The sequence below is a fragment of the Sus scrofa genome, chromosome 4 (assembly GCF_000003025.6).
Source record: "Sus scrofa isolate TJ Tabasco breed Duroc chromosome 4, Sscrofa11.1, whole genome shotgun sequence".
In the NCBI taxonomy this organism is placed as follows: domain Eukaryota; kingdom Metazoa; phylum Chordata; class Mammalia; order Artiodactyla; family Suidae; genus Sus; species Sus scrofa.
In genome coordinates this window covers 16594882-16666970 of record NC_010446.5, presented here as the reverse complement: position 1 = coordinate 16666970, position 72089 = coordinate 16594882, and the positions used below count along the sequence as shown (strand labels likewise).

The following is a 72089-nucleotide window of genomic DNA, read 5'->3' as shown; positions in this document are numbered from 1 at the left end:
CCCCAGCATGTGGAAACGCAGTTCTTAAAGCTGTCACCTGTTCTGAACTAGATGAGATACCTCTAAAAGGAAATGCACTGGCTGGTGGCTACACGTAGCATTTGAGAGGCACAGGGCAAGCAAAGTAGAAATTATAAGTACAGTGGACTTAATGGCCACTGCTGGGAGCTAAGATGAATTAGAGAAAGACAATGAAAGGCTGAGGTGATTCGTCATCATTGAGAGGTTAGGAGTGAAAGCCAGAGGGCCTCCTTGGCAGGAAGTAAAGAGAATCTCACCTCCTGCAGCCAGAAGGCAGGAAAAAAAAAATGAGCATCAAGCCCAGGACTTAATTATAAGTAGCAAAGCCCCAGAGAAGGTTGGAATCCCACCTGCAGCAAGGCTGCTGTGTTGAGGGTGGAGATCTGACTGGGAAGGAATGGGACCCTGATTATTACTGGGTAGTGACAGCTAAGTCAGTCATTGAACTCAGGAACCTCAAGCTATCAGATCATCCTGAATAGAATGAGCCTGAGGAAGAAGCCCATTCCTCCTTGTTACAGGTTAGTGCTCCCAATGCTGCTAAAGACAGCTTGAATGCATAGGCCATCATCTTGCAAGATGACATATGCCATCCTGGGATCTCATTCCACCTGCTCTCCTGGCCACCAGAACAACAACTAGCATCAAGTCACACATAATCAGAGAGTTCCCGTTGTGGCTCAGCAGGTTAAGAACCTGACACGGGAGTGCCTGTCGTGGCTCAATGGTTAACAAATCTGACTAGGAACCACGAGGTTGTGGGTTCAATCCCTGGCTTTGCTCAGTGGGTTAAGGATCCAGCGCTGCCATAAGCTGTGGTGTAGGTCAAAGATGTGACTCAGATCCCACGTTGCTGTGGCTCTGGCATAGGCTGGTGGCTACAGCTCCAATTGGACCCCTAGCCTGGGAACCTCCATATGCCCCGGAAGCGGCCCTAGAAAAAGGCAAACACACACACACACACACACACAAAGAACCTAACACGGTGTCCGTGAGGATGCGGGTTTGATCCCTGGCCTCACTCAGTAGGTTAAATATCCACCATCACCACACTGTGGTGTAAGTTGCAGAGCAGATGTAACTCAGATCCAGTGTTGCCGCAGCTATGGTGTACGCCAGCAGCTGCAGCTCTGATTCGACCCCCAGCCTGGGAACTTCCATATGCCATGAGTGCAGCCCTAAAAAGGAAAAAAAAAAAGAGTCACAACATAATCAGCCCAGGAAAGTACCTGACTTGCTACAAGAGGCCCACATGACAAAGGAGATGCAGGAGCCAGGAAGGTATGCATAGGACTGACATACTGGATATTCTGAGTAAGATAGAATATAAAGTTGAATAAGAACAAGTTTATTGATATGGGAAAATGATTTAACACCCCGGCTAGAGCCATAGGAGATGATGTGAAGATGCATCTTGGATGGTTCTCGAAAGCTTGGGGGAAATTTGGGCTCACACTAAGTGAAGTAGAAAGGCCAGAGCAGCCATGGCAGATCGTGGAGGAAAGGACCAAAGGCTCAGAGAAGAAGGCGTGCTTGAATAGTTGTGCTACTTGCAGGTGGCACATCCTAAGGTGACCCCAATGAGGCATACCCTTGTATAATCCCAGCCCCCTGAGCCAATATGGAACAGCAAAGGTGAAAGGATTGTCACTCCCATAATTCTATCATGTTCTATAATACTCTGTCTTAGCATCGTGGAGTGAGAGATTCTCCTGCTGGCTGGAACAAGTAAGATGCCATGTTGTGAAAGGCCCTTATAGCAAGGAACTGCAGGCCACCTTCAGGAACTGACAGCAACCCCCAGCTGATGGCCAGCAACAAAATTAGAACCTCAGTTCTAGAACACAAAGAACAGAATTCTGCCAACAATTGCATGATCTTAGAAGAGGAGCCTAAGCTCTAGATAAGAAGGCAGTCTGGTCACCACCTTGACTGCAGCCTTGGGAGACCCTGAAATTTAAATCCTCTCATTTGGAAAAAAACATGGACCCAGCTAATCTGTGCCCAGATCCCTGACCCACAGAAACTGTGGGATAATAAATGTAGGTGGTTTTAAGCTGCTCAGTTTCCAGTATTGCTATAGGCAATAGATAACTAACACCCTATCCAAGGCTGGAAAACCCACCAGCCAATGATGCCCCATAGGAGCACCCCAAGGACACCTCATTTGCTGAAGCAATAAGAAGTGTGTCCATGGAAAGATGAAAACTCTAACTCAAAAAGATACACTCATCCCAGTGTTCATAGCAGCACTATTTACAATAGCCAAGGCATGAGATCAACCTAAATATCCATCAACAGAGGAATGAATAAAGAAGATGTGGTATATATACACAACGGAATGCTACTCAACCATAAAAAGAATGAAATAATGCCATTTACAGCAACATGGATGCAAATAGAGATTATCATACTAAGGGAAGTCAGAAAGAGAAAGATAATATCATATGATATCGCTTATATGTGGAATCTAAAAAAATAATACAAATGAATTTATTTACAAAACAGAAACAGACCCACAGACATAGAAAACAAACTTGTGGTTTCCAAAGGGGAAAGGGGGAAGGGATAAATTATCATAAGATGTTGAATATAGGTCCCTGTGCTCATCTATTTTGTGTATAATGCTGTGTATCTGTTAATCCCATACTCATAATTTATCCCCCCCCCCACCTGGTTTGTTCTAGAGGTAACTGCAGTAGGAAAAAATGCTACATGGAGTTTATAACAAGCTCAAATAGAATTACAATGTGGACTCTCTGGAGGTCTATAGCAATTTTATGCCATTTGCAACAGAGAACTACACCCTATTCAAAAAAATAATTCATCACACGCTAATAGAGATGGGGCATATAACCATGGATTTCAAATGATGGTGCGGCCAGAGATTCCCATCATGCTCTGGGTTCTATCAGACCTACCAACTCATAAGGTGAAGCAACCCAGCAGCAATCCCTTGCAAGATGGAGGAGATACATCCATAATTGGGCACTATCAAGGTCAAAGGGCACAAATAAGCTGCACAGCAGTTGGCCCTGATTCCTACCATCCACTATTTGCACTGATACTTCTCCCACAGCTCAATCCTCTGAGCCCAGGGAAAGGAGGTTACCTAATGACCAATGATGGAATAAAAAAAGACCTAGCTTGGTCTCAGATGGGTTGGCTCAACATGCACATTCAAGACAAATATGAACCCCAGATGAATTACAGCCTCATTTAAATGTAGCTCTGAAAGACAATGGTGAGAGGACGTCCTCCTGGTGGTCAGAGCTTCAGGTGGTAGCCATCCACTTGTGTGGGTACAGAAAGAGTCCAACCAATAATAGGGGCAGTGGCAAAAAGACTTAACTAATTGACTGGGGGCCTGGGAAGAAAAAGAGTGGAAGATTGCGGGAAGGGAGGTCAGGGAAGAGGCATGCAGATGAACCTATGGAAATGTCATGGAATGCAAATATCTTTATATTGCATGTCAATGCCCATCAGAGAGCATCCACCATGGAAGAGGCATGAAAGAGCCAAGTAGACAGAATGATGTGACCAGCTGACCTCCGCAATCAGCCACCCCAGTGCTAGTAGGACAGGGGCGTGAACAGAGTGACCACAGTGGCAAGGATGGGGAATGTGCATGGATTCAGCAGTTTGGGCTCCTGTTCACTGAGGATGATCTAGCTACAGCCAGGACTAAACCTGCCAGCAGTAGATACCAACACTGAGCTCCCTGGAGGACACGATCCCTTGAGGCTCCCAAGCAGCCACTTACTGGCAAATAGATTACAGCAGACCCCTTCCACCATGGAAGGGGCAGGAGTTCACACTAAATGAAATCAACACACCTTCCAGGTGCAGTTTTACCATCATAGCTCTCAGGGTCATGGCCGACACCATCATCCAAGGGCTTTCAGAGTCTTAGATTCACCAAAATGGATCACTTCAGCCCAAGGGACTCAACTTTACAGCAACAGAACTGCAAGAATGGGCAGACAGCTGTTCGACTAACCAGTTCTAATTCAGGTCATGCAATCCAGAAATAGCCATCCTCATAGAGCACTGGGAAGGTACAGTTTAGAGACAATATCCAGCAATGATGGAGTGCCATCCTTCAGGCTGTGAATACACACCCTAAATCAATGACCATTTTATGGTGTTTTGTACCCAATCAATAGAATACATGGGTCCAGAAACCAAAGGGTTGGAGTAGGAATAGCCCAATTTACAAACTCCCAGTGACACACTTGCCATGAACTTAGAAGTTAAGTGGGTCTTAGAAAAGGAAAGGGTGAATTTCAGTGGATCCCGGAGTGCAGCGTTCAGAAACCCTCTTTAGGACCAAGGTCCTCCCTCCCTCCTCAGATTCCAGAGAGTTGACATCTGATGGCTCCTAATGATATCCCTCTCTGGGACCTGCCTCCAGCCTAAGGGAGTTGCCAAGCCCAAGGTTACACCTTCTCCAAAGGGACAGCCCACATTCAAGGACCATTCATGCACAGGTCCAAAAGTCCAGGTCCTTTGCCTCTGAAAAGACTTCTCAACTCCAGAGCTCCCTACAGATTGACTGAGGGCTCTTTTACAACTCTGTCCAAGTTTAACTTTTTCCCCTGCCCCACCCTGCTTTCTCAGTTCCTTACAGGTGTTGGAATAATGTGTATTCTCCAGTAAACCTCTTGCATACAAATATCCACCTCAGATTCTGTTTGCAGAGAATCCAAAATAAGACAGACGTGTGGTGAAAAAGCGAGAGAGAGAGAGATAGCAAAGGGAAGAATGCCAATAAGAGTATGCTAATAAGAGAGTTACAGCTGTGGGTAACTGGGCCCCTGTCCTCCTAAATATATTCTGAGAGCCTTCATTGAACACATCTCAGAAGAATCCCAATCGGGCACTCTTTAAAAAACAGGGTGGGTGCTTATGCACAAACTCCCTTCCCTCTTTGTTTGAAGGTGGCTCCTGGGGATTAATTCTCTGGCAGTTCTGACCAGCCTCCCCACCCACTACAAATGAGCCCGACATGCTCCTTCAGCCAGAGAACACCCTCAGTCAAGGAAACAAAGATACTGGAGTTAAGAAGCGGCTTGCCAAGGATGGAAACCAGTCTACTCAAGCTTCTGTTGGTCACCTGGGTGGATGACAATGTATGGGTGAGGCAGCAACACCATCTGCTAAAACTATCTGCTAACAGGTGGTGATGGTACACACATCAGGATTATTGTGAGGATTAAATATGATTTCACACATCAGCAGTTTTAGTACAAGGTCTGAAGGAGAGCAAAGATTCAACAAGTGGTCATCTCCTACCTCTATACAGTTGCTCCTTAAACACAGGTAGAACTGCACGGGTCAGTGTATACGCAGATTTTTTTTAATAAATACATATAGTACTACATGATCAGTGATTGGTTGAATCTGCAGATGCAGATGTGGGAGGGCCAATAAGGGACTTGAGCATCACTGTATTTTGGTATCTGCTCACTGGTTCTTAAACAACCCCCCCCCACTGATATATATACTGATATGTCTAATAGGAATATATATATTCATCCCTGACCCCTTGCTTTATTTCTTCATGTAGGTAAATATGAAAGAAAGGAAAGATTTTTAAATCAAATAGTAACAGGACATCACAGCCCCTAAAAGGTAAAATTTATCTGATGTATGCACACATACAAAATGTTATTGAGGCAGCCTCCTCACAGATATTAAAGAGGCAGTTAACAAATGGTATCAGCAAGGCAGCCTTCCTTCTAACTTACCCAACATAAATAGCACTTGCCCTTGCAACTGAGCAATCAGCTCTTTGCGAGTCTGTATCATAGCAACATACAGCCAAACTTCCAAGAGTATTGAAGCCTGCTTCTGGTGGCTACAGTTGTCCTAGCAGCAAGATGGAACAGAAAGAAAATTGCCCGCTGTGTGATCAGTGTACTGGAACTCAGGGGCCTGAATCTCCCACACACTTGATCCATGACCTTGACCAATCTCTTGATTCCTCCAGGCCTTGATTCCCTTGCCTTGAAACCAAGCACTTCCTTCTATTTATCTGCTCGTTCATTAAACAAATATTTGCTGAGCACCTGCTGGGTGCTATACTCTGGGTCATTGTGCAGGAAGGGGGAGGGGGATAGCTGACCTCCTAGGTCTTCTTCAAATCTCACTGGGGACTCAGAATGTCACATCTGTAGAGATCTGGAAGCTTCTCCCCAAATCAGCATTTCTCACATGCCAACCAGGTGCTATCATAGCCACACCCACCATCCCATAGTTAATGATCCTCTTGCACATCATCTGCTTGGTTTAAAAAAAATGAAACGTAGTTATTTGGAGTCATCTCCTTGTCCACCAAGAAAAGATCATGGTGGAAATGAGGGAGACGGAACACGCACTTGACAGGCTTCCCGAGTCAGTGGGACTCCCCTGGCTCCCCGTCCTGGGTTGCTCACCCTCCCTGCTTGTCCCGAGAGCCACGTCCATCCCCTACGCTTTGCTAGTGGAAAAGCTGATTAGCACTTTCCTTCCTCCCCAGAACTGAACGTTGGGTTCTCCCTTGTGCCCTCCAGGTGGAAGTGGAGCAGATTTAATTGCAAAGGACAATTACATAATTTGCCTAAGTCCCAGCACAGAAATGCCACATGCCTCTGCTAGCTCCCTTCTTCCCTTTTGTCCTCTTCCCTAGCAAGCCCAGGAAAATAATCCCACAGCCTAGCAACTAAACCCACACGTAACCTTTTGGCAACTGAGGATGCTTTCTTTATATGCTGGGAGACTGCAAACATGGCTCCAAAACAAAATTCCCTTTGCTTCTCATTACCATGTTAAAGGGCTTGAAATTGTGAGATACATAGATATAGACATAGATACATAGACATATACACACACTGTTATATCACTATACATACACATTATTATATCTATGTGTATAAATTTTATTTATGATATAATTTAATATATTCTATAATTAGTATATAAATAATTATGTAATAATTTCATAATAGTGTATAATAAATAACATACAACTAAATAATAATCATATAGGTATTAATACCTAAATATTCATAAGTAAATAATAGTGATGATATATGATAAATAATTGAATTTATATATAAATAACAAATAACATGTAAATATATAATATATTTAAATTGTGCCTCCCAAGACAGTCATTTTTTTTATTTATTTATTTATTTATTTTTGTCTTTTTTCAGGCCCACCAGCTGCATAGGGACATTACCAGGCTAGGAGTCAATTCAGACCCGTGGATCCCGGCCTAAACCACAGCTACAGCAATGCCAGATCCTAGCCACGCCTGCAGCCTACACCACAGCTCACAGCAATGCCGGATCCTTAACCCACTGAACGAGGCCAGGGATGGAACCTGCGTCCTCATGGATGCTAGTTGGATTCGTTTCCCCTGAGCCACAACGGGAACTTCATCATTTTATTTTCTATTCCGTATTTTTATGATCTAAACTTATTCATGAGCTTCATTCCACAGGGGAACAGGAAGTCAGCAACTGAAAGTTTCTTCATGTTGAAAACAGCGTCTTTCCCACTGGATCACTGGGAGGGAAGTGTTCAGCCTGCCAGGCTTTGCCCCCTGCCCCCGCAGGTGGATGGAGCCCAGCTTTCAGTTCCTGGTGGCTGGGCAAGAGCATGGTGAGTCCTCCCTGGGAGGCGGCCAGGCTAGTCTGGACCTCGAGAGCCCAGCAGGGATGTCTCCTTCTGCGCAGGGAGTCTGTTTCAGCCTTGGAGTCATTAAACCGACACCACCTCCTGAAATCTGGTCATGGCCCTTTGCTTTCTGCTGAAAAGTCCCTGGATCATTGGCCTTGAACACAGGCCTCTGCTGGCCCAGCAATTATTTCAGGTTCTACATCTCCCCTGCTGTATTAGTTTGCCAGGGCTGCCGTAGCAAATTACCCCAAACTAGGTAGTGGAAAATGACAGAAATATATTCTCTCACAGTTCTGGAGGCCAGAAGTCCAAAATCAAGCCATCAGCAGAACCATACTCCTCCTACTTCTAGGCTCGGAGGGAAGATTCCTTCCCTGCTTCTTCCAGCTTCAGGCAGCTTGGCCTCCCTGAGCCTGTGATGGCACCACTCCAATCTCTGCCTTCATCCTCACAGGACCTTCTTCTCCGGTCCTGCGTCAAATCTCAGATCTCCCTCTTGAAGGACACCAGTCATTGGATAGGTCCCCCCCCGCCGCCGCCGCCGGCCGCCGCCGCCGCCGCCCGCCGCCGCTGCCGCCCAATCCACTGTGATTCTTAACTTGGTTGTGTCTAGAAAGATCCTATTTCCAGATAAGGTCTGTTCACAAATGCAATGCAACCCATTGTACTTTCCAAAGACATCTGAGAACTAGTGAATCCTCCCTTCCCTTCCCTTCTCTCCCCCCTCCCCCCCCCCCACCCCACCCCACCCCACCCCACCCCACATTCACAGGCCGAAGAGAACTCTTATCTAGTGCAGAGATCTCCGTCAGGTGTTTTTCATCAACTGCCAGGTGCCATGATGAGGCTGGGCCTCTCTCTAAGATTTGTGGTCCTGCAGGGATCCCTGAGAGAGTTATTTCTGCTATGGGATAACTAAACACTCATTGAGAGGGGTTCCTGTTGTGGCTCAGTGGGTTGAAGAAGCAAGGTTGTCTCCATGAAGATGCAAGTTTGATCCCTGTCCTCGCTCAGTGGGTCAAGGATCTGGCATTGCCACAAGCTGTAGGTCGGAGATGGTTTTGCCGTGGCTGTGTCTTAGGCCAGCAGCTGTAGCTCGGATTCGACCTCTAGCCTGGAACTTTCATATGCTGCAGGTGCAGCTATAAAAAATAAATACAAATACATTTTAAAAAAAATTTTTTTAAACCTCATTGAGAGTTCCTCCTAGCAAACGTTCTAACCACCTGCTTCTCTGTCCTTCCTCAGCCTCTTTCTTCCTTACCTTTGTCCCATCTCACCTCCCTCATAGGAATGTAGTGGAAAGTGAAGTTAACTCATTCAGAAAACCTGAATCTGCACTCCAGGCCTGACAGATATGAACTACATGGCCTTAGGCAAAGCACTGCTTCCATTCTAAACTCTTCATGCCACACTCCAACCATGAGAGAAATCCCAGACCTTAAATCCCCTTCTCACCAGAGGAAAAATCTGCTGCTACTCAATCTCACCTTGATGCAGCTCCCAGGTGCCCCCACACCTCCACGTAAGGGAGGGATGAGCCATCCCCAAGTCCCGCCCACACTTCATGACTTACCTAATCATGACCCCTGCCCGCTTCTCATTCTGGCCCAATGAGCTGAGGACAGGCAGCCGCCCCATGGACCAGCTAAACTCTGGACCATATTTTTCTCTTTTTTCTTTTCCCCTTTTTGGCCAAGCCCACAGCATGCAGAAGTTTCCGGCTTAGGGAATCGAATTCAATCTGAGCCACAGCAGCCGCAGCTGTGACAACGCCAGATTCTTAACCCACTGTGCCACAAGGGAACGCCCAGCACTGGACCATATTCTTAGTTGATTATCCATCCTCTTCTAAGAGACATTCAGGATGAGTTCTATCATCTCAGCATCACCTCACACCGGTCAAAATGGCTTATCATTAAAGAGAATACGAATTACAAATGCTGGCGAGGATGTAGAGAAAAGGGAATCCTCGTACAGTGTTGGTAGGAGTGTAAACTGATGTAGCCACTGTGGAAAATAGCATGGCGGTTTCTCAAAAAAGTAAAATAGAATTATCATATTACCTGGCAATTCCACTTCTGGGTATATATCTGAAAAAAACAAAAACTCTACTTTGAAAAGATAGCATGCACCGCAGTGTTCATAGAAGCATTATTTACAATAGCCAAGATATGGAAGCAGCCTAAATGTCCATCAACAGATGAATAGACAAAGATATATACAGTGGAATACTATTCGGCCATTAAAGAGAAGAAAATTTTGCAATTGCAGCAACATGGATGGACTTGGAAGGCCTGCTAAGTGAAATAAATCAAAGACAAATACTGTACGAAATCACTGAAAATATGGAATCTAAAAGATACAACAAACCAGTGCCAATAACAAAAAAAGAAGCAGACTCACAGACATAGAGAACAAAAAACCAGTTGCCAGTGCGGGGGCTGGGGGGCAGGTTAAGATAGGGGTTGGGGAGTGGAAGGCACAAACTATTGGGTGTAAGATAGGTTACAAGAAGGTATTGTACAACATGGGGAATATAGCCAATATTTTTTAATAACTGTAAATGGAAATTTTAATTTTATTTATTTATTTATTTATTTATTTATTTATTTGCTTTTTAGGGCCATACCTGTGACAGATGGAAGTTCCCAGGCTAGGAGTCAAATCAGAGCTGCAGCTGCCGGCCTACACCCCAGCCACAGCAACGTGGGAGCCAAGCCGTGTCTGCAACCTGAACCACAGCTCACGGCAACACCAGATCCTTAACCCACTGAGCAAGGCTAGGGATCAAACCCACATCCTCACGGATACTAGTAGAGTTTGTAAACTCACTGAGGCACAATAGGAACTCCTAAAAATTTTAAAAAGGCAAAAATAATTTACCATGGCAAAAAAAAAATCTGAGTCATCTCAAGCACCATAGAATGTCCCATCATCACGTGACACTTTTTTCCTACTGCCTGTACATCCCCTAATCAAAACCAACTCCCATCCCTTCTCTCTCCTCGAAACCTTTCCACAGAGACCTCTGGAACTCAGGCTTTCACCAGCAAACTCCCCTTCATCCTTAACCTCTTCTCTGAACATTCCTGCCACGTTCTTCTACTCACTAAAAGGTCGCCAGTCCCTGGGGACACTGACTCTTCCACAGCCCTCCCAAACAGACATGAGGTTTTTTTTTTTTTTTGCTCACAGCCCTTAAGCCTCAGGATGTGGAGGTGGACAGATAACCTCTTTGCTCCTCCTTGCTTCTTCCAAGCAATTTCTCCTTCTTGCTCCATTGCAAAATAATAATAATAACAAAGACAAAAAAAGAATAATCAGGGCCTATTCATTATTAGCTATTAAATATTTGGAATACTGCCCTGGACTGGAAGCACACAATTTTAAGAGGCAAAGAATCACCACCGTCTTTGGAAAATATTGGAAGTGTTTCAAGTTTATAGAAAACACCCTCCAGCCTCGCATTCCTGGGCTCACCAACCTGGCTGGCTCAGGACGTCTCAGTTCCTAAGGCCAAGGCATGGAAATATCATCTGGTGCTCCCACACCTCCCACATGAACCTCACACACAACCAGAAATGGGTGTCAGCAGGCAGGCCCCCCGGCCAAATAAAAATGCACCCAGTACCAGGCAGGCACACATTCACTTTCCTTTCCATGTCTCACCTCCTTCTCACTTTATTTCTTAGTTTTTGCTGTCGGGTTTATTACTTTGGAATGCCCCTTGGAGGATTATTCGGGAGTAAAATTACCTCATTTAATTCAATGTGTTGCTCTCGGAAGCAGGGTTTATTTCCCGTACTTGAAGCTGGACAGTAAATATGATGCTTCTCTTTTTCCCAATCCTCCTTACCTGCCTCCCCTTGCCTCTCCGTGGTTAAGAAGGCTAACAAATGTATAACCTGCCCCATCATTGCTGGAGACTTAGCCTACAGCTCAGATCAAGCGAAAGAGAGATGTCCATACGTGCTTTATTCCATACACTCACAGAGGAAAAGGCGGTGAACTAGTTATGCTCAGGTGGTTTTATTCACGTTTTTAGGGCTTGTTTTCCCAGGCTGAGTGATTCAAAAAATAACATACCAGTCTTCTAATCCCATAACATTTTCAACAACTCCATTTGGTACATGAGACATGCATGCCCCTGTTATGGGCTAAATGCTTGTGTCCCTCCAAAATTGTTATTTCAACTTCAGTCTCCAAGGTGATGGGGCTTGGAGGTGGGGCCCTTGGAAGGTAATTTGCTTTAGATCAGGTCATAAGGGTGAATCCCCATGACGGGATGAGTTTCCTTAAAAAGATACCTACCACCTCACACCAGTCAGAATAGCTATCATCAACAAGTCTACAAATAACAATTGCAGAAGAGGGTGTGGAGAAAAGGGAACCCTCCTCCACTGTTGGTGGGAATGTAAATTGGTACATCCATTATGGAAAACACTATGGAGACTCCTCAGAAAACTATATGTAGAACTACCATATGACCCAGCAATCCCACTCTTGGGCATCTATCTGGACCAAACTTTCATTCAAAAAGATACAGGAGTTCCCGTCGTGGCGCAGTGGTTAACGAATCCGACTAGGAACCATGAGGTTGCGGGTTCGATCCCTGCCCTTGCTCAGTGGGTTAATGATCCAGCGTTGCCATGAGCTGTGGTGTAGGTTGCAGACACGGCTCGGATCCCGCGTTGCTGTGGCTCTGGTGTAGGCTGGTGGCTGCAGCTCCAATTGGACCCCTAGCCTGGGAACCTCCATATGCTGTGGGAGCGGCCCAAAGAAATAGCAAAAAGAGAAAAAAAAAAATACATGCATCTCTATATTCATTGCAGTACTATCCACAATAGCCAAGAGAAGGAAACAACCTAAATGTCCATCAGCAGATGAATGGATTAAGAAGATGTGGTACATATACACAATGGAATACCACTCAGCCATAAAAACGAACAAAATAATGCAATTTGCAGCAACATGGACGCAACTAGAGATTCTCATACTAAGCGAAGTAAGTCAGAAAGAGAATACCATATGATATCACTTATATGTGCAATCTAAAATGTAGCACAAATGATCCTATCTACAGAACAGAAACAAACTCATGGACATGGAGAACAGACTTGTGGTTGCCAAGGGGGAGGGAGTGGGATAGACTGGGAGTTTGGGGTTAGTAGATGCAAACTACTGCATTTGGAGTGGATAAGTGATGAGATCCTGCTGTGTACCGCAGGGAACTATATCCAATCACTTGTGATGGAACATGATGGAGGATAATGTGAGAAAAAGAGTGTGTGTGTGCCTGTATATATATAACTGGGTCACTTTGCTGAATAGCAGAAATTGACAGAACATTGTAAATCAACTATAATAAAAAAAAATTTTTTAAAGGTTGGAAGATTAGAATCCTCTCTCTCCCTCTCCCTCTCTCTCCCTCTCTCTCTCTCTCTCTGTCTCTCTTCTACCTCTCTCTCCCTCTTCACTATGTAAGAACACAGCAAGAAGCCAGGCTAGAAAGGGGCCATCACCAGGAAAATTTCCAGGCTCCTGGCACCTGATCTTGGACTTCCCAGCCTCCAGAACGATAAGAAATAAATGTCTGTTGTTTAAACCACCCGGACTAGAGTATTTTGTTATGGCAGCCCAAACAGACTAAGACAACGCCTAAAACTATGTGTGTATAACTTTGATGAAAACGAAACTCAAATTTTGAGATGATCATGCATCAACAGTAAATCAAAAGGATGATTTTCATTTGGCTTCCCTCGTTGTGTGCACACACAGACACATAGCACCATTTGGGCAATACATTTTGCAAAGCATCTAAATGCATGAAAATATTTCAGAGAAGTGTTCATCATGGCCTGGGCCAATCTGTCTTTTGTAAATAGTGCTCAGGAAAGTACACTAATTAGAGCTCAGATAGGCAAATGATACAGCAACCCATCAATCAACAGCCCTTTTGCTGCTCATCTATTGAATATATAGCAACAGATATTCAGCCTTCTGTGAGAAAAACAAGCAAGTGCAAGATATAGTTTCTGGCACTATTTTATTATTCAAGGAAAGACATGCGACACGAATTTCTATAAAGTTAAACGACAGTGCAAATTTATAAATAATATTCCATCAAAAAGTAAAACGATGTCACCAGACGACACTTGACTTTCACTAAATAAATACCACAAACTCCAGAAGCTGTCACTATTTAGAAGAAAGAGAAATTGTGATTCAGGGAAGGAGTTGAGAAGCGGGTCTTGAAAGATGGGCCGCACTTGAATGGGTGGGGAAAAGGAGGAATTCAAAATACGGATCCAGGAAAGCAAGATGTGATCTTGGCCCCACGAAGAAATGTTCAGATCTAGAGCCAAGCTGTTTGAATGTTGAGTCTGCTCACCAAAGTGCAGAGGCAAAGTTTCAGCCTTTGGCCAAAGGAAAACCACTTATTCAGGGAAAAAAAAAAAAAAATCCATCACCCAAAGTGAGGCCACGAATCCAGTCAGGTGTCTGCTAGGATATGTATCCCTCTGTTTATGAGATTAAAAAAAGAAAAACACCCAAAAATGATTTCTGATCCATGTCATAGGCCCAAATTCCATGTAAATAGCAATTACCTCTCAGCAAAATCATTAATTAGGGCATCATCTCAATTCTTTCGTGAATAATAAATATATGTTTGTGGGAGTTCCCACTGCAGTACAATGAGTTAAGGATCCAACATCATCTCTGCAGTGCTGTGGGTTTGATCCCTGGCCTGGAGCAGTGGGTTGAGGATCCAGCATTGCCACAGCTGTGCCATAGGTTGCAGCTGTGGCTCGGATTCGACCCCTGGCCTGAAAACTTCCACATGCCGTGGGTAAAGCCATAAAAAAAAAATGTCTGTGGACGTCTGTACTTTGATGAAAGCACCAAGGTGTGATTTATCAGGAAGACTACTCTTCAAGGGGATATAAACACATAAGCCTTACATTTTTATAAAGTTCAAACACATTACCTTTTCAATGGCTGAAATAAACTAAAGAGACTTCAGTTCAGACAAATAAATAGGGGGGCATGTAAATTAGCAAAAATTAATGTCCTGACATTTATGTAGCACTTAGACCCCACAGTGACAAATATCTAGACCACAGGAAGTCAGAAGCGTTTTCCCCAAAGAGCTGTATCACACAGACCTGCATACAATGGTAGTCACTCAAAAACAAGCTTCTGATTTTATTTGTAATTAAGGGAGATCTGGGAGCAGAGAGAAGAAGACAGAAGTCACAGCATGAGGCATGGCATCCTGTTGACATCTAGTTCCAGGAGAGCAGGGAGCTGTACTCACCGGTACCCAGAAGAGGGCAGGAAAGAACCGCTCAGGGGGACTCGTCCTCAGAAGGTCACCCAGTTGGCACCAGTTAGGAAAATCCACCCTCTCCGCTTGCACAGAGAGGGCCAGAATCAGCCCAGGACTGACCGGTGAAGGAGATGGGAGAGGGAAGAAGCAGTGCTGGGTCACGTGGGCAAAAGGCACCTGAGATAGATGAACTACCAGGCCGAGAAGAATGGTGGAGAAACCAGAGGACGGAAAATAAGGACAGACAGCAGCCAGGGGTCAAAAGGATCGAGGCTCAGGAATGCAGCCACTCTGATCTTGCCACTCCCCTGCTCAAAAGCCTTCAGTGGCTCCCTTTTTCCATAGCATGACCCAAGATCCTTAGCCTATATCCAAGGCCTTACAACCATCAAGCTACAACCCACCTTAAGAATCTCAGGTTTTCCTGGTTGTTTTCATCATGCGCTGAAGATTCCAACCAAAGCAAAAGGACTTCTCTCCTCTGTGTCTCAGTTCCTGCCTCCCTTTGTTCATTACACAGTGAGGTATGGACACTAATGCTAGTGATGGGTGGAAGAAATACAGGGTCGATACGAAGAAATGCCCACTTTGAGGAGCTACCAGAAGGAGACAGACCATGAGGCATAGTGATGTGAGCTACACTGAGGGTAAGCCAGGGAGTTAGTGGTGTGGAAAGAGGAATGGCTAATCAGACATTCAGAGAAGGCTTCCTGGAGGTGGTGTCAATCCCCTAGAAATGGCTTTTTCTCTCCTCATCACATGTTTAAACCTTCATTGCCTGCTGGAGGGTCATCGATTGTTTTCATCTGCCTGCCTACATTTCCTCCCTCCTGGAAAAGGAACCCCTCCTCCTTTGGAAACGGCTTCCTTCTCCACTTTCCCGGTGGGCTTGGGTGGCACAGGCCTGGCCAATCATATTACTGTTGTCCACCTGTTCAAAGAGTAGCCTCTAAGCCAATCAGATCCCTTCTCTGGAGTCTTGTGCCCTCTCACTGGAGTCAGAGGTATGGCTTCCTCTTCCTCTGTATTGGAAGCTGTCAGCGTGGAATCCTGAGCTGCTGGTGCCAAAGCCCCTGGCCCTCTGAGGATTCTGAGAGGATAAAGTGGAGAGAAAGACACAAAGAAACTTGACACTATGCAAATCCCAGTTACACTGCATCTCAGGGAGGCCTGGATTTAACTGCATGTAACAAGAGCCCAACCCTAGGACTTAACCAAGGAGGAGCTTGTTTTTCTCAGGTAATCAGAAGACCAGCAGGCAAGATCTGGAACGCTGGCTCCAAGCTGATGACAAAGACCAATCTCCTCCCACCATCTTGCTTCTCCATCCCTATCACCTCTCCTTCTCATCGCCCAAGACGACTGCTGCCCCTCTGGGCATTGTCTCCCCATACCAGACCAGAAGGATGAAAACCACATGCCAGCTAAGTCTCCCCTTTGGTCAGGATTCTCGCAAGTCCCATCCCATACACTCCCACTACCATCTTGATGTTTAAAAAAGAGGCAGTCGGAGGTCCCCCATGGCTCAATGGTAACAAACCCGATGAGCATCCATGAGGACACAGGTTTGATCTCTGGCCTTGACCAGTAGGTTAAGGATCCAGAATTGCTATGAGCTGTGGTGTAGGTCACATACTTGGCTCAGATCTGGCGTTGCTATGGCTGAAGCGTAGGCCAGGAGCTATAGCTCCAATTTGACCCCTAGCCCAGGAGCTTCCACATGCTGTAGGTGTGGCCCTAAAAAGACAAAAAAAAAAAAAAAAAGGGAGGGGGCTTGTGTGCCCCACCCCCAGCTGCTAGGGATCCTGGAGAGCTGAGCGTGTTTTGGGTTGGGCATGAAGAGAAGATAAAAGGTATGCAAGGAGCCATGTCTGCCCCAACTCCTAAACTGCCTTGTTGGCTTATATGAGGCCACAAATTCTTTTTGCTTAAGTGGACGGAAGTAGGTGTTTGCAACTTTCAAGAAAAAAGCCATGACCATTACACCTGACAAAGCACCACCACCACCACCTGATCCAACGCCACTGAAATAATCCTGCCTTCAATCTCCAGTTATGATGGGCGCTTTTCCCACTGCAACCTGAGGTCAATCACAGGGACAAGTTTAATCCCACAGGTCCCTGCCAGCATGATTGCTGTGGAGGACCAAAGACAGGCTGCCTTTAAAGCCACTAGCATCATGAACTTCCACCTCGTCACTGTTGTGGAACCCATCCCTAAAATCCAGAAATTCTACCCAGAGCTTGTGTGCTAGCAGGAGGGGAGAACAATAGCCATTCCTCTTTGCCACTAAAACACTTAAAAATAATATGGCACGCTTATGTGATGGGACCCTATCCAGCAATAAAAGAGAATAAGGAAGTTATGCGTGTTTTGATGTGAAACACTTTCCAAAAAGCATTCATCAAGGGAAAAAATCAAAGTGCAAAAGGGTTTATATAGGATATAATCATTTGCGTTAAAAGGAACAAAAAATAACATATGTGTAAATATCTGTACCTGTCTAAAATATCTGAGGAATAATATACATATAAGGCAAGAAATTTGTGCCATTAGCTGCCTCTAGGGTAAAGAAGAGGGAACCTAGCAAATTAGAGGGAGGCATTTTTTATACCCCTTAAACCTTTTAAATTCTGGGCCTTGTGAAATCTATTTGGACCTAGTTGCACTTATTTGGATTCATTTCTTGAAGTAAACACACTGATGGTTTGTGGTGGTTTGCTTCGGGTTTTGTTTTGTTTTTGAAGGCAGAACCACAGGAAGGAGAAAATTGGCAGCCAGGGATGGGAAGAAAAAGAGAGAATTAGCATCCATTTAACAATAAACTAGAAATAATGTCTCAATTAATGGCTGCTTTTCTCACATTATTCTCAAAGCATTTACAGACATCAGTTCATTCATCCTCCTTCCCCTTCTCGCTCTCTTTCTCCGTCTCTTCTACAAGGTGTCGGAAAATGAATCGAGTTCTTTTCAGCTCAGAGGTGAGGAACAGCCTTAAATCCAAGTCTCCCAGCCTGGCCCACTCCTCCATCCTGAGATATGATCTCTATGCCTTTGCCTTTTTTTTTTTTTTAATTGCCTGTGCCCAGAATTCCCTTTCTTCTCCTTTTTATGCCCAGAAGCCACTCCAATATGCCTTGTTGAAAACAGCTGTTCCTTCTTTCAAACCAGGGGTTCTTAAACTTTTCCTTTTAAGAGCTGAATAATAAATGTTTTAGGCTTTGAGGGTTATCGGCTCTCTCGCTCGCAAATACTCAACTCTGCCATTAGGGGGCGAAAACAGCCATAGATAACATAAATGAGCAAGCGGTGGTCCCATACAACTTTATTGACCAGGACAGGTAGTGGGCTGGATTTGGCCTTCAGAGCAGGCTGGTACTTTGCTGACCTTTACTTTGGACCACAAGGAAATGTGCCAAGAAATTGGTTGTTAGCTAGTGTCATGCTCTGTTTACATCATCTACTAGGGGTCCACCATTCTGTCTTCCCTGCAGATGCAAACTCCTGGAGGTTACATTTTTCCAAAGACGATGTACGGATGGCTAATAGGCAAACAATAAGATGCTCAACATCACTCATCATCGGGGAAATGCAGATCAAAACCACAATGAGATATCACCTGACACCTGTCAGAATGGCCATTATCAAAAGGGCAAGAAATAAAAAGTGTTGGCAAAGATGTGGCGAAAAGGGACCCTCATGCACTGTTGGTGGGAATGTTAATTGGTGCAGCCACTATGGAAAACAGTATGGGGGGTTCCTCAAAAAATTAAAATAGAACTACGATGTGATCCAGCTATTCCACTCCTGAGCTTATCTCCAAAGAACACAAAAACATTAGAGGTACAGAGATACATAGAGACAGAGAATATAGAGATACATAGAGATAGAGAACAGAGAGATACATAGATATAGCAAACATACAGATATATGCCTGACTATGTTCAATACCCAAGATATGGGAGCAACTAAGTCCCCATCAATGGATGAATGAATAAAGAAGATGTGGTGGCGTGTTCCCATTGTGGCTTAGCGGTAATGAACCTGACTGGTATCCGTAAGGACATGGGTTCAATCTCTGGCCTCCCTCATTGGGAAAAGGATCCCGTATTGCCATGCACTGTGTTATAGGTCACAGATGAGGCTCAGATCTGGTGTTGCTATTTCTGTGGCTGTGGCTGGTAGCTGTAGCTCTGATTTGACCCCTAGCTTGGGAACATCCATATGCCACAGGTGTGCCCCCCCTCGAAAAAAAGAAGGTGGGTGTGTGTGTGTGTGTGTGTGTGTGTGTGTGTGGAATATCCCTCAGCCATTAAAAAGGTTAAGTCTTGCCATTTGCAACAATATGGATGAATCTTGAGGGTATGAGGGTTAGTGAAAAAAGTCAGAGAGAGAAAGACAAATACTGTATGATTTCACTCATAAGTGAAATTTAAAAAGCAAACAACAAAAAAAGACAAATTAAATGAAAACAAGCACGTAAATACAGAGAACACTTGCCAGATGGGAAGGGGCAGGGGAGAGAGTGAAACGGGTAGAGACCTGCAGGGGCACGGAGGAAAGCTAAATTTTTGATGGTGAGCCCACTGTAGTGTACACAGATATAGAAATATAATGTTGGACAGTCAAAACATATATAATGTTATAAATGAATGTTACCTCAATTAAAAATAAAAATAAATGTTAAAAGACTGTCTGTTAGTCCCTTTTAATCCTCACTCACTAGCAGGAATATCCATTGAATTGATCGCAAATCAATCAACCCCTCTGCTAAGGAGAGAATTCAGCTCAAAGCTTCCTTTTCTGAAGCCATTACTCCCCATGTGCCCTTCATCTGAAAAACAGTGTCCCTGTCGGCCCTACAACCCTGGGTTCTCTGCTTCCAGAGCCTCCCAGAGTAACTCAGTCAGAGTGCCTTCTCTAAAGGTTTGGTGGTGTCCAGATTAAAATTTTAAGGCTATCAAATTCAAAAGCAACCTCGCCGAGCATGGTTGCCACGCCTCTTTCTATTGCCCTCTGATTCCAGCCCTCACGCGTTCACCCAGTTGGTTCGTGATTTAATTATACTGTTTTTGTTGCTGTTAGTTTTCTGGTCCACCTTCAACCTTCATCAGTAGCAAACCAATGTTTAGGGAGCAGATACTATGAGCCAGGTGCTTTGAGCATTTGAAAAAGACATTTCAAGGGAAGAAGAGACTTGCGCTTTCCACTGTACAATTTGAATTTCGGTACCATTTGAATTTTTTTTACTATGCACACTATTGCCTTCAGCCTATAAATATATTAGAAGAGATCACTGAAGGGCTTCGATACGTCATTTTTAAAACGTTGATTTAGCATGGAGGGATGGACTGGAGTTTTGGGGTTGGCGTATGCACACAGAGGTTTATGGAATGACTGGCCAGTGGGGACCTGCTGTGTAGCACAGAGAACTCTACCCACTATTCTGTGATAAACTATGTGGGAATGGATGTGTGTCTGTGTATAACTGAATCAATCTGTTGTACAGCAGAAATTATCGGAGTTCCCGTCGTGGCGCAGTGGTTAACGAATTCGACTAGGAACCATGAGGTTGCGGGTTCGGTCCCTGCCCTTGCTCAGTGGGTTAACGATCCGGCGTTGCCGTGAGCTGTGGTGTAGGTTGCAGACGCGGCTCGGATCCCGCGTTGCTGTGGCTCTGGCGTAGGCTGGCGGCTACAGCTCCGATTCGACCCCTAGCCTGGGAACCTCCATATGGCGCGAGAGCGGCCCAAAGAAATAGCAAAAAGCCAAAAAGCCAAAAAAAAAAAAAAAAAGAAAAGAAATTATCACAACACTGTGAATCAACTATACTTCAATGAAACTTGAAAAAATGAAAAAAACGAAAAAGAAAACATTAAAACATTAAAAATAAAATATTTATTTCGCATGTGAGGTCTTTCTTACTATGATGATTGTGGATTGATAATTGTTGGCTGATGAGGTCTAGAGAAAAACAAATAGTTTCTGTGTTGAGGTTGGAAACTACAGAGCTTTATTCAATCAGCTTAGCCTCGTTTTCTAAGATTTCTTTCTGCACTAACGCTTCTATGCTTTCAAAGTCGGAGTCCTCTGGGTTCGGAGACTGGGAAACCCAAGAAAAGATGCAGCCTTTCCCTGGATCCTGCTCACCACACTCCACCAGGCACCTGTCACTGCCTCCTGCATGCAAACGGCGAGTCTAGAAAAAAACCTGGCTGATTTCACTCCCTCAGCAGTCCACCCAGGCAGGGCTGCTGTTCCTCTGGCTCCCAGTAGGGGGAGCAGCTGTTCCCTCAGTCAGCTCCAGGGACCTCCCCAGTCTCCAGCTATTCTCCAGGGTCTCTGGATCCAGGAGGCTCTCTTCAGAGTTTCAACCCTCCTTTTCCCCCTAGCACTGGCAGTCTTAGCCAAACTTCCCAATGCTGCCAAAAATGCAGTGAACTGAAATCCCCCAAAGGATATAATGGGAGAAAGTACCCAACAGCATGTCTCCCATCCTGCCAACCACCTGCCTTCAGCTCCTGGGGTCTTGAGGAAAATAAACGAAATGCATATTTGGACACATGGAAATGATGGGTGAAACCCCATAGAGCCCTTGGGCTTTCTTCTCTGACTCAGTCCCCAGTTCCCCACCTTCTAGAGCCTGGGCGTGACTACAGAGCCCTTGAAAAGTGACTGGTGGGACGAGTAGTTGAATGTTTTATTTTAAATTCATCTAAATTTAGAAACAAATATTTAATTGGAAAACATTAAGTATGAATAATGTGGGCAGATGTACCTATTTTTCCAACTGTAAATGTTATAAAATCGAAATATATGTCAAGTACTTTTGATGAAAACTTAAGAGTCCAGATGAGATGCACTTTATGTCTAAAATATACTTAGTACAAAGAAGAATGCAAAAAATACCACATTTGTAATGGTCCATATTGATTACATATGAAAATGATATTTTGGATATGTCAAGCTAAATAAATGTTATTATTAAAGTTCATTTTAGCTGCTTCTTTTTTCCTTCTTTCACTTTACCGTTGACCTTGAGCAACATGGGATGAAAGGCATGGGTCCATTTATATGTGTATTTTTTATGGTAAATACTACAGTGCTACACAATCGGAGGCTGGTTAAATCCACGGAAGTGGAACCACGGACACAGAGGAACTGTGAATATGGAGGGCCAACCATAAATCATACTCTCAAATTTTCCACTGCTCAGAGGGTTGAGGCCTCTAATCCCCTGTGTTGTTCAAGGGTCAACTATATTTTTCCAGTTTTCCCTTGCCTTTGGAAACTGGCCAGAAACTCTAGCCACCCCCTGGCAGGGCTGCCCTCCTGGAGTTAACAGGGTGGGATCTTCAAGAGAAACGGCTCTGCTTTCTGAGGCTCGTGGTGGTCAAAGAGGACAGAGGGAGCATCACCAGGGTGAGTTGGGTCTGACTTCCTATGGAAGAGCCAGTCCGGGGCCAGGGCCCTTCCGCCCACCCCTACCCCACCCACCATGGGATCCCTGCAGGCCCAAGGTGGACCTTCTTCTAGAGACGCTGGAATGATACACACATGGCCCTGGCCCTTTAGGAACACATGGCTTAATGGGGAGGGTTTCTGCATTCGAAGGATAAGAGCACTGGTACTTCCAGGAATATCTTACTCAGCCCCAGGGGAGCAGAGAATTCTCCCCAAATGAGGTGGTGCTGGGGCAAAGTTGGAGGAGATCCAGACCTCTCTCCAGCCGGCCTATGTCATGACTCTGCTGAACCAGATACATGAACTTGGGCATCAATGCCCCTCTCCAAGGCTGGGTTTCCAGGTCTTATAAAATAAGACGGTTCGAACAGACTCTGCTTGAAAATGTAGTTATTCAAGACAACTGTTCTTTTCTCTACATAGCGCTGGCAGAGAAGTGGTCCAATCAGGCCCAAGGCCAGGCCTTTACTTTTCTCCAAGAGCTAACTCAGGAGTTCGTTTCCATGCCCAGCGCCCAAGCTCAGGTCTGCTCACGATGCAGGCCAAATGCTCATTAAAGAGCACAGGAGGGAGGACAACTGGGAGAGAAGGGCCAGCTCCCTGCCCCCAGCAGGACCAACGCTGGGAGTTCAGTTTTCTGTGGCTGCTCTCCTTGTCTCTGGGGAGTATCCCATTCCAGGAGGCTCCGAGTTGGAAACACACAAGATGGATTTGGGCACATGTCCTCATCACAAATGCCAGCATGACTGGAATATCCAGCAAACTACTCTCTGGGCTTCTGGTGGCTGAGAAAGAGCTGGGAGGACAGGGAGGAGGGGGTGGAGGAAGCCTTGTAGTTGAAACCCAGAAACCCATCTCTAATCCTGACTCAGCCAACAACTAACCCAGGGCCTTGGGAATAACAACAACAATAATAATAGTAATAATTTGCATGTGCTCCCCTCCATGTGCCAGAGCAAAACAGGGGTGCAGATAAAGTGCAATGGGGATGAGATGACACGTTTACCACCAGATATAGGAATTAGGACCAACTTCCTAGCAGGGTGGCATTTGGGGAAACGAGGGAGCCTAGAGCCTGGGAGGAGGGGCTGTGGAGGCTTACGGTGAGGGGTGAGGCATATCTCCCATTTTGATTCACCAAGTTTATATTTTCTTCCTCTCAGAAACTTTCTGTAGCAGTGAGCTAACTCTTCTCTATCCTGAGACATAAAGTTTATCCCAAATGACTCGATGCTTGACTATTTACACTTAATGTTACTGCATTTATCACTCTCAAGAACATATGCAATGGTTTATGACTCATGCTTTGTGAGTGTCTCGGTTCTTCAACATGGCATGGAATTTGTTCAATACTCTCTTTTGTTCCCTGCCAGACTGTCATACAGTCCCTGGATTGGAAGGAACCCTAAGCTTATTCCAGCCAGACCTCCATCCTCTTCGCTCCCCCAGATGCCTCTGCAAGGCTGGTGTGCATACCTTCAGCCTCTTTATTGTGCTCAAAACAGGACAGTAAAAACCAGAGTCTTTCTGGGAGTTCCCCTTGGGGCTTAGCAGAAACGAACCCAACTAGTATACATAAGGATGCAGGTTCAATCTCTGGCCCTGCTCAGTGGGTTAAGGATCTGGCATTGCTGTGAGCTTCAGTGTAGGTCACAGACGAGGCTCGGATCTGGTGTTGCTGTGGCTGTGGCATAAGCTGGCAGCTGCAGCTCCAACTGGACCCCTAGCCTAGGAACTGCCATATGCTACACCTGTGGCCCTTAAAAAAAAAAAAAGTCTGTTCTAATATCAGCTGATACTCCAAGACATCGAGAGCCAGCTGCTTCCCATTTCAAAATGGGGTAGGGGGTAAGACCTCCAAGACTTGGGGAGGACATTGGCAGGTTTTAAGAGCCCAATCAATCCACCTCCTGAACCTTGAAGGAGCTGGAGAGGCAGAGATAGGGGCTGGCCTTTGATGAGGATTTGGGGAGAGAGCTGCCAAGTCTAGACATCCACGCTCCCCGTGGGGGAGGGGCTCCAGTGTCTCACTGAAAGCCGAGGCAAAGGGCCTGCAGCGACCCCTTGGAAGGCTGGATGCATGTTCCCTGGAACGTGAGGGACTTGGAAGACTGGTGTCTCACTCACCCTGGGAAATACGAAGGGCTGTGACAGGCTAGCTGCACCAAGGGCCGAGGGAGGAGAGGTTGTGCTGATTATGGCTTGCTCTCCCCACGCTGTCAGGGCAAAGAATGTGGGAACGTCTCCCGTGAGCAGGAACCAGCCGAGGAGGTGTACCACCAGACGCTGGGGGGTGAAGAAGTCAGGCAGGAACAATCAGAGGAGACACAACTCCCAGGGGAGCAAATTGCAGGTGCCCGCCAGGAAGAGGGAGAGGCTGGTTGCAAAGAAGGAACCAGCCAGGAAGGAAGGAAGGCTTGAGAAGATGCATCAACTCTCAGAGCCAGAGAGCTGAACAACACCAGTCCGCTAAGTCTTTCCCTGCCTCTTTCCTCCTCTCTCCCCCTTTCCAATCCTGGAGGAACCAGAGGAAGCTCGGGGAAGAGGGGAAGCAGAGGCACCAAGTAAAGAAAGAGACACAACAGCCCCATACCCTTCTCACTCCAGGGGTCAGCTGAGCCGAGGGAGGGAAGAAATTGTCTCTTTTTTTGTAATATTTTTATTATAGTTGATTTACAGTGTTCTGTCAATTTCTGCTGCACAGCAAAGTGATCCAGCCATGCATCCATATACACTCTTTTTTTCACATTATCCTCCATCATGTTCCGTCACATGTGATCAGATATAGTTCTCCATGTTATAGAGCAGGATCTCATTCCTTATCCATTCCAAATGCGAAATTTTCATTTTCAACGAACATGGGAGATGCCGAGTGCTCGTGCTGGAGTGGACCTATTAATTACCAAGGAGTTTGGGCTTTTATGAAAGAAGTAACTGGATAATTGTTTCATAGAGTGTTTAAAAATGACCAATGAAGTCCAATTTTATCAAAGAGCAAGACAAAAACTACAGAAAAGCTTGACAGGACAGCAGGAGGCCAAGGATACAATTTATTTCCATTGCATCCTACGGGTCCCTACATGTCCGCTAGAGTAGGGACATCCATGCACTGTTTCAGAAACTGAGATTGTACTGTAACTGGCATTCCAATCATTTTTCTCAAAGAATAATATATCATGAAGTTTTTCCCTTGAAAGAAAATATTCATCTACAAGTTGAACATTCCACCATATGGACATGCTGTCATTTATTTATCCAATATCTATCCAATGTTTGCTCTTGCAAATCATGCTAAAATCAAATATACTATGCGTACAGCTTTGTACACATATTTGATTCCTTCCTAAGGATAAATTCCAAGGACTGTAATGGCTAGATTAACGGGTAGAAATTTTCAAGGCTTTTGATCTCTACCATCAAAGAGACACAGGGTCTAGCAACATAGTTTCACTAAGTGAATTGAGTTGTTCAAACCAACCCTGCAGTGACTAAGAGTTTCCTAGGACCTACATAGCTTGGGAAGCTACTGTTGGGGGGATTCTTCCCATCCACAGGTGTGTAAGGGGAGTGAGCACCGCACCGGCACGAGCCCACTAGAAAAGAAAGAAAGCGAGAAATTCGTTGCATGAGAGTTTCGTAGTGCCTGGAGTTCCCATCGTGGCTCAGCGGTAATGAACCCAACTAGTAACCATGAGGGTGCAGGTTTGATCCCCGGCTTTGCTCAATGGGTTAGGATTCGGCATTGCCGTGAGCGGTGGTGTAGATCACAGACGTGCCTCGGACCTGGCATTGCTGTGGCTGTGGTGTAGGTGGTGTAGGCTGGCAGCTGCAGTTCCAATTCAGTCTCTAGCCTGGGAACTTCCATATGCTGCAGGTGTGGCCCTAAAAAGACAGGAAAAAAAAAAAAAAGATTTGTGGAGTGACTACTTTCCTGAGTCCTTCACAAGATTCATTTCTTGGGGAGGCCACATGGAATAGGGTCAAAAGCACAGATTCTGGAGTTAGGTTAGTCTAGCCTCTTTCACATTCTAAATGTGTTCCTGAAGCACCTGTTACTTCACCTTTGTGTCTGGAGTTTCCTCATTTGCAAATTTTCTTTTCTGGCCGTACTCTGCCCCCCAGAATTCATACATTGAAGTCCTAATCCCCTGTTCCTCAGAACATGAATGTCTTTAAAGCATTGGTTTTTAAGAGCTAATTAAGTAAAAATCAGGTCATTAGAGTGGCCCTAATCTCAAAAATCCCTGTAAGAAGAGGGGCACAGACACACAAAGAGAAGGGACCATCTGAGGAGACACCACCTCCAAGTCAGGCGGAGAGGTCTTTTTTCTTTTTCCTTTTTAGGGCCGCTCCTGTACCATATAGAAGTTCCAGGGCTAGGGGTCAAATTGGAGCTGCAGCTGCAGGCCTACTTCACAGTCACAGCGATGCAGGATCTGAGACACATCTGTGACCTATGCCACAGCATGCGGCAACACCAGATGCTTAACCCACTGGGCAAGGCAAAGGATCAAATCTGCATCCTCATGGATATTGGTCAGGTTCTTAACCAGCTGAACCACAACAGGTACTCCAGGGAAATCTCATAAGAAACCAATCTGCTAACACCATGATCTGACTCCAGAACTGTAAGAATATAAATTTCTGTTGTGTAAGCCATCTAGTCTGCAGAACTTTGTGATGGCAGTCCTAGCTAATTAATATACTTTCCAAGTTAGATTAATTCCTGAAAGTGTTTAACAAAATGTCTGGAGTTCCGTTATTGCTCGATAAATGATGTCATTTGTTGTTGTTTTCTATGCTTATCTTTAACAGAAAAAACTAAATCAGCTAAATCAGTGGTTTTCAACTGGGAGTGATTTTGCCACCCAAGAAATACATGGCAGCATCTAGAGATATTTTTGGTTGTCACACATTAGGGGAGAGAGAGCTACCAGCATCTGGTGAGTAGGGAGCCTTCTAAACTTCTATGCACAGAATAGCCCCTCCATAACAAAATGTCAGTATGGCTGAGATTGAGAAGCCCTGAGCTAAGCCAACCCTGGCATTCACCTGACTGTCAGCCCTCACATCCTGATGAGCTCACATCCTTGTTTTACGGAATGCCGCTTTTGTGTAGTATTTCCCTCCCATTATTTCCAAGGCCATCTGGTATACCAAACAGGTGGGCTTGGCCACACCCCCTGTCTAGCACTCACAGTATGAGATGATAGCGAGAAATTTAACTACAAGGTGTATTAATAGGCTTCTACCTCAAAAATGCTGCCTTGTGATGAGGAACACTTATAAATCTGTGAGGCAAACAAAATAAACATTTACTTGTTGCTCATAGCTTTGAGGGGTGGCTAGGGTAGTTCAGCGTCAAGCTGTGTGTCAAGTTCAGATCTGCCCCATGAATTTTATTCTGGAGCCTAGGCTGAAGGAACCCTAAGAAATGGGCATATTCTTCCCATGACGGAAGGTCCCAGTGGGATGAGCAGAAACACTGAGGCCAGAACTGGCACAATGTCACTTCAGCCCACAGTCCATAACCCCAAACCCATTTATGTCTCCCTGTTAGCTACAGGATAAGGTCTAAATGCCTCAGACTGCCTTCAGTGATGTATTAGAACCAAATAGACTATAATAGATCAGCACCTGTTTAAATTTTTAGCAGACCACGAAAGGGTCTCATTGCCCATCTCTGCCATCTCTTCAGCTCTACTCTGGCTGTACTTGAAGTTCCCAAATGGGTCCTTCATACTCTTTCACACCAACAGGACTTTGCAGATGTTGCCATCTCAAAATGCCTTTTCCCCATCTGTTCTTAAAGAATCTCTGTCATTCTCTAAGTTCAAGTTCATGTGTATCCTTTTCTGCAAAGCTCCCCAACACAACCAGAGTTAAATGTTGGCTATCACTGTACAGAGAACCATCTTTCAGATCACTACTCATTTGCCAGTGCCCTTATCTCTACACAATTAAGGAGTACTCTGAGGGCAAAAATAGTGCCTTACTCATTCTCAGATCCCCAGCACCGAAGTACTATATTTGTTGAATTAATGAGTCAGTAAATGAATGATTCAGTAAGTAAATGAATGACTGCTGTGTTCCATTTCAAGTATGTATATAGTTTTCCTTAGTTTACTCAGACAGCTAGTTGCCTCAAAATCCATTCTCCCCTTCTTCTTTATGAACTAAAACCTAAATTTTAAACCAAGAACAGTATCATTCACTTCTCAACCTCTCTTGCAGTGAGGTGTGCCCATGAAACTAAGTCCTAGACAATAATATATAGGCAGAAAGGCTTTATGGAATGGTCTGAATGGAATCTTAACAGGGACAGGGCAGACCTTCTTCCATTTCTCCTTCCTGTTGCTTAGAACCCAGATATAATGGCAGGAGCTTTAGCAGTCATCTTGGACTGTAAGGATGGAAGTACACCTGGCAGAGCAGAAAGACAGAAGGCTTGTAGGTTTCCCATAATTCATGGAGCCTCCTTAGCAGTCCCACACTACTTTCCTCCAAAACGCTTTTACATGAGACAATAAACTCTTGTGTGTTCTAGCCACTGTAGTTGAGCCCCTTCTTTACAAACAATTCGAAAGTATTCTTCAAGGATTCCCTGAGTTCTCACTGGGTAAACACATCTTCATCTCAGCGTGTTATACATTAACTTTCCTATCAGTTGTTCTGGCATTCCCTACACAGTTTTAAAGCAGAGCAGGGGACCCCAAGTAGCCAGAACAATATTGACAAAGAAGAATGGAGCTGCAGGAGTCAAGCTCCTTGACTTCAAACTATATCACAAAGCTTCAGTAATCAACACAGTATGGTACTGGCACAAAAACAGAAAAAACAGATCTATGGAAGAGGATAGAGAACCCAGAAATAAACCCACTCACTTATGGTCAATTAATCTGCAACAACAGAGGTGAGAATATACGATGGAGAAAAGACAGTCTCTTCAGTAAGTGGTGCTGGGAAAACTGGACAGCTATAGGTAAACACTACAGCTATACTCTCTAACATCATATGCAAAATTAACTCAAAGTGGATTACAGACCTAAATGTAAGACTGGATACTATAAAGTTCTTAGAGGAAAACTTAGGCATAACAATTTTAGACATAAATCACAGCAATCATTTTTGGATCTGTCTCCTAGAGTAGTGGAATTAGAAACAAAAATAAACAAATGGGATCTAATTAAACTTAAATGCTTTTGCACAGCAAAGGAAACCGTAAACACAATGGAAAGTCAACCTGTGAACTGGGAGAAAATATTTGCAAATTAAGCTAGGAAGAAAGAATTAATCTCCAAAATATACAAACAGTTCATACAGCTTAATATCAAAGACAAATAACCCAATCAAAAAATGGGCAGAAGACCTAAATAGACATCTCTCCAAAAAGGCATACAGATGGCCAACAGGCACATGAAAAAATGCTCAATATTGCTAATTACTAGAGAAATGCAAATCAAAACTACAACGAGGCATCACCTCACACCAGTCAGAATAGCCATCATTAAAAAGTCTACAAGTAATAACTGCTAAAGATGGTGTGGAGAAAAGGGAACCCTCCTACACTGTTGGTATAAATGTAATTCAGTGCAGCCACTATGGAGAATAGAATGGAAGTTTCTTTAAAAACTAAAAGTTGAGTTACAAAATGATCCTGCAATCCCACTCCTGGGCATATATTCAGAGAAAATTCTAATTCGAAAAGATACATGCACCCCAATGTTCATAGCAGCGCTATTCACAACAGTCAAGCCATGGAAGCAACATAAATGTCCACGGACAGACAAATGACAAAGAGGATGTGGCATAAGTATACAATAGAATATTACTCAACCACAAGAAAGAATGAAATAATGCTATTTGCAGCAGCATGGGTGAACCCAGAGATTTTCATACTAAGCATATATGAAATAAGTCAGAAAGAGAAATACAAATGTCACATTATCACTTATATATGGAATTAAAAATACAAATGAATTTATTAACAAAACAGAAATCGACTCACAGACATAGAAAACAAATGTATGGTTACCAATGGGGATTAGGGGAGATAAAAGGAGTTTGGAATTAACACATGCACAGTACTGTATATAAAATAGGTAAATAACAAGGACCTACCATACAGCACAAGGAACTATACTCAATGTCTTATAATAACCTATAATGGAAAAGAAACTGAAATAAAAAATATATATAATATAACTAATCATTTTACTGTACACTTGAACACAACACTGTAAATTAACTATACTTCAATTATAGAAAAAAAAGGACTGGAGGAGGAAAAAAGCATCTCACATCCAACTCAGTCTTTGCATCATGCTGCCAGCCTCCTTCTACTGAAAACTCAGCAAGAGGATCGGGGGAGCTGGGGGGTATAAAGTTCTAGTACTAAAGTGCCAGGAAATTTTTACAAATGAGATTATCAACCCCACCCAACCCTCCTCCCCCACAACAGGTAAATCCTGTCACCTTTCCTCTGGGCAATATTAATATTTTACATTTTGAAACCAAAGTCCTCAAGCACAGCTGTCACCCTCCACCATTTTTCTAGACATCTCTCTGCTACACAGGCAGGACATTTTACCCCCACCTCCTCCAGGCCATCCTTTGTCACCTTCTGCCTCCTTGACATATGCCAGTCTCCTCTGGCTGCCATCCCACTTCAGGGCTTCAGAGCTTGAAATTCTGTCACGTTACCAAGCCCTCACTCTCTCTACCAGACTCCACGCATCAAGTCCTTTAATCACGTACACTAATTCCCCTTATCTACACCTGCCTCGCACTAATCCAGTATCTCTGTGGAACAATTAGGCTTCAAATAGAGGCAATTTCCTCCACTGCCCATTCTTCCCATGGCCAATGAACTGATAGAGTCATAAAACAGAGCAGAGATCACAGAGTTCACCCGAACAGTGGTTTTCGGAGTATTTATATTTTAAACCTGGAACTTTTTGTTCATCTGAATTCTTCGGAGAAGGCATAAATATGCAAAGCAAAGAGTGCGTTTGGAGGGAACCCAGAGGTCTGCCTGATTTCACTCCTCACCCCTCAGCAGTTTTAAGGGACCCCACAGAAAGCCAAGGCTCTGAGTCCTCAGGCGCACTTCCTCCTTCTGCCTGAAGTGCACCTCCCCTGGGTGTTTGCGGTGTTTGCATGAGTCATCCCCTCACTCCAATCAAGACCCTAAACAAATGCCACTTCTCCCGAGAGGCTTTTCCTGGCCACTTATCTAAAGTAGCTCCCACTCCAAGTCACACTGTCTTCTTTCAGGCTGCATTAGTCTTGTGTTAGTCCAGGTCCTCTAGAAAAAAGATGCCGAGATGGAATAAGAAATGCAAAATTTTATCAAGGGAAACATGAGAAAGTACAAAGAGGTAACTGGGATGGGCTGGAAGAGCTGCAATGAAGGTCTGCTTCTGAGGGATGGAGAGAGGGAAGAGAGGAAGGGAGGAAGGGAGGAAGGAAGGAAGGGAGGGAGGAAGGGAGGAGGGAGGAGGGAGGGAGGAAGAGAGGAAGGAAGGGAGGGAGGAGGAGGAAGGGAGGGAGGAAGGAGGGGGAAGGGAGGGAGGAGGAGGAAGGGAGGGAGGAAGGGAGGGGGAAGGGAGGGAGGGAGGAGGGAGAGAGGGAGGAAGAGAGGGAGGGAGGAACGGAGAAAGGGAGGGAGGAGGAAGAGAGGAAGGAAGGAAGGGAGGGAGGAAGGAAGGGAAGGAGGGGAGGAAGGGAGGAGGGAGGAGGGAGGGAGGGAGGGAGGAAGAGAGGGAGGGAAGGAGGGAGGAAGGGAGGGAAGGAGGGAGGGAGGAAGAGAGGGAAGGAGGGAGGGAGGAAGAGAAGGAGGAAGGAAGGGAAGGGAAGGAGGGAGGACAGCAGATTGAGGGAGAGAGGGAAGGACTGAGGGAGGGAAGGAGGAGAAAAGAGGGAGGAAGGGAGGGAGGGAAGGGGCAAGGTCTGAAACTATAATACACTTCTAAGAAAATTTCCACTAGACCTTCGGAGTGTATTCAAGCCACAGTTTCCCATCAATGAGTCCTGCATCTATCTTAGTGTGCCTGCCATGCTCACTTACTGGTGGGGAACAGACCCTGAGAAGCTTGGTCTCAGGCAAACACAGCAGTTAGAGCTCCCCATCACTTACACACCCTGCAGAAGGAGGATCTGAGAGGCCCGGGCTCATGGCCACTGCAATTTTTTCTTCATAGCGCTTTCACTGTCTGACAGTGTATTTAGTTTTATTTGTTTATTATTGTAATCTCTGTGACACACAGGACATGCGTGGCTTGTTCACCACTGCATCCTCAGCTCCTAGAAAAATTCCTGGTAGATAGCAAGTGCTCAACAAACATTTATTGAATGGATGGGTAGATGGAGGGATGGCACGGGCTAAAAGGGAACAGTATAAAGATCTCAAAGTTATGGTGTTGATCAAAGAGGAAATAAAATGCGTCTTTCCGGAGTTCCTGTCGTGGCGCAGTGGTTAACGAATCCGACTAAGAACCATGAGGTTGCGGGTTCGGTCCCTGCCCTTGCTCAGTGGGTTAATGATCCGGCGTTGCCGTGAGCTGTGGTGTAGGTTGCAGACGCGGCTCGGATCCCGCGTTGCTGTGGCTCTGGCGTAGGCCGGTGGCTACAGCTCCAATTCGACCCCTAGCCTGGGAACCTCCATATGCCGCGGGAGCGGCCCAAGAAATAGCAACAATAACAACAACAACAAAAAACAAAAAAAAAGACAAAAGACAAAAAAAAAAAAAAAAAAAATGCGTCTTTCCAACCCAAGTTGCATGGGGTATGGGAGAAAAAACAGACTCAAACTGTAGGGGCTTCAAGAATACTGCTTCATGGAGTTCCCTTCGTGGCACGGCGGAAACGAATCCTACTAGGAACCATGAGGTTGCGGGTTCAATCTCTGGCCTCACTCAGTGGGCTAAGGATCTGGCGTTGCCATGATCTGTGGTGTAGGTCGCAGGCACAGCTTAGATCCTGAATTGCTGTGGCTGTGGTGTAGACTGGCGGCTACAGCTCCGATTCGACCCCTAGCTTGGGAACCTCCATATGCTGCAAGTGTGGCCCTCAAAGGCCAAAAAAAAAAAAGAGAGAGAGAGAGAGAATACTGCTTCCTTGGAGAAGAGACAAGATTCAGGGAAACCACAGAGATAAGGGAGAACTCAGCCAAAAACAAAATTTGAGGCTATAGGGTAGTTTGTTGGCCACGGGTGGTAATTCATCTAGGTTGAAGACTTGAATTTACTTTTCTTAAACAGTAGCATGCTGGTGGTCACGGGAAAAAAAAAAAGGAAATATAAACCTCCTCTCCTTAGAGAATACACACACTCCCACATACTCAGACACTGAGCTTCTTTTGTGTGGGGTCACTGATGGTCTAGAAATGTTATCACCGTAGTAGCCTCCCCCATAACCACACTGTAATTTAAGGCACTTTCCTGGTTGCAGATGTTCCAAACTCTGAGACTCCAGATTACATGAAGGTCTGATTCCACTATCTAAAATTCAGAGTCAGGAAGATCTGAGGTGATTAGGGCTTAAGTCAGCATGGATATGGGAATGTGGAAAAGAAATGTCTTCCCTATGAGTCAGTGTTGCGATCTAAAGCAGTTTTCCTCCCTTATAAGTAAGAACGAAACAGCCCAAAGCCCATATAGGAGTGCCTGCTCTTAGTTTACAGGGGTTTCCAAAATACCTGGGCTCCACCTGATATGATGAATTCAACTGATTTGTGTCACGAACCTTAAAATTAAATGTATGTACTTAGAGGACTGGGGCTGCCAAATGGATTCTCCAAAGTAACTGTGCCTTTTTGATTTGCTGCACCATTTTTAGCCAAAGCTAGTGTAATGCTCTAAACATTTTAATAAAAATGGAATCTCATAAACCTCCAAGTAGCTGAGGACAGGTTCCAACTTTTAGTGACAGAGTTTAGGCAGTAGCTAAGGATCAAGAGAAGTCCGGGGTGGGGGGCGGGATGGATTTGAGGTTATGGAAGCAGCTATCATTTCTGTCTCTTGGAGCCCAGTGGGCGGAATCAGAACAGGGGCCTTAGCAGATCACAGCAGGACACAAGAGGGGCCCAACATGGAGAAGGGGGCTGCAGGCACCCAGAACCTCTTCCCTTCCCCAACTAATACACCTTTCATCTGACACACATGCTAGGCTTTGTAGTAAGCCTTCATAAGGTCTGAATAAACAATTTGAATAGCACTAGTCAATTCCACTGAGATGACGTAATACTCGTACCAGATCCTCCCTTCCCTTAAATCCCCAGGGGATTACCCATATAAGATTCTCTGACATATTTCCACTCCCCAGCACTCAGGGGCTATCTCCTAAATGGGACAGGCATTGGCACACACTGTTTACTGGATGTCCCAGTGGGAAAATTATGGAAAAATAAACACATCCATGAACATTTACTGAGTTCCTACTCTGTGTTAGACATCAGTGATAAAAATATGAGTATGAGATCATCCTTCCCCACAAATAACTTACAGAATAATAGAAAAGAAAAACACAAAGGCAAATGTAGTATGTTGAATCATTTAGCATATATTCACCTGCAAGTGAGAGAAGAGCCCCTAAAATGTGACTTAGGCAACAGGCGGCTCTTACTATCTCTCATATGTAAAGAAGTCTGAAAGAGAAGGTGCCCAGATTGGTTTAGCCCCTCAGGGATTGCAGGGATCTGCTTCACCCTCTCCATGCGTCTCTTGGCTTTCTCCTCATAGTTACAAGATGGCTGCTGCAGCTCCAAATAGCACTCTCACAGAACTGCATTCAGTGGAAGAAATGAAAAGGAAGGGTGTTCTCTGCAACACTCCTTTGTTGTGAGGGAGGTAAAAATTTCCCCAAGAATCCCTTAGTAGATTTCCCATTCATCCCTTTGAGTAGGATTGGATCACATCCTAGACCTTAGCTGAAGATGAGCTGAGAAAGAAAGTATCAAGTGTTTTCAGCCTTTGTTAAGAGTCAAATTCTGCCAGCAAGTAAATGACAGAAGGAGTGACTGTGGGTAAGCAATTAATGGGGCCTGGTATGCATATTGGATTTAGTGACAGAGAAGCTTAGGGCCAGCAAAGAGGAAGGATCCCTGTCCCATCAAGAGGAGGCTCCCTGGAACTGATAATACCTGATATGAATATTGAGGACCAAGTCAGATTTAGCAAGATGAAGATGGTGATAGAAAGGATGGGGTGGAATGAGGTTCCAGAAAAAGGAACAGTATAAGCAAACACATGAGACAATGAAAAAAAAAAAAAAATGCCGGCACCCATTTAGTATTAAGAGAGCATCTAATGGCAGGAAATGCGTCTTGAGAACTGCCAGGGGCTTGTTCACAAACGCTTCCTGGACTGTGTTCAGGAGCTTGAAATTGCAACATAGGCCAATGTTTCCAAACTTAGAGCCTAGAGGCCAAACCCAACCTTCAAATATGTTGTGTTTGACAGGCACACGGTGTTTGCATTCTGAATATAACCACTGGAGGCAGGGCGTTTATCTCCAATGAACCACTTTGTATTGTCCTCCACCTGGCCTCGTTCCCTCATTTACACCATCTGCTTGTTCCCTCAAGGTCTTTGAGTTTGCCTCCCCCAGTAGGCTCTGCAGAGCCACTGGCAGATCTTAAAAAGGGAAATGGCACTGCCCACTGTCCATCTTATATTAACCCCTCTGGCAGTGTGAGGAAGTTGTAGCTACAAGGACCACACTGGACATAGGAAGACAGTAGAAGGTATATTTTTCAAAACCTTAGGTTGCAAATGTCAAAACACAACTTGAACCTGCTTTAAAAAAGGAAATATTAGTTCATATAGCTTTAGAATACAGGATTAATTTAAGCTTCAGATATGGCTGGATCCAGGAGCAACATGATGACAACATGCCTCTTCACACTGTTTTCCCAAGTGCTTTTTTTTTTTTTTTTTTTTTTTGTCTTTTTGTCTTTTTCCAGGGCTGCACCTGCAGCATACAGAGGTTCCCAGGCTAGGGGTCTAATCAGAGCTGTAGCTGCTGGCCTATGCCACAGCCACAGCAATACCAGATCCGAGCTGCACCTGCGAGCTACACCACAACTCACAGCAATGCCAGATCCTTAACCCACTGAGCAAGGCCAGGGATCGAACCTGCAACGTCATGGTTCCTAGTCGGATTCATTAACCACTGAGCCACGACGGGAACTCCTGTTTTCCCAAGTTTTGACTCTATTCTCAGACTAGCTCTCTGCTCCTAGAGAAGATGGATGTTTAGCAGCTCCAGACTGATGTGATTCTTAAAGCCAGTCGTCTCCAAGAAAGGAGACTTTGCCTTCCTGATAATTCTAACAAAATTCCCAGAGAAGATTTTGATTGGCCTGACTGAATCATGTGACCATTTGTGAGCTAAAACACAGGGCTCAGGTAAGGAAGCAAACAAGACAAATAGTGACCAGAAGATGGGACCCCAGAGGACCCCACCCACCATGTGAACAAAGGAACAGAAATCATGCAAAGAAAGAGTAGTCAGAGAATTAGGAGTAGAATCAGAATCAAATGATGTCACAGCCATCATTTAACATTGAACTGGCAGCACTTTCAAATGCAACTAAAGTATATCTTATTAAAAGAAAGAACTGTGATGTCTTCACTGGATTGGTAAAATGTCAGACATTGATGACAATAACCTTGGTGAAGTTGTGGAGACAGGGGCAGTGGGAACAGTCAGCAATGTGTTTGGGGAGAACGTAAAAAGAAACAAAACTGCTAATGATCCAGCAGCAAATAAAACTGACAAAACCCTGCTCTCATGAGTATTAAACACCTCTGATACATGAGTTCTGGCTCCTCCTAGGGATCTGAGCAAAGCATTCAACTTCCAGCTCTTTCTGGGCTCACAGGCAGGTGCACCTAGACACTGGGTACCATCTCTGACAGCTGGAAGTTTTGTTCCCTGAATTACTCTTAACTTCACACCCTGCAAGATTCCTATCCATTAACTGAGCAAAGAGAAAAAAACAGTCATTTCTATTTCATCTTCTCACCGTCTTTTTCTCTTCCTCCTAGAGGGGGTCAGGGAAAAACAAAATTTCCCCTACCCTAAGCTGCCAGTAGAATTCCCAAAATTAGATGAGCTTCTCTAAATGATTCACCTAAAAAACACTCAGCACTTCTCCTATGCCCCTGAGAAAAACAACCACGGCGAGCTGTTATTCTGGGCTACAGGTGGAGATCAGAGATAGACATTCAACTTGACAGAAGCAGAGAGCAGGAAGACTTGAGTCTATGGACTCTGAAATAAGACCACCTCGGTTCCAATCCTGATGCTCCCACTTATCAGCTTTAACACCTTCCTAAGGAGAAGCAGCATCGTTATCATCATCATAAATAATAATAATAGAATGACATCAAAAGCTGTGTAAATGAGATACTGTCATTCGTTAAAGTGACCACATGTCCTGAGAGCTGGGGTGAGGTAGAGCTCACGTGAAGTTGGGTGTTGCAGCCAAATGAAAATAGAATAAAGGCTGTAGGGGGAAGCATCTAACATTCACTTGATGACCCTGTGAAAGAGTGTTTACCTAAAGGTACACCCTCCTTCAAACCCACTCAGCTTGGACACAGTGAGGCAGGAAGGATAAAATTTCTCTGTCCACTTCAGAAATTGAGATTGGTACAACTTGTGCTTTAATTCTTCCCATCTGGGGCCAATGGGGTTATGTCATATGTTTAAAGAAAATCTATCTTCCTCTTAAAAACAGAAACTCAGTGCAACCATTAGGTCAAAATTTCAGCTAAAGATTGGGTTCCTGCAAAACATCGAGTAAAAGTGTCTTACAATTTATGACAGGACAGCTGTTGCCTCTTTTTCCAAGAAGGAATTAAAGGATCTTATTACCTTAAATGAGAATGACTAAAGCATGATTATTTCCTTTTAATCTTTTTTCTTCCCAATGGAAATTTACATAAGATGGAACTGTAATCCATTCCTTTCATGCCAGCAGCATGTCAGAAAATCTCCCCTCTTGTGGTCTCCATGGCAGCAGCCCTCACCCTGAGCCCAGGCAGCGTTTGCCTCATGGAGTGGATTTGACTTTGATCTGGTGACTGCAATCAGTATAGACAAGGGCACTGGATGCCTCCAACCTGAGATTATTTCTGGTTTTGAATTCCATGTGTGTGTTGGCTCTCTGTATTGGTTAAATTCACCCCATGAATTCACGTCTGTTTGTTGCTTTACGTTGTGATGAAATGGCCCCAGAAGCCTCCTGGCATTTTGAATACTGGCTTGCACTCTCTCCTGATGATAGTGCATTTTCCAGTTTTCTAAGAAGGGGGTGATGCTGCAGATCACTTTCCGGATCAGTGGGGACTTGCCTTCAAGTTGTTCTCTCAGCAGTGAACCACATTTTCTCAGCTCATCTTTTTTTTGTGATGTCCTGAAAAACACTGACCTGTGGCCACTGAATAGAGTTAAGCCCATGGGGGTGAGCTATTGTAAGGCTGAGTGAGCACAACCAAACAGGAATTAGACCCGTGATCTGCCCTCATGAGCGATAACCAATGGAGTGGCCATGCCCAGCACTCTCAAGTAGAAGTCAGGCTTTTCTAAATGGAAATTGAAAACCTCCACTTGTTTTGTCCCGAGAGACCCTGTTTAGAAAATGAAAAGACAAGCTGCAGACTAGGGAGAAAATAGTTGTGAGTCACATTTCTGACAAATGCTTTGTATCAAAAGGGCCTCTCAAAACTCAACAGCAAAAAAGCAAACCAACAATCCAATTAGTAAATGGCTAAAAGACACGAACAAATATTTCACCAAAGTGGAGATACGGTTGGAAAACAAGCAAAAGGAAAGTTGCTGATCTTAGGAAAATGGAAATTAAAAACACAATGATATATCCCTACATCTAAAGATAATGAATCCCATGTGTTGGTTATCATTGTTTGAAATCACTCACACTTAACATGTGTAATTCTTTCAGCTTTTTGAAATTTCATAGGTGCCCCCCTTATTTGAGTCTATCAACACTCAATGAACAAGTTGAGGAATAGGCATCTTTTTCTATGCCCTTTCTGAATTCATAGCATTTGCTCATGTCTTTAAATCTTTGGTTTTTTCATACTTGAACCCATCTCCTTTAAGCTCTTGCTCAAATGTAGGAGCCTCTTAATAATTTGTTTGCATCTTCTGATGGATGTATCCTCTATATGTCCTTCCTCGAGTAGTGGAATGACTAAAATTATACACATTCTACAAGTGTTAACCAACCTAGGTTTTGTACAAGATAGATGGAAACAAACTTTTAGAATTTAGGACCAATGAAAGGTTCTTTTACGTGCTAACAGGTTCTGGAGGTATACGGTTTTCTTCTAGACTTCTTTCCTGCCTTGAACTTTTTTTACCAATTGAAATCTGCATTAAGTGAACATCAAGGGCAGCTGCCATCAAAGGAACTCGGAAGCTGTGCCCAAGACCATCAGACAGTGGGGAGAAATGTTTCCTAGCTGCCACAGTAGGCCGAGACAGTGAGCACGGAAAAAGTGAGCGTGGCAGACATTTGCATAATGACATCAACATATTTTATCTGCTGACTGTTAGCTGTCTCCATTACTTCTTTCACAGACTCCTCAAAGTGTGAAGTGTGAGTCTGGGGTAAGACCCTTGGGTGTATCAACCCCCAGGGACAACTCTGAAAATAGCTAAAACTTCAGGTGGTTTCTTTTTTTTTTTTTTTTTTTTTTTTGCTTTTTGTGGCCACACCTGCAGCATATGGAGGTTCCCAGGTTAGTGGCTGAATCGGAGCTGCAGCTGCCAGCCTACGCCGCAGCTCATGGTAATGCTGGATCCTTAACCCACTGACTGAGGCCAGGGATTGAACACACATCCTCATGGATACTAGTCAGGTTGGTAACCCACTGAGCCACAATGGGAACCCCTTACAGTTTCGTTTCTAACACTCCTCTGTATAATGAAAGGGATTTTTCTTGTCCTACTACCAAACATACCTTGCAAATATCTTTTTTTTTTTTTTTAGCATACAATCTACAGTGAATATTATATCCCTTTTCTGATTGGCATCATTTTATGGTTTGATTTGTTTGGTTTTGTCCCCTTCGAATGAGTTTTTATACAATTGCCTATCATGCACTTTCTCTCTCTTTTGCTTATTTATTCAGTTGTTCAGTCACTCATTTGATGTCATTTCTTCTCTGCTTATTACAGGCAAGTCTCAGGGTTATGCCCTGGGAAGACACCATAGTCATTAATTATGACTTGGTGCCTACAAGCAAATAGAGGGAGCTTGCGTTCTTTAAGCTTGCATTCACGACCCAGCCAAAGCCAATCAGGACATCCCATCTCCAGGCTACAGTGATTGGTTCACAGATGGCACGTGTTCAGAAACAGTCCAATCAGAGACCACAAATGCTCTCGTGTGAAAGCTCCATGACCACCAGCAGGTCTTCTGTCCCTTCCTCTCAGTATCCCCAGCTTATAGAGCAGTGCGTGGAACAGAGTGAGCTTTAAGTAAATTTTTTTTTGAATTATTTAATTTTATGGCTTTGGTTTGAGCTGCTGAGAAAGGGACAGCATCTTTCCTGCTGTACCAGAAACCTAGAGGATTCAGGGGCTGGAGCCGCCACCCTGCCGCCACGTGGAAAGCCTAAGACTGAGGCAAGAAGATGCCAGCCGCACCAGGAGACACCATACAATTGCATCAGGCGAGCCCTGAATGTTGCCTTGCCTGAAGCCGAAGCTGCCCTTGGGCTTCTTAGCTACCTGGACCAATAAGTTTCTGTTTGGCTTGGTCCTTGTTGGGTTGGGTTTATGTTACTGTTTACTGACCAAGTCTTAACAGAAAAAATTAAAAGGAGGATCGTGGCCAACCCTTAAGCCAGAGCATTTCAGCCCCTTGGAAAGGAAAATAAGGAGCACAGGAACAGGGGATCTGAGGTTAATGGGGCTGCTTTCCATAATGAGGTGTTCCTGAGTGGAAGGAACAGAAAGCACAGAGAACGGGGTCCGCATTCCTCCCCACGCACTGATGAGCTGTGATGAGGCCAGGTGGGCCAGTAGAAAAGACCCTTAATGGGAGGTCAAAAGATAGGATCCTGGCCTATGTTGCCACAAAGCTGCAGCATAGGTCACAGATGCAGCTTGGATCTAGCGTGGCTGCGCCTGGCACCTGTGGCCCTGATTGGACCCCTAGGCTGGGAACTTTCGTATGCTGCCAGTGCAGCCAAAAATTTTTTTAAAAGAAAGAAAGAAAGATAGGATCCTGGACGTGGCTTTTCTGTTTAACATTCTGTGGCCTAGAATGAGTCAGTTAACTTCTCTGGACTTTAGTTTCACCCAATTCAAAATTAACCACTTGGTCTAAGTGAAGCAGTTCTAAATTGTCTCTCTTCCTATCCTCTCCGGCCCTCACCACCACCATAAATTGATCTTACAACTGCCTCCACAATAAGAAATCATAAAACTTGAAAAAGCCTCAAGCTTGAAGGCAGGCAGAGTGTTGTCTTTACTCACGGATGAAACCACTGAAGTTCAACACATCTGGGTGATTTTCCCAAATCCATCCATTAGTGAGAGTAGGGGGGAACTGAGTCAAAGCTTTCACCAGCAGACAGCTCTGTCCCCATCACCCCCAGATTTAACGCCCAGTTGCCTACACTAGAGACCCCATAGCAATAGTTCTCATTCCTAGGAATCCATTAAAACAGCTTTCCTCCAAAGCCTCAGCCCCATTCCTGATCACCCAGATCACTCTCTAATGGGGTCTGTTATAGGCTGAATTATGTGTCTCCCCCACCCCAACCCCCGGCCATGTTCATATGTTGAAGTCCTAACCCCAGTACCTTGGAATGTGACTGTATTTGGAGACAGGGTCTTTAAAGAGGTGATTTAAATGAGTTATTTAGGAAGTACCTTAGCGCAATCTGTCTGATGTCCTTATAAGAGAAAATTTAGACACAGTTACAGAGAGAAGACCAGGTGAAGGTACTGAGAGACGATGGCCACCTACAAACCAAGGAGAAAGGCTTAAGAAGGAATCAATCCTGCTGACACCTTGATCTTGCCCTTCCAGCCTCCAAAATTGTGGGAAAATTTATCTCTACTATTTAAGTTACCCAGTCTGTGGTATTGTTATGGCAGCTCGAATAAACTAATACAAGATCTGTGCATTAGCAGTTCTTAACTCTCCCTAGCTTATTTTAATGCTCAATCAATGTTAAGAATGATTGCCCTACAAGGTAAACCTACATTCCCCAGCCCTCATTCAAGACTGGCCACACTCTGCCTGCCCAACCACAGATCCCACTTGCCTATAAAAGTTCCCAACTAGAGTCAGGATGTTCACTGCCCCACCTCTTAAGAATGCCATGGTAGCCAGAGAACTATATCCAGTCTCTTGTGATAGACTGTGATGGAAGATAATATAAGAAAGGGAACATATACATATATATGACTGGGTCACTTTGCTGTACAGCAGGAAATGGCACAACACTGTAAATCAACTATATTCCAATAAAACTTTTTTTAAAAAAGAGATTAGTCCAAATATATCATTAATTACAATAATTATAAACAGAATAAATTCTTACTGAACGTTTTAAAAAAAAAAGAAAGAAAGAAAGAATGCTGTGCTAGTTCTTGACATCACTCATTTGCTCCTGCTGGCTGTTTCCCAGCCTCAAAGTCTCCACCTCCCCCTTCCACCAAACCACATGGAATTCAAACTTTATCAAGCATTTACCGGATAAGGTACTATGATGCCAAACCAAGCGGTATATTTTTAAAGTAGGGACTTTCAGGGACCTTTGCTCCTGAGTAAAGCAGGGAGGAGTAGAGAGTGTATTTCAGTTTCCCGTCCAATCTCTCAGTTACACCAACCAGCAACCTATCTAAACAATGTATTAAAAACTTGACCTTAAGTTTTCAGAGAGCTAGAGCAGGAATTTCTACCAGTAGCATTAAGAAAGGAGAAAGGCTTTTTCTGCAGTCCTCTGGTTAGGGAATAACCCTGGCAATTTTTTTTTTTTTTTTTTTTGCCTTTTTGTTTTAGGGCCGCTCATGCGGCATATGGAAGTTTCCAGGATAGGGGTCAAATCAGAGCTGTTAGCTGCTGGCCTATGCCAAAGCCACAGCAACACTAGGATTCAAGCTGCATCTGCCACCTACAACACAGCTCATGGCAACCCCGAATCCTTAACCCACTGAGTGAGGTCAGGGAGTGAACCATGACTAGTGGGGTTGTTACCACTGAGCCACAACGGAAACTCCAACCCTGGGAATGTTTAAGTTGTGTTCTCATTCCTATGCATAGTCTTCTTTGTCCTGGGTTGCCTTGCTAGCCTACCAACCAATATTATAGAGAAGATATGTCCCTTAAGGGTTAAGAGCAGAAGTTCTGCACTTAAAAAAGTCTGATTCAAATCCCTGATCCTCTTCTTCCTTGCTATCCGAAGGAGTATCCTAAACTTGGGAATCCACAGAAGAGATTACTGGGCATTCTTTCACTGTAGCGCTCAGCCTGACTTTCTACTGACTGGACAGTTTTCATCTTTGTAGGGGCAGAGGTTAACTTGTAAATTTAGGTCCAGTAGAGATGCCAATAATTTAACTCTGGTAGAAGAATTAGTTCCAAGTGTTATGGTTTTATGACCCTGTTGGACATTAACCAGCTTTCTATTTAATACAGTAATTTTCTGTATTAATTTCCTCCTGCTGCTATAACAATGATCACATCTTAGGGCTTAAAACAGCACAAATTTATCCTACAGTTCTAGAAGTCAAAAGTCCAAAATCAGTTTCACTAGGCTAAAATTGGGTGTCAGCAGATCTGGTTTCTTTTGGAGACTCTAGAAGAGAATCTGTTTCCTTGACTTTTCCCAGCTTCTGGGGTCACCTACATTCAGTAGCTTGTAGCCCCGTCTCCATCTTCAAAGCACATCTTTCCAGTCTCCGTTTCCTTTCTGCATCTCTCTCACTCTAACATCCCTGGCTCCCTCTCATAAGGATGCTTGCGATTACATCGGACCTACCCAGATAATCCAGAATAATCGCTCCATCTCAAAATCCATAACTTAATCACATCTGCAAAGTCTTATCTACATGTAAAGTAACATAATCTTTGGGGAGACTACTATACAGCCTACGACATTTTCCTTTATATTTATTTGTTAAATCACCAGCGAGTACCTAAATTCTCTAATGCTCCCAGGATAAGTTTTAACATCTTACTGGTTTCCTCACTAATTAGTGAGTTAAGTCAAATCTTTGCCATGGGATTATTTAATATTTGCTGGAGGGTCATGATTTACAGTTGTGAAAAGTGTACTTAACATAGCTCTGTGACGCTAAACATGTTGCTTAACCTCTCCAAGTCTCAGTTTACATGTCTGTAAAGGAGGATGGTAATAAGACTACTTAATTTGGGGGGTTGTTGATGTAGGGAACAAATGAGACAATGCATGAAAACGCCTTGTGCATCGTAAGTCCTCGAAGAATGTTAGATGATGATGGGGATGAGAACTGGGACAGGTGCTCTACCTTCAGTACCTCTACAGCCCTAAAATCAAAGTACTGTGCTCAGCGCTCTCTCCTTTCCTTTGCAGCTCTCCTTAGCTTTATGACCAGGCCATCAAACATCAGATACCTTTATTCAATTTGCAAAACGGCACCCCTTCCAGGGGAAAAAGGCAATGAAACCCCAACCAGAGCAGCTGGCATGGCAAGGAGGTGCTAGCTGGTTTCCAGTCTCTACTTGGTCCCCTCCCCCAAGCTGCCCCTCTTTGTGTCATATACAAAGACTATGATTTGAAGACTAATTGATGATGGCGATTATCATAGGAAACACTCCACATTATTCTCTAGATGGAAAAAGAGTGATGTAATCCTAATAATCTGGGCAAAAAGGCAGGACTTGTCTTTGCATTGATTTCATGCCAAAACATGGCAAATCGCTTTAGGCAATTGTTAGGAAACTTATTAGCATCCATAATAATATTCATACCCCCCCACACACACACACATTCTTCGCAGAATAATGGACAGTCATCATGTAACAGCCTAAGCAGCCAACATTTCCTCCCCTGGTGTATATAGTGACAGATGAAGCGCTCCATACAAATGTTGTAACCTGCAGCTACAGAGCCACTGACCACAGAACTGCTTGAAATCAGAGTCATGTTTACACTGTAAATATGTAAATATGTCATGTAAATATTTTTTCTCACTCTATGTTATTAGAAAGAGAAAGAAGAACAAGGCTTCAGATGATTCAAGCAGCCTTCTACTCAAAATGGGGTCTGAATCAGCAGCATCTACCTTACCTGGGAGCTTGTTAGAAATGCAAAATCTGAGGCCTTACCTCAGACCCGCTGAAGCAGAAGCTGTATTTTAAGAAGATCCCCAGATAATTCAAATGCACATTAAATTTTGAGAAGCTCTGCTCTAAGAACTCCTGAGTGAGAGCAGTGGTAACAGCATTCTGAATAGCTGTCCCTCTTTGTAAGGAAAAGTCACACCATTGCTACAAAACCAGTAGGAAGGTCAGAGAAGGCAAGTCACTGCCTAGTTCTTTCAACAAATTTTCACCAGGATCCATTATGTGCCAGACATGATTCTAGGTGCTGATACACAGCAAAGGAAAAAGAAAAGATGAAAAATCCCTGCCCTTGAGGATCAAATGAATAGAGCCGGGATGGTAAGTACTATGAATAAAATTTTAAATGAGATAAGGAGGGGGAATTTTTGCCATTTTAAATAGTATACTCAGCAGGTGATATTTATGCAAACATCCAAGGGAAATGAAGAAATAAGTTTTGGAGTTCCGGTTGTGGCTCAGCAGATTAAGGACCCAGTGTTGTCTCTGTGAGGATGCAGTTTCGATCTCTAGGCTCACTCAGTGGGTTTAGGATCTGGTATTGCTACAAGTTGTAGCATAGGTCAGATGCAGCTCAGATCTGGTGTTGCTGCGGCTGTGGCACAGACCAGCAGCTGCAGCTCTGATGCGACCCCTAGCCTGGGAAATTCCATATGCTGCAGGTTTGACTGTGACCATAATTTTTTTTTTTAAAAAAAAGGGAAAAAAAAAAGAAACAAGTTTTGTGAATATGGACTGGAACAGCATGGTAGGTAAAGGGAACAGCAAATGCTAAGCCCTGCAGATGGTAAATTATAGCACATGTGTATACTGATGCAAATGAGCCATTGGCGATTGCCTGAGAGAGAGGGAAGAATTGTGATGATTTTCTTGAAAAGTGGAAGGGGATGAAATCTAGCACAACAAGAGAAGGCAGCCCCAAAGAGGAACATGAACAGTTCAACCAGTAATGTTAAGGAAGGCAGATCATATGTGCCAAGATGTGGGGAAATTGGTAGAAAAAGTAGTGGGAGGTTTGAAAGTTTCCTCTGTTTAAGATTTCTCCTTGAAATAGGAATCACGTTTATCTACTGAGAGAGAGGGGAGGGAGAATACTAGAGGTATCAGGAGAGAGGATGGATAGGGTCTGAAAGAGCCGTCCAGAAAAGTGATGCTTTTAAAGGCTTTATTCCACCTTTGTGACACACCAAGTCCTCTTCTTCGGCTCCAACCGCATTCAGCATCAAGTTCAGATTCAAAGAGAGAGCAGAGAATTGGATTTAACAAGGATTGAGGCTCAGAGGGGCACCTTCAATGGAGAAAGGGGCAAGAGTGTTGAGGCTGTGAACAGGGAATGACTACAATGAAGGACCATGGAGTTGAAGCTGGATTCAAAGGACATGAGGACACAAAATAAGGGACCGTGAAACAAGTCATAGGACCCCTGGATGGCAGGCCTCAGTAAAGTCAAGTAAGCATGGGGGTCAGGAACTAGAATGATACTGGAAAATTAGAAGGTCATAGAGAATGGGATTCTTACAATGAGTGGTGGGTGATTCCATAGCCCATGGCGTGCTGTCCAATATGGTAGCTACCAATGACAGGCAGCTATTTAAATTTTAATTATTAAAATTAAAGCCTATAATCCAGTTCTTTCATTGCACTTGCAACATTTCAAGTATCCAGTAGCCATGTGTGGCGAGTGGTGTATTGGACAAGACAGATAAAGAGAATTTCCATCAGCCCAGACAATTTTACTGGGCAGCACTGTTCTGGGGTGTGACCAGGGAAGTTCATGGCTCAGGTAAGAGGATGGGCAAGAACAGTGGAGAGCATTTGGATTCTCTACACAGACACTGAAATCACCAAGAACTGGGCCAGGAGAGAGTGACAATGAGCCAAGACCTGAAGTCCTCAAAGTGTCTGAGAGAATATGGTCACTACTCCAACTGCTACTTAGAGAACTTTAAGTTTTGCTTTTTGGGGTTCCCGTTGTGGCTCAGCAGATTATGAACCTGAGTAGTATCCATGAGGATGCATGAGGGTTCAATCCATGGCCTTGCCCAGGGGGTTAAGGATCCCGGGTTGCTGTGAGCTGTGGTGTAGGTCACAGATGCGGCTTGGATCTGGCGTTCCTGTGGCCGTGGTGTAGGCCAGCAGCTGCAGCTCTGATTTGACTCCTAGCCTGGGAACTTCCATGTGCTGCAGTCTTGCTTTTTTAGTGAAGAAACAGTGAAATTGTCTAGAAGGCCATGGGGAGCACACAGGAAACCTACCCCACATCCGGACCAATGTGCCTGGAGGACTGTGGGAAGGGGTTACAGGGAAAACCATGCCCTCGGGTGAGATCCAGGCTGTAGGAAGAAGAGAGTGAAGAGTTGAGGAAGATGGTGAAGGATACAGGAGATTTTGCTGATGGCTGATCGCAGGTCCCAGAGCAACAGCAAAAGGGTTTCAAGAGCCAGGGAGGTGTACCTAATAAGCTCATGGAAGGGGATGTGCTGAGCTGTTTGGGGACAAAGGTCAGAGAAATGAGGGGTGTCCTCAGAACATGGGGTCTATGTGGAGACTGGTGTAAACAGCAATAACGCAGTGAGATTGATCCTATAGACCCAACGCAATAACAACGAAAAACTGTGAGTGTTGAAGAAGAAACAGGGCTCTTGCCAGGAGCACAAAGAATTCTGGAATATCTGCTTCACTTCTCTTAAGGTCAGATGGAGGCCAAAAAAGGACCCAGAGCTTGGACACCTCGTGGCTGCTGGCAGTGGGGTAGGGAGGAGGCTTGGGAGGGGTGGCCTTGCACAAAGAACATGGGGCTCCCTCTTGACTCCTTAAACCTGCAACTAGAAACACCAGAAACCCCTGAGTGTTGGGACTTCCCTAGAGATGTAAAGGAAGGGGCTGGAAGTGGGAGCCAGGGTTCAGGGCCCCCATGCTGAAAACATATCTGCGTTCAAATCCTGACTCTGTCACTTACTACCCTGCATCCTGGGGTAAGTTTTTCACTTCTCTGATTGTCTACCCCCTTATCTTCTTATCTTCAGGCTTTTGTGCTCATCTTTTTAAATTTTTTTTTTTTTTAATGGCTGCACCTGCAGCATATGTAGGTTCCCAGGCTAGGGGCTGAATCAGGACCACCTGATCCAAGTCACATCTGCAACCTATGCCACAGTTTGCAGCAATGCCAGATCCTTAACCCACTGAGTGAGACCACATCCTCACAAACACTATGTCAGGTTCTTCACCTGCTGACCCACAGTGGGAACTCCCATCATGCTCATCTTTTATACCATTACTTCCGCCAACAAGTCTCCTCTCCCTTTTCCAAACCAAGGAAATGGCTATAGGCAGCTGGTTAAAGATACACACGTTAACTGTTTAAATAACTGACTGCGTTCATTCATTCATTCATTCATTTATTCAAGAAATACAAATAACTAATATTAAGAGGACAAGTTGGATAAACAAGGGTTCACATACAAGTTCTACTACTTACCAGTGGTGTGTCCTTGGCAACGTCCTAAACCTCTCCAAGGCTCAGTTTTCTCTCCTGCAAAATACAGACATTAACAAAACCTTGTTCATAGGGCTGTGTGAGAAATCATGAAATAATCAAGCTAACCCACAAGGTACTTAGTGCAGTGGCTGGCACATAGTAAGAGTTCAATAAGTGTTAGTCATTATTCATCACAAGTATGTTTTGCCGGGCGCTGTGCTGAGTGCTGGGGATACAATGATAAAGTATAATTATGCATTATGATTGTAATGCAATTAGATAAGAGCTATTCCAAAGAAATTTATACAAATACTACTGGAGTGTAATGAAGCGAAGGATTTTATCATGCCTTGGGAAGATGGGAAGGTTCTCTAGGGTGATGCTTAGAAAGGTCTTCCAGACCAGGAGTTTGTCAGAATGGAGAAGGAGGAGGGTGTCCCAGGTTGAAGGAACAACATGGTGCCTTGAAGGGCAGGTCTGTCCATGAAGCTGCAGGGGCCACATGGTGAATAAAGGCTGAGGCCAGATCAGGCTAAAGGATGTGCAGTTTCCCAGGTAAGCAACAGGCAGCACTTACTTACCATCGAATTGCTGCACCCACATGTTTTAAACTGTGAAAACTCTCATAGAGTGCTAAGTAAAATGTTTCCTCTGTTCCCCAGCCATCCAGTTTCCCCCTCTGGAGCCAACAATAGCTACTTACTACTTTCTTATGTATCATTCCAGAAATAATCCACATTTTAAAAAATATTTTATACAAATGGTAGCAGTACAACAAAGCATTCTGTTTAAAAAAAAAGAAAAAAATTATTCTGGTCACTTGCCATTTTCCTCCCAAAAACATAACTTGGACATCAAATCAAAGCAGAACAAAAAAGAGCTTCTTTATTCATTTCCAGTGGAGAGATAAATCATTTCATTGTAAAAACCAGTGGTTCTCAACAAGGCTGTTCATTAGAAGGGTCTAGAGAGATTTTGAAAGATCCTCAGGAGTTTCAATTATGTAATTCTCTTTTATAAACCACCTCAAAACTTAGAAGGAGAAAACAATCACCATCTTATTATGCTACAATGTTAGAGGTTAGGAATTCTGGCAGGGCAAAATTCGGGACATCTTGTCTCTGCTCCACAGTGGCCGGGAACCTCACTGGGGTGCCTTGGGGATGGCTGAATGGCCCTGTGGGAGCCGTGAATCTGGAGCCTTGATTCTTTGTGTGTGTGCGCGCACATGCGCGCACGCGTGCTTTTAAGGGCCACACCACAGCATGTGGAAGTTCCCAGGCTATGGGTTGAATCCGAGCTACAGCTGCCAGCCTATGCCACAGCCACAGAAACATTACATCCAAGCTGCATTTGCAACCTACACCACAAAGACATTTCTAAGGACACACCACTGGTAAGTAGTAGAACTTGAACCCTTGTTTATTCTGTGGCTCTGGTGTATGCCAGCAGCTATAGCTCCAATTCGACCCCAAGCCTGTATCCCTGAGGATGCAGATTTGATCCCTGGCCCTGCTCAGTGGGTTGAGGCTTCAGCCTACAGGTGGAATCCAGCTGACATCCAGCCTGAACTGGAGTCCACACTCTTACCATAGTAAGAAAGGGAATTCTTCCAAGAAGCCAAATGAGCTTGGAAGCAGGTCATCCCCAGTCAAGCTTCCAGATGAGAACACAACTCAGTGGACATGTTGACTGCAACCTTATAAGACCCTGAGCAGAAGAGCCAGCTAAGCTCTGCCTAGAATCCTCACACACAGAAAGTGTGACATCAAAATGTGTGTTGTCTTAAGCCTCTAAATTTGCAGTAATTTGTTACACAGCAATTAACGAATCCCTCCAGTAGACCGTAAGCTCTGAGTGGGCAGGAACCACATCCATATTGTATCTTTTTCGTGTGTGTGTTTTTTAGGGGCGCACTCACAACATATGGAAGTTCCCAGGCTAGGGGTCAAATTGGAGCTGTAGCTGCCAGCGCCTACACCACAGTCACAGCAGTGCCAGATCTGAGCCACCTCTGTGACCCATGCCACAGCTCACAGCAACACCAGATCCTAAATCCACTGAGCAAAGCCAGGGATCGAACCCAAGTCCTCATGGATACTAATGGGACTTGTTGCCACTGAGCCACAACAGGAACTCCTCCATACTGTGTCTTGATTATATCCCCAGCACCTCATACAGTGCTCAGCAAATATTTGTTGAAGGAATGAATGTGCGTCACCTCTGCAATATTTACAACCACTCCATAAGGGGGATTGGTTTACACAAATCTTACTAAGACAAAGAGAAGATAAATGACACATCCAAGTTTCACCTAGAGAGGGAATAGGACTTGAACTAGCATCTTCTAGGACCAAACCCCAAGCTTATTCACTAACATCATGGCTGTAAGCACTGTGCAGGCTTTCCAAAATAGCAAAGCCACTGGGAGCCCACACAAATAACTGCTCCTAGCCCACACCTGTGGCTGACATCCCTAATCAATCCCAATGTGCTTTCAGGCTGAGTCCATTGCAAACCTTCTTGACACAGCATTTCAGTGTCATTTCATCCACAGCCACAAGCCATGGATCAGGGCTGGCTCAGGAGCAGATGCCTATTTATCACCTGAGCTCTAAGCTCCTAATTGGTATCTATATCACCATGCACCTAAGTTTGGGCTCCATTCCTAGAAATATATGGGAAAGAATATAAAGAAACAAAAAATCTGAGCATAAGGAGAAATGGTACCCGGAAAAGAAAAAGCCAAGGAAAGAGACTGGGGAGGGAAGGGGTGGGGAGACAAAGAACTCTCCCTGCAGAGGAAAGCCTACAACATTTCAGGACAGGAAATTCCACTAGTGATCAGGCTAAGCTAGATTTTCTTATGGCTAAACTCCCAAGTCAGCTGATGGATTCTTCCTTGTACAGAACTTGGATTGAACAATTAGAATCCTTTTTTAGGAAGTTCTCACTGTGGCACAGCAGGTTAAGGATCTGGCATTACTGCAGCTGTAGGGTGGGTCATAGCTGCAGCTCGGATTCAATCCCTGGTCCAGGAACTTCCATATGCCATGGGTACAGCCAAATAAATAAATAAATAAATAAAAGAATTCCTTTTTTATTATCATTGCCATAGCATCCCAGCTGATAACTGCACCAGGGGTGCAATAGATTGAACATTTGCCATGGCTGATTTTTCTTTTTTTTTTTTTTTTTTTTTTTTTTTTGGCAATTAAGGTGTCTGCTTGCCTGAGGGGACTGCAGTTTTGCTATTTTAAACATTAATCTCCAAAAAGGAAAGCTAGCTTTTCAAACATGGGAGTACCTGTACTGCCATAAACGTGATAAAGTTAAAAAAAAAATTGAAAAGTGAGGAAAACAGTCAATGACTTCGTTGTTTGGTTTTGATTTCCTTGATTGTTAATGAACGGATAAAATCCACCTTGCTGTAGGCATAAAATAGGCCAGGGTTACCAAATATATGTGCTGACAATACCACCTTCAAGACCATGGTAGGCATTACTAATTAATTACATCATTCTTTCCTCCCCAGTGCCAGCTGGGTCCTGGAAAACTTCCCAATATGGAGCTCCAGGCAGCCAATAACAATCTATCATTTTGGATCTCAAGGCAAAGCTACTTGCCACCCAAGATTACAGGCACAGCCTCAACAAATTATCAAGCAAAAAAGCAATATAGTAAAGATTTGACATTTAAAACCACAGACCCCAAACTTGGAATGCCTAGATTTGAAGGCCATCTCTGCTATGCACAGCCATGCTATGCCTGAGTTTTTCCACCTGTAAAATGGGTAATAATAACTGCAAGTACCTTATGGAGCTAGAAGGATGATTAAATGAGTTAAGATATGTGCAGATCTGGAGTTCCCGTCGTGGCGCAGTGGTTAACGAATCCGACTAGGAACCATGAGGTTGCGGGTTCGGTCCCTGCCCTTGCTCAGTGGGTTAAGGATCTGGCGTTGCCGTGAGCTGTGGTGTAGGTTGCAGATGTGGCATGGATCCCGCATTGCTGTGGCTCTGGCGTAAGCCAGTGGCTACAGCTCCGATTCGACCCCTAGCCTGGGAACCTCCATATGCCGTGGGAGTGGCCCAAAGAAATAGCAAAAAGACAAAAAAAAAAAAAAAGATATGTGCAGATCTAAGAAGAGTGCCTGGCAAACATAACTACTGTCTACTCTTTCTTATATTTTGACTCCCTTTGTTCTCTGTGCAAAATGACTGCTCCCACTAGACTGTAAGGCAGGTACCATGTTTTATTCTTCTTTGCATCCCCAGCACTCAGTACACAATAGGAGCTGAGTCAGTGTTTGCTAAACTTTTGAATTAAACGGTTCCAGCCATACTGGCAGACTCAGTCTTCCTTGCAGCCCCAATGCCTTGCACATTTCTGCCTCCTGTCTCTCCCATTGTTTCCCATCTCCCAGCCTCCATCTCTTTAAGACTCCTCTTCATCTTCACCCTTCTTTCACTCTCCTCACCCAATCCTACCCCATCAGTATTCAGCTGATTCCTACCCATCCTTCAAAGGCTGCCCAGCTGGCATGGTTCTTCTTAATCTCTTCACCAAATATTTCCAGCTCTTTGCCTTCTGCGTATGGGGTAGAAATTTACTTCTCACCCTGGATCCTGTGGTTGGGTGGGACCATATTAAAAGTCTGGCTCATGAGTGGAGAATTTGATTGCTGGTGTGAGACCCTCCTCATCTCAGATCTCCTTCCTCCTGTCACAATAACCAGCAATGTTCCAACCTGCGGCTGCTCCATCTGTCTGGTTTGGAATGAAAACTGGGTGGAGCAGGGCCACTAGCTGAACCATGATGCACCAATAGCAAGAATGAGAAATAAATCTCAATTTAAGCTGCTGAACTTTATTGTTGTCTCTGCACTTGCATCACTTTTTATCCTCCTGTAAGCCTGCTCCAAATACCCTGACCCACAATCATTTCTTCGAAACAGCAGGAAAAAATCTCATTCATTTTTTAATCCTATCATAGTATCTTGCACATAATAAGTGCTCATTAAATGACTGTTGAATAAATGAGCAGTCGTTAATCTCTGAGCCTCTATTTGCCCAATCTGTGAAATAGTATAATAAATTCCTTGCTCTTCTTACATCTCCAGGCTATTACAGGGCTAGAGTGGAATTATGTGTCAGAAAATGGTTATAAACCATAAAATGATGAACATATCTCAAGCATTACTATTAGATGATAAACTATTCATTCATGCAGAATTTATCCTCAAGTATATTCTAGTACCTGAGACAATTAAAGCAGAGACATAAGTCTTTTTTCTTTTCTTTTTAGGGCCTCACCTACAGCACATGGAAATTTCCAGGCTAGGGGTCGAACTTGAGCTGCAGCTGCAGGCCTGTGCCACAGCCATAGCAATACTAGATCCAAACTACATCTGCAACCTACACCACAGCTTGCAGCAACACGAGAGCCTTAACCCACTGGGTGAGGCCAGGGATTGAATCCACATCCTCACGAAGATTGTGTTGGGTTCTTAACCCACTGAGCCACAATGGGAACTCTCAGACACAACTCTTAACTTTTGCTGCTGTTCTTAAGCTCAGGAATAAGAATAGTGATCAACGGATGACTGGCATGTATTGCTACTGAATGAGCAATACATGCCAGGCACTGTACTGGTGTGTGTCATGCCATTGTCACTTCAATCCTCAGAGAGCCATAGGAGATGGGTACCATATGCCTATTTTAAAGAAAGTAAAACTGAGGTTCAGAAGGGTTCAATAACTGGCCAAGGTCAAACAGTTAGAAAGTGGCAGAGTCGGGAGTCAATAAGTCCAAGCATTTGGAACCAAAGCCATTAGCCATAGCTCTATTCTATTTCCCGTGGAAGGTGTGAATTAAACACTCTTTGAACCAGCCAAGGAGGGTGCTGGAAGCTCAGGAGTCCTCAGTGTGACCACTGTGTGCACTGAAGTGTGGCCCTTGCCACCAGCCTCTACATGGATTAAATCATGAGCCACTGCAGCTGCCCACCCACAGCACCCCGTGAGCAGAGCTCAGAGTGGAGACCAGGAGTCGGGCACTCTGTGCTCTGGGAAAACTGGAGGAATAGGTCCTCAGAGTTATTTTTAGGAGAAGATATTATGCACCTAATTCTTGCATCTCCTCATATCTAGAAAAACACTAAAATCCTTCATGGGGATGTCTGTCCTTGGGACTAGTAGTAACCTTCCAGAGATCAGCAACAAACTTGTGGAAAATGTGTGCCTGGCTGCATGCACCTCCCCCTCCCCTTTATTGCACATCTCCTGATAGTCCCCCTTTCCTCTTTGGGGTGGTATTTCAGAGAAATACCACTACCTGGGCTGTAGTTAAGTGGACAAAACAAAGAATGTCGCAGTCATTCGTGAAGAATGCAGCCACCTCCAAGGGTGAGCTGGTGAGCCCTTAGGACTGTGAAAAGTCAGGATACTGGCCCCATAGCTGAGGTGCATATCAAAGGAATGATTTCAGTGAGCCCAGAACCTCTTTTGTTCCTGCTACCTGCCCTTTGTTGCAAGAACTCCTATATATCCTAGCTCCCCTCCTCGCTCCTTTGTGCAGTTTCTCAAGGCTACCTGAGATGCTGTCTCCTGGGCTTAAGTCCTAATTTTGCCCCAAATAAAACTTAACTCTCAACTTTGAGGTCGTGCATTTTTTTTAAGTTGACAACAGGGCAGGGCAAGGAAAGCAGACTGCCCAGACCCTCATCTTCCCCAAGACACATGGGCCGAGCTGGCACTGGGTATTTCAAAATACTTCCGTGTAGTTGCATTCACTCCCAAGAGCAAGCGTCAAGAAAAAGAGAAGCACTGATTTTTCACTTTAGAAAAGTTTGTACCATTACAAGAACTTAAAATAGGGTGTCAGCTTCATGAGCGACTGACCAGTAGAGTCATACAGGGCTGGCACTCAGAAGGCCCCAAACTTAGGATCTCAGGCTCTGCAGTTAGCATCTTGAAATTCTCAAATTCCCCTATGGGCTCTGTGTTTTGCAAGTGAAGCTGGAAGGGAGGATGGAGCCTTGGGGGCCTAGAGCCCCAGCTCACCCCCAAGTCCCACCTCCAGCCACCTCCCTGCTTCCCAGGGGAGGACTCTCAGCCCCACAGGCTGGGATCCCCCTTCCTTGTCCCCTCCTGAGTCCAGACCTGGAGGAGGTCAGGGTGGGCAGCATGCAGGGCAGAGTGCTAGAGTCTAAATCCCAGAGTTCCCGTCATGGCTCAGTGGTTAACAAATCCGACTAGGAACCAGGAGGTTATGGGTTCAATCCCTGGCCTTGCTCAGTGGGTTAAGGATCTGGCATTGCCGTGAGCTGTGGTGTAGTTCAAAGATGTAGCTTGGATCCCGCGTTGCTGTGGCTCTAGCATAGGCCAGCAGCTACAGCTCTGATTGGATGCCTGGGAACCTCCATATGCCACAGGAGCAGCCCTAAAAAAGGCAAAAAGACCAAAAAAAAAAAAAGAATCTAAATCCTTCTCCTGCATTAGCCAACTCTTGGATCTTGGGCATATTATTTAAGCTCTCTAAGCCTCCACTTCCTCATTTGAAACATGACGGTTAAAAACAATGCCTGCTTGAGCACCCACTGTGGCTCAATGGGTTAAGAACCCAACTAGAATCTGTGAGGGTGTGGGTTCGATCCCTGGTCTCACTTAGTGGGTTAAGGATCCAGCATTGCCAAAAGCTGTGGTGTAATTCACAGACGCGGCTCGGACCCCATGTTGCTGTGGCTGTGGTGTAGGCCAGGAGCTGCAGCTCCAATTCGACCCCTAGCCTGGGAACTTCTGTATGCCACGGGTACAGCCCTAAAAAGAAAAAAAAAGAAAAAAGCAATACCTGCTTCATGGAATTATTGTCTAAACATTAAATGTGAAAACCCTTGTGGAGCAGTTAGCCTGATGCCTGGCACAGAGCCGCAGCTCAATAAATGGCAGGTGTTACCGTCCTACAACCAGCTGTGAGCTGGCCTTGTGATCCAGGTCACAGGTGAGAAACTGAGGCCCAGGAAGACGAAGTTCTGCACCCTGGAGATCCCCGGGCAGGAGAGCCCAGAAGCAAACTGACAGCTGCTGCCGGATTCCAAAACCCAGTTGACCACTGCCACTCTCATGGGTGAGGGCCTCTTTTGATGGCTCGAGGTCCCACCCCAGGCCTGCTTCTGCAGTTTTTAAAGCACAGCCCTCTGAACTTGGGATCTGACAGGACCTTTCAGCTCTCAAAATCCTGGCCGTGATCAAGGTAACCCTACCAGGTAGCAACCGTGACCACCATTGTGTCTGAGCCCCAAGAGACCACTCATGTCTGTTTAACTTCCCTTCCACGGAGCCTCATGCCGTGCCAGGCCCAGACAGGAGCTTAACAAGCTCCTTTGATGAAAATCTATGTGGCTGATAAAGCTACTCTGTACCTACCTAATATTTGATGGCGACACTGAGCGATAGGAGGTGAGCAACAAGAATAACATAGTAAAAGTTCAATTGAAATGAAAAGCAAAGGGGAGACAGTGGACAAGGCAGGCCAGGCAGCAACTCAATGTTTGAAACCAAGGCTTTGATGCTTTGGAGACAGAATCCAGGAAAATTGCTGCACCCCTCCCGGCCCCCATAGATGGCTGGAGGGCTTTCCAATCCTGCCTTGTGGCCATGCGTGGGGGCCTCCAATTTCTAATCTCGCAGGTTGGGGGCAGGGGGTGTGTGAGTCAGCCCTCAGTCCCAGAGCTGGCACGACCCTGGGCCCTGCGTGGAGTCCAGACCTGTCTCTGACACATGGGGAAGAGCGGAGACAGGAGTGGGTGTTTGCTGACAAGCAGCTTCATGGGAAAGCTTGCCTCGGCATTTCTCAGTGCTGAATCAGGGAGAAGAGCTGGGCAGAGTGCCTGCGGGGTTCAACTGAGAGAGAGGGAGAGAGAAAACAGAGCCTGAGGTGGGACAGCCAGCACCACACAGAGCAGTCGTAGCAACAGCAGAATCAGCTGCAGCAGAAAGCCTACTGGGTGCTTTCTCCTGCTCTCTGCTTTCTCGGACCACAGCCCTAGGAGGTAAGGAAACTCCCCAGGGAACTATTATTCTGGGGTTAAGAAAGATCAAGAGCTACACAGCTAACTAGTGGCTAGAATGGAATTCAAGCTCAAGTCTAACAAAAGAAGAATCGCAGCCACCTCTAACTCCTTGCCTGCCCCTCCTCTGGGAAATTGCCTCACCCTGCCCTGGCCTTGGTCCCCACCAAAGGTGAGGAAAAGCCAGCTGTGGACAGCAGCAGCTACCTCTCAGACAGGCTGGCCCCCACTTCAAGACCCCGGGTGGATCTTGCTCAGCCCTGCGTGGGGCGGTCCTACACCTGCCCTTCCAGATGGAGAGAGAACCACCTAGGCGTTCCCATCCCTCCCTGACTGTGTCATCCGGAGCAGCAGGGTCCAATAAAAATAGAACCCCAGGTACATCATGTAATTACAACTTACTAGTAATCCCATGTTTAAAAGGAAAAAGCTGAAATCAATGTTCCATTTAACCCAGCTATCCAAAAGAGATTGTGTCAATATATAATTAACATGAATATTATCAAGATAGTGGATGTTCTTTTCGTGGTGCCAAGTCTTTGAAATCCAGACGCACTTTATCCTGGATCCACACCTCCATGAGGACGAGCCTAAGCACGTGTGGCTGGTGGCTACTGTATTTATGGGGCGGGTAGCGAGGATACCAAAATATCCAAATGAATACAACCTCGCTCTACATGATAAAAAGGATTTTTTCCCTTGTCATTGATTTTTTAATGTAAGGTTCTATGAATTGTAACACACAAGTAGATTCACGTGACACCCACCGTAATCAGGACCATCACCCCCAAAAGAACACCTTGACGCCATCTCTTTACTGTCACACCCTCCGCCCCCCCTCATTTTTGCACAAATAGAATCACACAATATGTAACCTTTTGATGCTGGCTCCTTTTACTGAGCATCATGCCTTTGAGAGGCATCCAAGTTTGTCGTGTGCATCCATAGCGCATTGCTATTTATCACTGAGTTTTATTACAATGTACGGATGTACCAGGGTGTGCGTATCCATTCAACTGCTGAGGGACATTGAGTTGTTTCCGGTTTGGGATGATTGATTAGAGCTGCCATTAATACATGTACAGGAATTGGGTGGATAGAACCCAATTTTTTTTTAATACTCTTAACAATGTCTTTCACAGAGTAAAAATTTTTAATTTTGATGATTTCCAATTTATCGATTTTTTTTATGAATAATGCTTTTGTTGTCACTAGTAAGAACTCTTGTGCCTAATTCCAGTTATGGAGCTTTTCTTGTATTAAGTTTTTGAACACTAAATATTATGTTTAATACCCAAAGGGTTGTAACTGTCCAAAGAAACTCAGCTGTAGGTTTTAGTTGTAAAAATCCATTGTCATATGTATTCATTCATTCATCCACTTCACAGATATTTAGTCAGTGGAAAGTCATCACTAGTAAAACAAGGATAATTGCAATTTGGTCCACAATAGCCGCTGACACTAATTGAGGGTCTGGGTCCCGAGGCCTTATAAATATTATCTGTACTCTCCAATCTGGTATTACTACCCTCATTTTATAGGAGAGGAACCTGAAACTTAGAAAAGTTAAGCAGTTTTCCAGTGACACAAGCAGAAATGAGTAGAGTTAGGGTCGGATTAACTCCAAAGCCCTTACATAGGGGAAGTTCTTTGGACTCTAGCAACAGGAAACTGTTCGACCCACCTAAGCGGTGAAAAAATAGAGATGAGGTTCACAGATATTTCATAGAACCAACCATATCTTGGATGGAAAAAAAGTCAAAAAATAGAGATGTTAACTTCCAGAGACCCCCTTGGATGAACCATCTTCAACTATTTTCAGCCCTTGTGTGTGTCCTCGAGACTCAAGTTCCTGGAGCAATCATCTGATTGACCTGCCATGGGTCATGTGACCATCTTTTCACCAAGGAATGATGGGACACCCTGATGGACAGCCCCACCAAGACTATGTCCAATGAGGGGTAGAGTCTCCTGTCCTTGTTGAAAGGAATATCAAGGGGTGCTACTGGAGGGAAATTGAAAGAATGGACCCTGAGAAGGTGAAAAACCACAGATGCCCATCAAATGCAGTGACTTCCCAAACTTTTGACCATGATCCATGTTAAGAAACATATTTCACCAACATGTAACTATAATCACGTACAACAAATGAAATGTTTGCGTAACAGTTGGTGCTCTTCCAATGTGCACTCTTGATAGGTCGTGTTCACTTCATTTTTAAAAAAGGGATATTTAACTCTCTTATGGGTCAGAACCTGCAGATCGGAAAGAACTGCACTTAACTGTGGTTTCTTTCCTCTTCCTATCTGGAAGGACTCCAGAAGGAAAGACGTGTAAAACAGCGAAGGCATGAAGTGCTGAGCTCCACAACGTATCCACAGAGAATATTAGCCTATCCATCTCCCAAGATGGATGTGTGAACAGAGGTGTAAAACCTCATGAATAAGAAAAGGCTGACCGAAGATCCACGCGTTCCCATGGAAACAGACCCTGAGACAAAGATGAGGGTTCAAGTAGCTTATTTGAGAAGGGATCCCAGGCAGGACAGGAAGGGAGGGGGGAAGCACCACGGGGAAGGGAAGAAAGCCAGCAAAGCATTCACGATGAGGGTGGTGTCGCCTTGGGCACCTGGGATGCAGTCACACAGGAGACCTTCTGAGAAACTATACAGAACATGCTTCAGGACTGCCCCATCGAAGGGCAAGGAAGCTGGCCTGTTCATCCACCAATGGCCATCCTTCCAGGGGGAGGTGTTCCCAAAGCCTTTAATTTCCCAAGACATCCAGCCTGCCTCCTGGTGAGGACCAAGCTCCCATGGCCATGACCAGAGAACACTTTCAGGCAGAGATGCTGGAAGCTGTGGGCTCCAGGGGAAGGGTCCAGGTGGGTCCAGAGGGTAGAGTTTGACGGTCTCCTGCCATATGTGACCAGAAGGGAGGAACAGCCCAGGAGGCCATTTTCAGCCATAAACATCTGCCTTCCTTCCCAGGCCACACCCCACATTCAGGCACACCCTAATGGTCCAATCTCCCAATTTCTAAACTCACCAAGTTCGTCTGGTTGCCAAGTTTCCTGCTTCGGCGTCACTGAATGAAGACAGGAAATCTGCCCAAGCAGCCCACCAGTCCCACCTGGCCCCTCGGATTCTCAGCCGGCGTCCCAGAGTATGTCTCATTTTCAGCCAACGGTCTCTGCCACAACATTTCAGGAAAGCTTCATCCACGATTCCCCTCCCCTTTGTACCAGAAGAGAATATGGCTCTGCTCCTGTGAGGGTGTCAGTGAAAACAAATATCCAGGACCCACAGGAGGGCTCCTGCACACAAACCTCAATTCATCACTGGCTATTCATCAGATTAAAACACAGAAGAGAGCTTGACTTGGGGAGTCAGGGTCAATGGGACGGGAATAGAAGCAGCCTTGAGCAGAGGGTAGCAAACTCTTCATCAGCAATGCGGGGGGGGAGGGGTCTCATCTCAGCTGCACATCATCACAGGAGGAGCTGTTAAAGAGGACCAATTCCTGGAGTTCCTGGAAACGAATCTGACTAGTATCCATGAGGACACAGGTTCGATCCCTGGCCTTGCTCAGTGGGTTATGGGTCTGGTGTTGCTGTGAGCTGTGGGTGTGGGTTGCAGACATGGCTTGGATCCTGGCGTTGCTGTGACTGGGGTGTAAGCCGGCAGCTACAGCTCTTGATTTGATCCCTAGCTTGGGAACCTCCAGATGCCAAGCGTACAGCCCTAAAAATATAAATGAAGAGTACCAATGCCCAGCGGGGGTGGGGCAGAGCCCAGGCACTGGAATATTTTTAAAACTCTGCTGATTCTAATGTGCAGAAGTATAAGATGGATCAGAAATAACATTTATTGCGGACAGTTTGTTTTTTTGTGATAATTTCTGTGTCTCATCTAACTCTCAACAATGCTCTAAGTTTCGTACTACTGCACAGGTCTCGGAGGGGAGAAAACTGAGGCTGAGGAAAATCAAGCAACTTGCCTGAGCTCCCATTGCTGTGAGCACAATGACCACAATCGCCATCCAAGACTGAATCCACGACTCTCTATTCTACCACTCTAACCCCGAGGAAAATTATAATAAAACTGATGGTAAAGGAAGGGCCCCCCCCAAAAAAAATTGAAATCAAGAGTGTCACTGGATTGGAAAAAACTACAATGAATATAAGAAAGGGAATGTGTGTGTGGGTGTGTGTGTGTGTGTGTGTGTGTGTGTGTGTGTGTGTGTGTGACTGGTCACTTTGCTGTACAGCAGAAATTGGCACATTATAAACCAGCTATATTCTAATAAAAAATATTTTGGAAGTTTCTTTCATGGCTCAGCAGTTAACGAACCCAACTAGGATGCATGAGGGGCTGAGTTTGATCCCTGGCCTTGCTCAGTGGGTTAAGGATCCAGCATTGCTGTCAGCCGTGGTGTAGGTCACAGATGTGGCTTGGATCCTGCATTGCTATGGCTGTGGTCTAGGCCAGCAGCCGCAGTTCTGATTTGACCCCTAGCCTGGGAACTTCCATATGCCACGAATGCAGCCCCAAAAAGCAAAAAAAATTGAAAAAAGCATGTCACTGGATAAATGAAGACTGGCCTAGCTAGGGCAGTGGGAAGGACTCTGGCAGCAGCAAGGAGCCCTGGACATCTGAGGCTGTTCACAGCACCAAGAAAAATGAGGCAAAGCTACCAAAGGGGAGCAGAGTACCAGCCAACCCTGCCCTGTATCAAGGTTCCCTGAGGCCAGCCCAGCTCTCGGGAAGGTCTTGCCCCGACAGTGAGCTCCATGGGCCATTTTCCCTTCAGACCCCAAACTGTGACTTGGGACGTCACAGCCCACCAGCTCCTGTTGGGGAGCCTCTCAGCACGACTGATCGCCTTCCTCCTCTCCCTGGCCTCCAGGCTCATGATATTCAGCCAAGAGAATCAACCAACACCACGGCAACCATCCTTTCCTCATTCTGCCTCTGATTTCTGTATTCTCTGCATCTGCTTGGCTCTCCAAGCTCAGCAGCCCATCTGGTTGAAGGGATACCCTGCTGTTTACAGCCTCCTCCGGGACTGCTCAAAGATAGGAGAAACCCTATCCATTTCTACTCCATGTGTTGGCTCCATGAAACTGAATTTTATTTAAACATCACATTTGGGGAAGGAAAAAGAACTCGGCCTTTGCTTCTTTGATAAGCATTTTTTCAGCAACAAGAAGATGTCTAATCCTTTAAAGCCATCCTCAAAAGAAAAAATTAAAAACTAAAATCTCCCAAGAACACTGAGCTTCCAAAATCCAAGAGCATCTTTCAGCAAATGTTGGAAAGGGGGAAAGCTGTAAAGGCCCCTAGAGATCATCTCTTAGAAGGGAAAGCTGGGGAGTTCCCGTCGTGGCGCAGTAGAAACAAATCCGACTAGGAACCATGAGGTTGCAGGTTCGATCCCTGGCCTCGCTCAGTGAGTTAAGGATCTGGCATTGCCAGGACCTGTGGTGTAGGTTGCAGAACCGTCTTGGATCCTGCGTTGCAGTGGCTGTGGCTCAGGCCAGCAGCGGTAGCTCTGATTCAGCCCCTAGCCTGGGACCCTCCATATGCCAGGGTGCAGCCCTAAAAAAAGAAGAAGAAGCAGGGAAAGCTGAAGGCCCAAGTTGCTGGGGGGTGGGGAGGTGACCTGCTCAATACCATGGCAACCCGAGTGCTTTGACCTCTTGTTCCCAGATGTGTTTTAGTGGGCAAGTTGGAGAAAGACAGAAGGGCAGCAAGCAGAAGGTGGCGAACCATGTTGAGAATGGTACACATTTCGCCATCATGTGTGTATGTACGCACATGCCTGAAATGTGTGTACAGAAAGTAGGGTTGGCGCCAAGTAAAACAGTGGCTTTCAAACCTGCAGGCTTAGCCCCAACTGGGAAGAAAACAAAGTGATCCTCACTATTTACCAAGCCATCCCTCCCAAGTTGACGAAGCCCAGGGCTACCATATTGCACAACTCCAGGAGGCCCAACTCACCCTGTACCTAGAAAGCAGAAGAGTTCAGAGCTCAGATATTAGCTATTAGTTTCCTTGCTCTGCATCAACAGCAGGGCCCGAGGCATTCCTTGATAACGACAGGATTCATGCAAAACAAACAGAACCCAAGAACCACCCCTAGGAAAGCTAGTTTTCAAGGTTCAAAAGAATGAGTCTATAAAAGCAAACTAATCACAAAAGATGGCCAAGAGAGGAGCTGACTTAAGCACTCACAAGGGAGGTAGCCATTGTTCTCGGGGCTTCAAGCCTGTGTAAATCCTCACAACAGCCCTATCACCTAGGCCCTATGACGCATCTCCCATTTTACAGATGAGAAAACTGAGAGGTAATCAAGTAACTTACAAGCCACATAGCCGGGAAATGCCGAGGGGATTCAGGGGCACCAATCTGGTTCTCAACACTGTGTGCTTCTGACTGTTTACAACCTCACCCTTTTGTAAGAGCAGTTGATCAAAGTTACCTGCCGGTGAGAGCCGTGGGGGCAAGTGAAGCCTGCTCCATTGCCCTGGCATCACTGCAGGTGTCCTGCAGGAGTTATCTTGCTCCGACATTGCAGGGAGGCAACGGAGACTGCCGCAGCTCTGCTCCGGGAGATCTGAGAAGGAGCAGTGACGTCATCAGGGAAGCCAGGTCTGGACAAGAGTCCAGCACCTCCGATCATCACCATGGGAGCTCAGAGAGAGGCTCAGGGTCTCTCCGACCCTCAAGCCCATCCCTCTGTCATGGGTGTGGAGTGAAGAGAGAGAAAAAAAAAATGCTTTTAAGCCCCACCCCCTCCTCCACAGGCCAACATCATATTCAGAGTAATTTAAGACCCCCTCCAGCACTCCCAACCAAGAAAGGAAAGATGTTTTTCAATTCACCCACTCTGCAACCCTGAGCAATTTACGTCATGTCTCTGAGCCCTGGTTTCTTTCCTTTTTTCTGGTCTTTTTAGGGCCACACCCACAGCATATGGAAGTTCCCATACTAGGGGTGGAATTGGAGCTGTAGCCACTGGCCTACACCACAGCCACAACAATGTGGGACCCGAGCCATGTCTGTGACCTACACCACAGCTCCCGGCAAAGCCAGATCCTTAACCCACTGAGCAAGGCTGGGGAATGAACCTGCATCCTCATGGATGCTAGTCAGATTCGTTTCCTCGGAGCCACAATGGGAACTCCAAGATTGTGATTTTTAACCAGACTGGTTGGGAGAAGTTTCCCTGAGAAGGCCACATTTGATTAAAGGCCTGAAGGACATGTAGCAATTGCTATGTAAATTGCTCCACACAGGTATCTGAGGAAAGGGCAACCCGGACAGAGAGCAGCCGATGTGGATCTCCATGCTGGGGGGTCCCCAGATGTCTGAGGCAGGCCGTGGAGACCAGTCCGATTGGAGCAGAGAGAACAAGAGAAAGTACAGGTGAGTTTAGAGAGGAAACAATGGGGCATCAGGTCCTGCAGAGAATTATAAGCCTTTGTAAGATCTTCGGCTTGACTCTGAGGGAGGTGGGAGGTCTCGCCATCAGAGTGGCACAATCTGGTTTGCATATTTTTTTTTCTTTTTAGGGCCACACCTACGGCATATGGAAGTACCCAGGCTAGGGTTCAAATCGGAGCTGCAGCTGCCAGCTGATGCCACAGCAACACAGGATCCAAGCCACATCTGTGACCTATGACAGAGCTTGCAGCAACACGGGAGCCTTAAAGCACTGAGCGAGGCCAGGGATCAAACTCACATCCTCAGGGATGCTAGTTGGGTTCATTACCACTGAGCTACGATGGGAACTCCAGAGTCTTGGTTTCTTCTCTAGCTACCTACTGTATATACATGTATGAGAACTGAATTGAGATGAATGGTGCAAGGGCTTAGCACGATGCTGGCCACCTGGCAGGAGACCAATACATGAACCAATAAATATACACTTTCCTTCTGCCCTTTGGGGATAAAAAGAACAGTTAGTTTCCTAACCAATGTTCATATACGTCTTTACCAATAGACTCCTGATTTCAGTCAAGGCTCCAGTATGCCCAGAAAAAAAAAAAAAAAATCACCTTTCCAGATTCCTTTGTGGGTCAAAGGGGCCGTATTTTGGTTCTGGCAAAGAAGATGTAAGCAGACTAGTTGAAGAGGCTTCTAGGACATCTGTTGCTTCCCTAAAAACAAGGGCCACAAACTCAGCTAACATTTCCCTTTGACCTTTGACCTTTGCCATTCCCTCTTCTTCCTTCTGAAGGTGAGGCAGCCCCCTTGCCTTGATAGGGACAAAAACCATAGGCTTATCCTAGGAATAGAGAGAAGGGGCCCAGGTTCTAAATAACACCTGCTGGTCACCACCACCTCTAGACTCCCTGACTCTTGACTTGTTGGGTTAGAAAAATAAGCCCCTATCATATTTTCCATTATTTGTACCCGAACACATTCCTAACTGGTATTTACCAATTCCAGTTTGATGTGTTGAAATAAAGTACAGAGATGCTGGACTGTTTGTCCAAGGTCATATCATGAATTGATTGGTGGCAAATCCAGGTCTGTTGAGCATCTGAGTCTTCAATTCCCAATCTCCAAACAGTCCTAATCAATCATATTCCCACAAAAATTATGTTTATGTCAAAAATCTGAATCACCGTTAAAAAATATTTATATGGAAGCGAGTTTTGCCATGGATGAGAAGCTCCCTTCTGGAAACGTTAAGTAGCTGATTTGGAAAAAAAGAAAAACACCTGGATTGCATTTAATCTGCGCAAGTGGGCTTTTTGGTCTTGGGACAAATCACACATGAAGCTCAGAAGAGAATCCCCGCTCTGCCCACACAAGGAAACACCTTTGAACACCACGTTGTGAAATCAACCAAGCAGAGCTGCCTGCCCTGATATCCATCCTGGAGAAGATAGTGAATTCACAGAAGCAATGCCTTTGAACCGCTAATAAATATTTTATAACCTGATCACTTACAAAGTCAGGATGTTGCAAAGCACTCCTGTAGAAACATAATCTTTGCATGGCAAAATTGTTTGAGCTTATCATCTGCCTTGGGATTGTTACGATTTAATGAAAACTATTTGCCGGACTCAAACAATGCATTCCTAAATAAATGCATTTAAGAAAACCCTATTCAAACGCTCTTCCAGAGAATTTGTATCTGCAGGGTGTGAGATGGATCAGAATCTCTGGAACTTCATGATCCCTGGGAGAGAAAGGCCGACTCCTTTCCTTAAGATGAGATGTGTCCTTGGAACTGTTAAGGTAGATGGAGGTAGAATTGCTTAGAGCTAATCCCGCTCCCAAGCCATGGACTCTGAGGGGCATGGCTTCACAGTGATGCCTCCAGTGGCCTTGCCGTGCTCACGTCACTGTCCCCCAGTGTGTCCAGGGTAAAAACACATGACCCAAATCGCGCCAAATTCTCTCTCATGGAAAATCAGGGTGTAAACAAAAAGACATCGTGATGGGAAATCTTTAGAACTGAGTCATGTGGCTGGCAGCAAACTAGAAAGTGAGCCCACGAACTTCTGCCTCCGAGGTCCCAGGGGCCTGTCTATTCTTGCCCTTTCTAATGTTTTCAGATTCTGTGAGCTATCCTAGCACTTTCCTAAGAAAGACTTCATCTTAAACTTGGCGACACAGGATCCGTTTCTGTTGCTTAAAAACAAAAGTCTCTTAGCGAATACACTTGACACTATTTCCATTAGAAGGGTCAAAGAGTCCGAAAGCCTAGTTCCTTCCCACCTTCAAGCAGAAATAATCTTGGGTAAATAAAGGGTGACAAGGAATAAGTGACATTGTCCGTTATTGTCTCCAGGCCCCCAAGGAAAGTGGTTTCTGCATTCAGCCCTCACCCTCTGCACCGAAACCCATCTTCCCCAGGTTCTTTCTTCCACCTGTTGGGGTGGCAGCCGTGTGGCAAGCAGTCCAGGGCGTGGGCTTTATAGCAGGACCTGGGTTGGAATCCTGAAGCTGCTGCTTCTGGCTGTGTGACTCAGCACATTGTCCATGCCTCAGTGGCCCCATCCAGAAATGGGAGGAACACACAGCGCTTACCCATGAATTGTGAGGATTGTGTTAACCTAGATGAAGGGCTCAGAACAGCCCCTTCCCCCCATCCCTAACCACTCCAACTTCCTCCTCCTACAGGTATACCAGCCTACTTTTCAAAAACATAGGCTCTTTCCTGCCCAAGAGTCTTTGGGAGCCTTTGAACATTTTGTTCTTCCCACCTGGGTCCCACTCCACCTGAACCCGTTCCCCATACGGACCCAGTGATATAGCACTAAAATGGCCCGGTCCCCACCCCTCCCCCTCTCTCTATCGACACTCACCATTTGCTCTGATTTCACTGCACCCCGCCCCCCATCAGGAGTCTATACACCCTGTCCCTTGATTCTGGGCTAGAGATGGACCTGCTTTGGCCAATGGAGTTTTAGTACAAGTGACATTGTACCAGTTTTGAGCCTGGGTCTCAAGAGAGTTTGGATATTTCTCCTCTCTCTCTCTCTCAGACCCCTCCCAGGCACAAGCTCAGACCAGCCTGCTGGATGCTGAGACACACATGGACCAGTCTCCATCATCATCCCAGCCCACAACCAACCAATCCCTCAAAACAGAGCCCCCAAGCTGACCAGCATGTGACCACAGATGCAGGATGCTCTCCCGGGACCCGCTGAGACCAGAAGAACCACCCAGCAGAACCCAGCCCAAATTGCCAACTCAGCACATTTAAAAGCAAAGTAAGGGATCCCTCACGACATCCGAGTATTAATATCCACATGTCTGTGTGGAGGATTGATAGTATTTGTGCAGAGTTTTGCCAGCCATTCATGCAAAGAATTTTTTGATCAAACGATAAAGACAAATTTGGAATTCTTACTTTGTCTATTAATGTGTAGTTCAATCAACTATCTTCAAATTCATAGTAATAGGAGGGATATTATAATTTAAAAGTAAAAATAAAGGAAGTACTTAGACCTAAAAACCAAACAAAACTAAGTAATTGTTGGCTCAAGCCACTAAATCGAGGAGTGATTTGCCACACTGAAAAAAAAAAATAACTGGCACATACCCTCTCTAAGCTTCAGATTCCTCAATGATATGATGGAAATAATAAAAATAGGAATAATAAAAGCCGATTTCCTAAAATAAGTGTGAAGACTACATGAGATACTACTCCTAAAACACTGTGCTGCATTATTTCATAATTGTTAACTACATACCTGGTGATGATACTGGAGTTTTCACTTTGCCTCTCATCTGTAAATGCAGGAATAATGATATCTAATGAACAGGATTGTTGTGAAGAATTGAGAACATGTGTGTAATGTGCTTAGCACCGCTGCCGGCACAGAGCATCAATAAATGGCTATTACTGATGTGTTTTGTTCAATATTATCTCTGAGGATTCGCTTACAATCCACCACCATCATCACCTATCCTAACCCCTAAGCTTCAGTTTTCCTCCCCTTGATGATTAGACCTCAGTTCCCAGCCCTCAGCCTCACACTGGCGGACCCCCACAACCAGCACAGCCCCCATAGTAGGTGGAGGAGGCATCAGAACCCAGGTCAGGAAGGAGGTCACATTTCCTTCCTGGACTCCTTGAAGGTCAGCGCCCCCTGCGGACCTTCGCCACCAGGGGGCAGCCTCACCCTCCTGCCACGCAGAAAGCAGGACCGCCCTGTGGTTTCTCTTCTGTTTTTTGATCCCACCACCCACCCTGTCTGAGGGCCTAGGATTCGGGAAGCCCAAATGGGTCCTGTGGTGTGTGAGCCACACCCACACTGTGATCGATCACGGGTCCACACTCCACGATCCCTCCCAACTGGGGAGAGACCCCTCCCCCAACCAGCTTGCAGAGACACTGGTGGCGACGCTTCCCCAGCTCCGGGCAACCTCTCAACCTACGTGAGTGGTTTCATAATTCATGCCTGCCCATCAGTGGACAGATTTAGCCTGCTGCCTGCTGAGTCTGGAAATACTGAATATTAAAATATCCCAGACGCTCGCCCTTCTGACGCCCTCGCCTCTCAGATTCACAAGCAGTTGGTTGCACAAACAATGCCAGGGACACACACCAGGTTGTCAGTTGAGTAGATTTTGAGCGCTCCCACGTGTAACTTTCATGGAAACAGGGGAAGGCATATTCAGGACCACGGATTTGGGTGCATGACCTTGGACAAGTCCTGGTCCTCCTCTTCAGAGCCAGTGTATTTTCTCCTGCAGCACCTCACTGCAGAAGCTCTCCTGGGCCTTTTTGTAACACTATTGGCAAACCAGGGAAGCCAGAATCCTATTTGAAGGGTATCACTGAGCAATGTAAAGCAAAAGATCTGAAGAAACATTCTCCACCCACCTAGAACAGTCATAGAGAGTCTCCCAGGAATTAAAACTGACCAATATTTGAGGGTGCAGGAAGCAAAGAGAATATTTTATATTTGGTAAAGACAGGGGTGTGTGTGTGTGTGTGTGTGTGTGTGTGTGTGTGTGTGTGTGTCTCACACCCCCTTCCCAAAAGTCTAGCTGACTTGCCTCATGCACATCAAAGACTACCAAGTATTTCCAACCTTTGATGTTGAAATTTTAAAACTTCTACTAAAAGAATTTCTAGGCTGATACACACACCTCTGCTATTATCCAGTAATGACCAGTGGCAAAAGTGGGTTTGGGATTCCAGGGAAGGAGGCTGGGAATAGAGAAAGAGATTTCTCCTTCTGTCCTGACAGTTTCATTCTTTCCTCCACTAGGAATCTGGGGAGTCCCTACAGCAGGCTCCCAGCACCGAGCAGAATAGGAAGGAGCTGAAGTTGCCTCCCAGTGTGCGTGATCTACTGAAGGAGGCAAGAAAGATGGGGGATGACGTCCAGGCGACCAAAAAAGCCTATGCTTAGATAACTTGGCATCACAACCTTAGCAGGCAACAGCAGAGGGTCTGAAATTCCTTTGCAACACATTCGGGGAAAAGGCAGCCCAGGCTGGAGTGTGTTGTACAAGGAAGAGCCAGGCCAGCAGACCTGGATTCAAGTTCTGGCTGTGCCATTCACAATGGGGACCTCGGATGATGTATGGATTCCCTCTGGAGCCTCAGTTTCTTCATCTGTGAGATGGGAGTAACCACAACCACTTCAGAGGCTTGCCCTGAGGATTCATCAGGCTTCCTTTTAGGGACGGTCCCCACCAGTGCTTTGTTTGGAAGTGTATCTGGGACTTACGAGACTCTCGGCTTGAAGATGATTTAATTACAGCTGATGGATAAATTGCTTGTTGGATCAGTAAACAGACTAAGTATGATGACTAGTTACACCCAGGGGGCTCTGTCAGGGGATGACTAGTTACACCCAGGGGGCTCTGTCCACACACCTCCCTCACTGAGAAGGTCAAAACATTCTCTTTTCAGAGGTGCCCGGCCAGGAATCCAGGAATATTCATTGGCCTGGAATGAGAAACCAAATGAGAATTGAGACTAAGCATTGCTCCCCACACACGCCACATAGCAGAGACACGCACACACACACACACACCCCTCAACACAAACCTTCTCCGCTTCTCTCCCCGGCCTCAGAGAGCTCTGAAAGGTGGTCACGCCTAAACCCCTCAGCAGCTGGCACAAGTCTTCTCAGCGGCAACTCTACAGCAGGGTCAAGGCCAGAAACAAGTGGAGATGAAAAGAGAAAGACTCTTTCT

The 72089-nt window shown here is 45.2% G+C and overlaps 1 long non-coding RNA gene across 1 annotated transcript; it reads right to left on the bottom strand.

Moving 5' to 3' along the window:
• LOC106509975 lies at positions 25221-65414 on the bottom strand. Its single transcript, XR_002343134.1, has 3 exons — positions 64891-65414; positions 49339-49392; positions 25221-25378 (listed from the first exon to the last, which is right to left on the bottom strand). It is a non-coding gene; the product is annotated as an uncharacterized LOC106509975 (long non-coding RNA).